Raw genomic sequence first — 72089 nt, forward strand, 5'->3', positions numbered from 1 at the left:
AATACCGGTAAACCAAACTTAATGTCGGTAGACAGTTTATCAGTTAATTGCAGTACCGGTAAAGATTAATGCATGAAACAGAAAGATAGTAACATCCACAACACATACCACCAGTATTTGTATGTGGAAAACCTGTAAGGGGAAAAACCATGGTGGGAAACCTTACCCACAATCAGATGATACTACTGCAAATAGTATATGTATACAATAGGGGGTCTGTACATGCAGAAAGGCCAAGCGCCTAGAGCTCACTGCTCAAACACAAATAGGAGTCACACTGATTACAATTGGATGGTTAAATCCAATAATGATGTACTGCTCAAAATAGCATCTTTATATGTTGGATTCAGTATTGGTTCAATTCTGACATGTCTTCACAAAACCTTCCTTCTACCTTCAAATGATGTCTGCATGTATAGCTCTACTTATTCTCGCATATACCTTATTACAACCCTTTTCACATTCACCTTCCTTCCTTCTACTTTGATCAAATAAGATCTTACATATATACCAAAGCTTAGGACCAAAATGTATAGGTCGGCTTTACAAAAGATATTACAATAAAAACAATTTACAAGTAAAACAATAACCGATGCAATATCCAATTCAACATGTTGGCTTAATGCATTTACAACATTAATAATTCATCTCCATAGCATGTCGTGCTAATCTAGAATAGATAAGCCAATCGGTGCTTATCCTGGACCTATTTGTTGGTAACAACAAATATGCAAACACAAATATACCAATGAAAAAATCTCCAAGACACAGTGTCCAAACAATGTCTTCGACATAACCAAGTGTTTTGAATGTCATTCCTAGTGTCAGTGAACAATATATCCTATCGGTGAACAAGATACTAGTGACTATGCATAAGTCACTTGCTTGCCAATGAACATTGTCAGAGTTGATAAGTGTTGACATCAATGAAAAAACCATATCAACATATCCAAAATACCAACAGTCTCTCCCACTTAATTGATATTAAGCATTATTCACAAAGTAGTTGAGAGAGTAGATGGGAAATACTTTATTATTAGGATATTGTGATATTTAATTACAATCATATATACATATTCTTTGTAACAAGTAGGCCTAAATTACCTCCTTATTTCAGTTTAAGGATACATAGGGGTGGAGTTAGGGAGGGCCAAGGCAAGGTAACAACACCCTTGAAGAAATAAATTGTCTATTTTAAAATTATTTTTGTGTTCTTTTCATGTTTTTTTGACCCATGATATTGTGAAGCAGCCTTTTTTATATGTCTATTAACATTCACATATGCATGGGAGGTTTGTAGAAGTGAGTTTTAATATAATATTGTCAAATTGAGGGGAGAAAGTGTGTTGCATATGTACTCTTGTATTGAGATAAATATGTGTGTGCCTCCTTAATCACAAATATTTCTCTACATAGATCTAGAGTCATGTGTTTATTTATCATGGGTTGGTTTCTTCTTTTCATTGATTCTAACTTTTACATAATCTATTAATGGATAATCCAATGTTGAATTAACAAACAATGATTTATAGACTCTTTGAAGGGCTAACATTTGTAATAGCTTACATTGTTTAACAACATTGATTTGTGTATACCTTGTTGGAAATGGAGAACTAAATGGATTTGGTATTGTTTAGTATGAACTAATTTAAGATGTTTGGGTTCTATATAATTTTAAATGGTGTATAAAACAGTTCGAGTAAAAATGGTTCAAGACTACTTGTACTTATTGGGTTTGAAACCATTACATTACTTCACATAGAGTTGTATTTCTTCTTGACTCACCCTCTCACAAATGAATGATATGATTCATTATGATGACCTAATCTCAATTTATATTTCTTGTTTGCCTTCAAAAAAAAATTTATGTGCATATTTTATTCTAGTTTGATCTCTTACCTTGGGGGTTAGCTATAGCTATACAATGAGATTGATGACGTTATTTGTGAAAGGAAAATAAACTGTAGTAGTAAAAATATTTCCACATAAACCCATGAGAGAAAATATACAAACAAGTATTTATAATCCACCATACAAAAGAATAAACAAATATATCATGAAGATGACCAAAGATATAAACTAGGAAAACCATCCATGAGGGAAAACCTTAGCCTCCAAAACCATCCACATTCAATATAATATTCACCAATTAGATACTATAATAAATTTATAAATTATCCATAAAATAATTTTAAAACTTCAAGATCCTCCTATGTATCTTCCATGTGTTGAATCATAATGACTAACCATGCACCCATACATCACATGTCATGCTTCACATATCCACTTTTAAGGCGAGCTCAATACAAATGATAACCAAACAGACCACTAAACATTTGTTTGTTTTTATAGATACAATCTCACACAAAACCACTATTTTGTATTGGCTAAACCATGAGAATACGTTTATTATTGAACCCAAATTTAATTTTTGGTATGAAGTTTTTTCAATATTAAATATTTTTTTAACGAAAATCCAACACAAAATAAAAAAATTTATTGGGATTCAATTTGTGGTGGCTCTTTTTAATTTATTCCTATAAATTTTCATGTGTTATCTTGGGCATTTTGACCCATTTGTTAATAATGAGAAATCACATGGGTTGGGTCTTTATGTTGAAGTGTTGTTTTCAATGGTTTTTTTAATTTCCTTGCATGGTATTGTCTGGTTGAATTTACTTGCAAAGAGAATTAAAAAAATGGTTTAAGTATAGCTCTTAGGACCCTGACATCTAAGTGAGTCTTCCATTTTAACTTTTTGGCCTGGGTGTTATTAAATTTCCTCACATATCAAGTTTAGTTATTAAAAGATCCCACATTAAGTCCTTTGCAGATATTTGTGCCCCTTTTGAATCACACCTTTTAAAATTTTTAATGTTGGTTCACTTTGTTTTCTATACATCCGATAAATCATAAGTTTAAATTTTGGTTCACTTCGTTTCCCATTTTGTAGGAACCTATCTCAACTGAAGAAAAAAATACTTCCTCAAGAGTGTATACATGGGATAGATTTTATTCTTTGAAACTAGGGCCATCTTATGATAATGTTATACCTGCTATCCTTGTCTATGATGAAAATATTTGTAGGAATGTTTTGGGATTAGGAATGACATGAAGGTTCACCTTCTTGATAATAATATGTATGCACAAAATTAACTTACCATCAAGTTCATTAATATATGGAAGAGGGATTTGATCTTGTTTATCATAATATTTTGCACATGAAGATTGAATTAATGACTTGATAATGCTAGGAAACCTTGTTAAGTTCCTTAAATGGTACATGATAGGATTTTTAAAGGAATATTGATAACCATTAGTATCATGGACCTATCCTAAGTGAAGGAAAAAAAAATCCTCAAAGATTGTATATGGGATAGATTTTGAAAGTGTGTATGATAACATGTTATAATGAGTACCCTTGTCTATGATGAAAACATTTGTAGAAATGGTTTAGGAAAGATCTACCTCATTGATGGTAGTAGGTTTGAATTTTTCATATCCTCTAAAAGTTTTTTCATTTAGGGGCTAATATTTGACTTATACTACCCCATCCTATAAAGAGGGAGATGAGGGCCTAATTTTTATTGATGATAGGAATATTGGATTTGTAGATGAGTTCACTATGTAAACTTATAAGGTAACATCATAGTATATGAATAGCTAGATACTTGCAAAATAGGATCTTAGAAAATAGAATTAAGAGGAATTACTTGTTTATGGGATCATTATTGTTTTCATATGTTTAGCCTTTGAATTTATTAGAGATAAAAATACTAAGTTCATGACTTGAAATAATATGCATGTGATGAACTTGAATGGATGGATAAAATTTGATTATTTTCTTGATCTTACATTTATACATAATGAGTTAATAAAATATGCATATGAGGTGCTAAGTTTCTAGCACAAAGAACACACCTACATTGAGGGATTGAGTATCCTGTAGAATTTTTGTGGTCCTATGTAATTTGTAAGAACTTCTTAATACTAATTTTGAGAAGTTTATTTCATAGCCTATTGTTTAACATGTTGTTGTCCTCGACTTTAGCATGGCTAAAATCGTGAGGCAACCCTATGAAACCGGTCCATTTTGTGCCTCACGTCCTTCGGGAAAGGTTGATTGACTCTGTCGGTTAGCCTCTTTTGCTTTTCATCTTTTGTTTTTCTTGTTTTTTTTAAAGTTTTTTAGATTTTGCAGTTTTGCCTGTAGATCAGACTTTAAAGTCCGACCTGCAGGGTGTTTCTTAGATAGAATTGCACATCAGACTTTAAAGTCTGATGTGCAATGTTTTGGCAATCTTCTCTACAGATCAGACTTTAAAGTCCGACCTACAGGAAAATCTTTTCCTGCAGAGAGGACTTAAAGTCCAACTTGCAGGGACTTTTCCCTTGCACATCGGACTTTAAAGTCCGATGTGCAGTTTAGCAAGAAGGAAGTTGCATGTCGAACTTTAAAGTCTGACTTACAAGGAGTCTTTTCCTACATGATTATTTTTGTTTCAATTCGCCAAGGTCCATGTGCAGGTCGGGGAATTTTTCCCGACCTGCAGGTCTAAGTGCAGGTCAGGGAATTTTTCCCGACTTGCAAGTTAAGTTTTTCCCTTCTCGCATATCGGACTTTAAAGTCCGATATGCAATATTTGATTGGATTTCTTTGCACATCGGACTTTAAAGTCCGATGTGCGAATTTTGAGTTTCCTTCCCAGGTTTCAGATCGGACTTTAAAGTCTGACATGCAGTTTCTTGTCAAGTTTTTCCCTTGCAGACCAGACTTTAAAGTCCGACCTGCATATGATGTTGTTTGAACGTGCAGTTTGGACTTTAAAGTCCGACCTGCAAGTTTTTCCCATTTTGTCTCCTAATTCATTTCTGACTCCTATTTCTTGTTCTAATTGATGAAATTTGGTGGTCTGAAGGTGATCATTTTCAAAACACTAGTGATCCATGTTGAAATGTTCGAGCCCTCTCCCAGCAAATTAACAGAGAAAAGAAGATGCGCTAAAGCTAAGATTCAAGTTGCTTTAGCTCGGTTTGAAGAATTTCATAAATCCAATTAGGAGGAGAAAGATGAATAAAGTGTCCTCTTTTTGACACTTTCTTTTCATGTAGTTGCATTGTTAGATGCTGCAACTTTTCTTGCAACTGCATATTTTCTATCTGCTGAAGTTGTAGTCAAGTGGGACTGTGCAGTTGAATTAGTCAACTGTGCCCACATTTTTCTCCAACATTTTCCTATATAAGGAGGACCCTCATTTGTAAATAAGGATCTTTTTTGCAATGCAACAAAATTTTGCCAGTTTGTATGTGCACTCTAAGACTTTGAGTTTATATGTAAATCAGATTGTTTTCAATAAAAGAGGCAAGTTGTGTTGAGACTTTGTGCCAATTCAAGTTGTTATGTGACGACATTTTCTAGAGTTGATTGTGAGTTTTGTTCTATTGTGAAAGAGGGATTTAAATTCAATCTTGCAGACTTTGAGCTACTAATTGTATTTAGAGTTATATGTTTGGTTTTCAGATTTGGTCTTGTAAACTTTGAGCTGCTTATCATATCTGAAACTAGTGTGGAAAGCTAAAGTGGGAAGATAGCTTGTAGACTTTGTGTTGCTTCTATTTTTAAGACTTGTGCATGTGAGTTGAAGTGCATCATGTAGTTAGACTTTGAGCTGCTACATATTGTGCTTAGTTAGCAGAAAATCATCTAAAAAGGTTGATAGGAGAATAGATAGTTGAAGACTTTGAGCTTTCTTTCTGTTTTCCCATCCCGAGGAAGTGACGGAGGTCTTTGTGCCTTCATTGAAACTTTGCTTCCCTTTATGTTCCAAAAATCCTACAAAGAAGTCTCATTTCTGTATTTGTTGTTATTTATTTCCAATTGCTATTACTTTTCTAAGAAGAGAAAAGAGTATAGTTTTTCTTGAAAGAAGAAGAAAGACTGTTGTCCCACCCATATTAGATTAGTTTAGTTTGTAGATAGGGGGAGCCTTCCCTTAATTAGGAGAGTTTTACTCACACGCTGTGGTTGAAGCCACAATTTTGTATATTTCCCTAAGTGTACAAAATTTTCAACCAACAATTTTTGGCGACTCTGCTAGGGAACAAATACGCATCCAAAAGCCTCACTTTTGGTTGAAGTATACTGGTATCCTATTCATTGTAATTCCTTTCCTTATAATTTATCAAACTTTCACCAAAGATATGTAAAATGGCAGCTCAAGGTCCTTGGGGGAATGCTTTTGGTCTGTTGAACCTAACTCTACCCTTACATGTTCTTCCTGATGGTTCACGGGAGAACTTTCCCAAGTTTTTGGGTGATGGTGCTCAACATCCTGATGAACACATTGCTGCATTTTATATTGCGTGTGGTGTTTTAGGAGTTGAGCATGAAGATGTATCTATAAGGTTATTTATTGAAACCTTACAAGGTGTAGATGCTGATTGGTTTTACCATTTGCCAAATAATTCTATAACAGATTGGGCTAGCCTCAAAACAAGGTTTGAGGCAAGGTTCAAACCTATAGAAGATGATCATGCACTCTTAGCACAATTGACTCAAATGAAGAAAGAATCGCTAGAGTCCATGCAGGAATTTGTTGCTAAATTCAACAAGCTGCATAACCGCATCCCGGTTGCTTCTCAGCCTACCACTGCAAATTTGAAGTTCTTCTTCATGAATGCTCAGTCACCTGAGGTGAGTTTCTTGTTGAGAAGAGCAGTTCCAAGAGACCTTGCAGCTGCACAAACCTTAGCAGTTGAGGTTGAAGATGATCTTATCCTTGCGGGTAAGATAAAGATAGAGTCAGATGGGTCCAAAGAAAACTCTTCTTTGGGATCATGGTCTACCAAGAGAGAAGATACCATGGTGCAAAGGTTGGCTAATGGGTTGCTTGCCCTCAAAAAGAAAATAGCTCAAGGTTTATTTTCTTCCTCTTATGAAGACATTCCTAGGAGGCCATATCCAAATACTGCTCCTAGTTATGTAGCTAGAAATCAAGACAAGCTTCCTTCGCCACTAGAAGGGCTTGCACTTGAGCCACCATCAACAAATACAATAGTGGAGGACTCTAAATTTGAACAAAGTGATCTTGCTGGTCTATTCTAAGAGGAGGAAGCAGACATAGTTGGTGACTCTCAAATCTAGTTTATGCAGTTCCAGAAAGTTATTGAACAAAAAGAAACGACCATGCCAGGTACCATGGAGGAGGATAATCGCATCATGAGATGTGAAAAGGTGAACATGCATGAAGATACCAATCAAATTGAAATGAATGCTTTCATGCTCCAAGGTCATGAACTTGGACGTATCTTGCATAAGAGACCTACCCCAGAACTTGATGAAGATCTTTTCATGAGCACTATAGAAGAGTTTTGTTCAAGTCTTGTTGATGATTTTCTCCAATCAGAAGTTTGTGAACAACCCACTAAGTCATACAATGCAATCATGTTTTCATCTGAATCACATGAAGAAGATCATTCCATTCAGCATGAGGTTGTTACGGTTGAAAAACCTGTTGTTCAAGTTGTAGCTAGTAAGAAGGTTTCAGTCTTTGTACAATCAAGAGGATGTCCAATCAAACATCTTGCTTGGTTGGAGGCTAATGGAAAGCCAGAGGTCCCACTTGTACATGAGCTAGAGGATATACTTGAGAAAGAAGACAAAAAAGTAATTCAGCTAAGCAAGAGTAGTCTGGTTTCAAAACTCCACCTTGGGGTAGCAGCACATATGATTCACGCCAAGAGGAAGGTGGATTTGTTCATCTCCTCCAAGGAGTGTTGCATCAAGTCCTAGTACACTTGTCTGTGCTCCATCTATACAATGTTTCTTATGATCATGCAAGGCATTGCAAGCTGCTGAAAAAAGGCAGCTATTTTGGAAAGCCCCTGAATGGTTTTATTTAGGAAGGTTTCAATTGTCAGTTAGTTTAGGTTAAGTTAGTTTTCTTTTCAATAAGTGTAGTTGCATAAGTCTGTGTCTTTTTTTTTAGTAATTTGTTATGCGTCTTAGTCCTTTTGTCACCTGACTCTATAGCCCAATGGATACAGGCACTCGGAGTTCTGGATTCTACAAGCTTCAAGTGGTGTAGCTTGTTCCCCAGTCAGAGCCAGCTGTTGTCCTTGATTTTAGCGTGGCTAAAATCGTGAGGCAACCCTATGAGACTGGTCCGTTTCGTGCCTCATGTCCTTCGGGAAAGGTTGATTGACTCTGTCGGTTAGCCTATTTTGCTTTTCATCTTTTGTTTATCTCATTTTTTTAAAAGTTTTCTAGATTTTGCAGTTTTGCGTGTAGGTCGAACTTTAAAGTCTGACCTGTAGGGTGTTTCTTAGATAGAATTGCAAATCAGACTTTAAAGTCCGATCTGCAATGTTTTGGCAATCTTCTCTGCATATCGGACTTTAAAGTCTGACCTACGGGGACTTTTCCCTTGGACATCGGACTTTAAAGTCCGATGTGCAGTTTAGCAAGAAGGAAGTTGCATGTCAGACTTTAAAGTCCGACTTGCAAGGAGTCTTTTCCTGCATGATTATTTTTGTTTCAATTCACCAAGGTCCATATGCAGGTCGGGGAATTTTTCCCGACCTGCAGATCTAAGTGCAGGTCAAGGAATTTTTCTCGACCTGCAGGTCTATGTGCAAGTCGGCGAATTTTTCCCGACCTGCAAGTTAAGTTTTTCCCTTCTCGCATATCGGACTTTAAAGTCCGATATGCAATCTTTGATTGATTTTCTTTACACGTCGGACTTTAAAGTTTGATGTGCAAATTTTGAGTTTCCTTCCCAGGTTGCAGATCAGACTTTAAAGTCCAACATGCAGTTGCTTGTCAAGTTTTTCCCTTGCAGACCGGACTTTAAAGTCCAACATGCAGTTGCTTGTCAAGTTTTTCCCTTGCAGACCGGACTTTAAAGTCTGGCCTGTGTATGATGTTGTTTGAATGTGCAGTTCAGATTTTAAAGTCCGACCTGCAAGTTTTTCCCATTTTGTCTCCTAAGTCATTTTTGACTCCTGTTTCTTGTTCTGATTGATGAAATTTGGTGGTCTGATGGTGATCATTTTCAAAACACTAGTGATCCATGTTGAAATGTTTGAGCCCTCTCCCAGAAAATCAACAAAGAAAAGAAGATGCGCTGATGAGATTGTTGATATGGTAAGTTGCTTTAGCTCGGTTTGAAGAATTTCATAAATCCAATTAGGAGGAGAAAGATGAATAAATTGTCCTCTTTTTGACACTTTCTTTTCATGTAGTTGCATTGTTAGATGCTGCAAGTTTTCTCGCAGCCGCATATTTTCTATCTGCTGAAGTTGTAGTCAAGTGGGACTGTGCAGTTGAATTAGTCAACTGTGCCCATGTAATGCCCCTACCCTAGTCGGACTTGTAAAACCCGTTTGACCTTGGTTGACTTCCTATGTGGCATTCTTGAATGGTAGGATGACCAGGATGCAACGTGTAGTTTAGATAATATAAATGATTGTGCATACCTATTATTGTGCTCTTGCATCGATTCTTGTGTAAATGTAATTGTTTCCTAACCCTTGTGATAAATCTTGAGCTAACGCCTTCATGGAATATGTATATGTATATGTATGCTTGCGTGATTCATGGGTGCAGGAGATTTCAGGTACAACACCGCCTAGGGTGAGGTTCATCTCCTTCGGGATTCGCAGGTTCGAGTAAACCTCCTCCATCCTCAGAGTTCAGATTTGGGGGTCATAAAACTCTTGTCTCGCCTTAGCCATGGTTAGGTGAGCGTCGTGTGTGGTTCGTGGGGCTTTCTTTTCATTGGGTTGAATGTCATGTGATTTGGTGGACTTCCTCGGTATGCATGCCTTGCGTAAGGTAAGTGGAGTTTGTTATCCTAAGTATTCAATTCTATTTAATGTGTGGATGTACGCATTAGTAATGTAGAAATTTAAAATAGGTAGTTTCCTTTTATATGATTAATCGTTAAGTTAAAGAGATCACTTTAATTATAATTGTAGCAAGCTTAAAGTATTTAACTTGAATTAATGTGTTCATTTATGCATTAGTAGTTGAGAAAATTAGAATAAATAGATTTCTTTCATGAGATTAGTCATTTATTAAAAAGGTCACTTTATTATGTTATAGCGAGTTAATTTAATAGTTAATTTTAATAATAACGAAATTCAATGAGTTATGCGTTTTAGAAAGGAAAGATTTAAAGTCATTGGGAAATAAAAATAAATTAATCATTTTCGCATTTTGGAAGAGAAAGGGTAAATTTTATTATTTAAAAGAAATTATTATTCTTTTTACTTGTAAAGTTGATATAGTATAAAGGATTGATTTTTGGAAATTTAAATTAATTTAAATACCTTACCCTTGTTAATAGTTCAAAATATAAATGTTGGCTAAAGTAATATGGAGAAATTAAAATTAGAATTAAATAAGAAATAGAGGCATTTTAATTTTAATAAGAAAAGCGAATAAGATGTATTGAATAATGGAAAGGAATGATTTCCATTTTTCATTTTCTTTTATTTTAAAAAATAAATGCCTAAATTCGAAATTGAAAATTAGGTCAAAAAAAGAGGTTTCTCATTTTAACCTAGTTTGGAAATATTTTGGGGGGCTCTCCTTTTGGGGATCTTTTGAAAATGGAGGTGGGAAAATTTTGGAGAAAATGGAGTTTTTTTTGCTTGGAGTTGCAGGTGGAGCTCTCCTTCAAGTCATGCCCGGAATGCGTTATGAGGTAGGATTCCAATCTACCCTTTTATTTATTGTTGAATCAAAAAAATTTGGTGATTGAATGTTCTCCATGAAATGCTAGAAAAAGAAATGATAATACCCATGTATGTTTAAAGATTTAGTTTCAGTTTCTTTTGAGAACTTGGTTGTCTTGGATTCAAGGGTTATTATGGTTTCTATGAACAATTTGAAGAGAGGAAACTAATAGAAAAAAAAAAGGGGGGGAGAAACTGTTAAAGATCCCTATTGTTTGACTGTAAAAAAAAAAAAAAAAAAAATAGAAAATGGTATCAAAACTATTGTTTTCATTGCTACCTTGGCCATGTTTATTTTTCTTTTTTGTTTAAAAAAAAAAAAAATTATTATTAAATGGGGCATTAGGGTTTGGCAGGTGGAGGAGCCGAGGCTCAAACTCGTGCCGCTGTTTTTTCCCCCACCCCCTCTCTTCTCTCTCCCCGCAGGCTCGCAGACCACCTGCGACCACATTGTCGTCCGTAGGGACCTACGTCCACAATGTGGGCCGCAGGGGACCCGCGTCCACACTGTGGGCCGCAGGGAGACCTGCGACCACAGTGCAGCTCGCAGGGCCTGCGTCCACACTATGGGCCGCAAGGAACCTGCGACCACAGTGTGGTTTCGCAGGGCTTGCGTCCACACTGTGGGCCGCAGGAAACCTGCGACCACAATGTGGTTTCGCAGGTGTTGCGTCCACACTGTGGGCCGCAGGGACCTGCGTCATAGGCTAGGGTTTTCAATAAAATAAAGTTTGTTTTATTTTTTTTTATATATATATTTTTAAAATATATATATATATATATATATATATATATATAATATTGACATTTATAAAATGAAAGAAAAATGCCATGGGGTATGTGTAAAGAAGTTGTAATATAATTGTAGAAAGATCTATTTTATTTGAAATTAGATTTTTATTGCTAAATATTATTAATATATATATATATATATATTTTAAATACGAAGTTTGTGTATATCTAAATTTGTTGATTTATAAAAAAATTTCATTTATCATGGATTATTAAATCTATATTAGTTAACATTTAATTTTGGAACCAATTCTAATAGGGAAGTAATCTTTGGAACAGAGATTTAATATTGTCTTTATTGGAAGATCTTCGAAATAATATACTTTTGTTAACGTTTGGTATTACATTTTAATGAGGAGTTTTTTTTTATGGAATATGAATCCAAATTTATCTTCGTATATTTTGTTATTACTTCAACAATATGTTAGCAGAATGAATGAAAGTTGATAATGTATCGGTTTAAAAAGAAAATTGTTGTAAGTTTAAATTCTGTATTTGCCTTGTTTAAAGTGGTGGCAAACCTTGATGTATATGTATGGACCTTGTTGTTGTTGGAATTGGGGCACCTGTTTAAGTCTTAGGTCTCTAAATAGAGTACCGTTGGGCAATGGACCTTGTACTTTCTTTTAGCATACTCAGTTGGTTCTGCCTCTACGTGGAAGTCAATTAGGATTTATGGTCCAAAGTGGTCATTTGTATACTGGTTGTGTTCGCCTAAGTGGCAAAGATGTAAAAGACATGTAATTATGTATTCCTAACTATATTAAATGCCAGAGGGGTCTTGCAGTTGAGCAGACCCGGAGATGTAGCCCTTTAGGGGTGAACTCCGAGATCATACCCGTGTTATGCGATGCCTTGTCTCTTTTACTTCATACTTTAAGTTATCATGTATGGTTGTTATCTTGTATAAGTGACTGATGGGAATTAAATGAAACTAGATCAAAGTGCACAAAAGTAGACATCTTGAGAAATATAGTAGTCAGGTTCATAAAGCATTGTAATTATGATTATGGAAAAATATTTTGTTTATATTAATTAGAAGTAGTAATAGTGGAAGGAATCTTGCTAGGTTACCATTATTGGATTAACTTGTTATTAAGCATGTAAAATGAACGAATGTGATTGGGAAACCAAGTTATAATTAGTGTTATAATTTCTAAGTTGAAATCTAAAGGATGAACCTCATATAGATAGTTACCTTCTTATCTTAGTAAATGAGTATCGCCATGTTAATTATGTTTCACTATATTGGATGAATTTGTTTAGTTATTTCACGTTTTAATCTTAACAGATAATCCTTACCAAATTAACTTGATAAGGGTGAACTCAACTATTTATCCATAATTATAACCCTGATAAAAGAATTCTCTTTATGTTTGCTAAAATTGAACTGAAAAGGGAAGTATTCGTATAGTTGTTTATATCTTAATCTTGGTAAATGTATCCTTTCATATTAACTTCATTTACTAAAAAGAGTGACATGCAATAAGATAATTATATTTTAATCCTAATGGAAGAACGTCACTATGAACTTACATTTTAATCCTATAATGATGAATTTCATCTTGCTAACTATATTTTAATTTAAAGGATGAACTCATGTGTCCTAATACATATCCACCTAATGAATTGAGTCCATCTATTAGCACTATTAAAGCTTCAATGAACGAACTCTATAGCTTCTTGCATCTTATCCTCCATAAAAGAACTTAGACTCATTAGTTGGTTATGCTTGAAATCAAATGAAGGGACCTCACTCTATTAATGGAAGTTTAATCCTTAATGAACGAATCTCATCTTATTAACCATACTTTTCATATTTAAGAAAGATATCAAATGTGGGTGGTTATCTTAAAACCAAATGAATGAACTTCGATATATTAATCGCATTGAACCTTAAGGGAGGCCTCTTAAATTTATTAGGTGTTAATGTGCATTGATTAAATAACCTCGCGATGGCCTCCTATCCACCCGAAATAAATGAACGCTTCCTAAAAATTCTAAGATTTCATATCATTGAACATATATATAATCATGTCTCATGCATTATCCCAAAATTAAGTTATCCATCTTATTGGATCAATTGACACAAGTGGAGTTAGGTGTAAGGTACGTAATCACGTCGGGAAACTCCTTAGGTCCGTTTAGCCTTCTGTTGTGTTATCTAGTTTTAGATAACTCCAAAATTATCTTAATGTTGTAACTAATCAGTAATACTCTTAAATATTATTAAAAAAAATAATATTTACACTCTATTTGAGTGTTTTTAACTTAAACCCTTAGGGGTTTCCTGGCGGGGCATTACAGCCCACATTTTTCTCCAACATTTTCTTATATAAGGAGGACCCTCATTTGTAAATAAGGATCTTTTTTGCAATGCAACAAAATTCTGCCAGTTTGTATGTGCACTCTAAGACTTTGAGTTTAGATGTAAATCAGATTGTTTTCAATAAAAGAGGCAAGTTGTGTTGAGACTTTGTGCCAATTCAAGTTGTTATGTGACGACATTTTCTAGAGTTGATTGTGAGTTTTGTTCTATTGTAAAAGAGGGATTTAAATTCAATCTTGCAGACTTTGAGCTGCTAATTGTATTTAGATTTATATGTTTGGTTTTCAGATTTGGTCTTGTAGACTTTGAGTTGCTTATCATATCTAAAACTAATGTGGAAAGCTAAAGTGGGAAGATAGCTAAAGTGGGAAGATAGCTTGTAGACTTTGTGCTGCTTCTATTTTTAAGACTTGTGCATGTGAGTTGAAGTGCATCATGTAGTTAGACTTTGAGTTGCTACATATTGTGCTTAGTTAGCAAAAAATCATCTAAAAAGGTTGATAGGAGAATTGATAGTTGAAGACTTTGAGCTTTCTTTCTGTTTTCCCGTCCCGGGGAAGTGATGGAGGTCTTTGTGCCTTCATGAAAACTTTGCTTGCCTTTATGTTCCAAAAATCCTACAAAGAAGTCTCATTTCTATATTTGTTGTTATTTATTTCCAATTTCTATTACTTTTCTGAGAAGAGAAAAGAGTATAGTTTTTCTTGAAAGAAGAAGAAAGACTGTTGTCCCACCCATATTAGATTAGTTTAGTTTGTAGACAGGGGGAGCCTTACCTTAATTAGGAGACTTTTACTCACACACTGTGGTTGAAGCCACAATTTTGTATATTTCCCCAAGTGTACAAAATTTTCAACCAACACATGCTACCTCATCTTACAAAGAAGGATAAGAGGGCTTGATTTTTCTTGGAGATAAGAATATTGGATTTAAAGAAAGGTTCAATAGGTAAACTTATATAGAAACACTAGAGTATATAAGTGGGTCTCACAATGTAGTCCTAAGTTTATGGACCAAGAAAGTAAGGAACCTTTTTCAACAATATTTTATGCATACACTATAGTGTAAATGAAAAATAAAATGATAGATAAGATGAGTTCAAAGAAATATACTTGGTATAGTGGATAAAATAGTAATGTAGAAGGAAAAGGAGTGAATGTATTAACATTAATGTTTCAAAAAATTAGTCATTATTCAATCTAGGATTTTGAGAGTGACGAAAAAGATAAGTTTATATGAATTTAGTAAATTGGTGCAAGAGCAACACTTAGTTTTAGTGTTGCATTTTCAAAATCTTGGAGTGATTGATCATGTTGGGGTAAGTGAGTGATAAAAGGAATATTGAATAGTCCAAATGTCTATTTTAAGGTTATTTGTAGTGTTGTTGTCTCTTGTTTAATCTTATTTGCTCAGTTTTGGCCAATGTGCCCTTGTAAGCCAAAAATGGCATCATTTTGCAAAATAGTGTAAAACTCTTTGTAAGGCCTCATAAGGCTTTTGGACATGTTATTTGGATGTTAGGGAACAATCCTAGGGGGTTTAGAGTGAGTAAAAATGCATAAGTTGCAAATATGCAAAATGGAGCAAAAGTTGTCATTGTTGCTTGACAATGTTTTGCAACTTTTGGAGCAACTTTTCAAAAATTGATCAAATCGGTGGTTAAGAAACTGATGGGTGGTTGGTTATGAGAAAGGAGGCATATAAAATTCTTTTTAAATCATTTTAAATGGGTTGGAAGATCCATGAGAAAATTTTGAATAATACTTGAAGGCAATTTTCATATTTTTGCATAAGATTTATAATTTTGGTTATAGCAGTCTGTACTAGATGGTTTGTGTTGGTGTAAATAATTATTCATCATGGATATTATTACACCTTAATTAATTTTAATTAGGAAATTCATTTCATAGTATTTTGGGTATGAGACACTTGGGTATTTTTGCCACATTGGGATAGTGTGTGTAGGAGAATTTCCACCTTCTTGTTCTTACATTCCCCATTCAGTGGGTGATCCACCTCATGTGGAATATTATATTGTTTCTCCTACCTATCCACACCTGTTTCCTACCTACCCTTGTTTCTTATTGAGCCACATGTCATGTTTGTGTTCTCACATATCCATATTGCCTTGCCTATATAAGCAGGCTCATATTCATTGTATGTAACACTTGATGATCCAGTTGATCAGTATTTTCATCTTGATAGAATACAATTTATTTCTATCATCTATTTTTGTCCCTCTATTGTATTTTTCATTGAGCCCTTGATCTTGGCAAAACATCATAGTTTTATCTTGGTACTGTCCTTTCATGATGATTTATCATATATTGTTGTGGTTCTTAGGAAGTGATTTTACTCTTTCTTAGTGAAGTTTTAGTGCTTGTTTACAAATTTTCTTCAACTGCACTGCTCTCAGTTTGAGCAAGGGATTAAGACCCTAGCTATGGCTCCAACTTTAAATCCTATTTGTTTTCTCAATGGCCCTTGGGATTCAAGTGATGGAGCCTATGTATAGTGTGTACGTTCATTTTGGTGCCTTTAAGGTTGCATTGAAACAATTTTCTATCAAGCCCTAGGTGAGCTCTGCCATAGCCCGACTAGGGAACTTGACTGTTATATACACTTTTGCTTGCAGGGATAATCAAGTGTGTTTGTGCCAAGTGTTTGGTATGGAAGAAATAATCTTAACAGAGTCTTAGTAGAAGCAAGGAGGTGTGACAGGGTGTGGAAATCAACAAACCCTATTGGAGAAGGCTCTTAAATCCTTAAACCCTCAAAAAGAGCCATTTTGGGGTATGTACCTGTACGGACATATCAAACAACCTAACCTCCTAAATATCAAAATTTGTCCAAAAGGGTATTGAAATCACAAAATCTCTTAGGGGGTTCTTCAGAATATTTTTGAGTAATTGGGCAAAAACCATGAAGGTAGGGCTAAAAGGGGCTCTTAGGGCTACTAGGCCAAGAAAATAGGAACACGAGAAAGCGATGGGGAAATGGAGAGAAACCAATCAAAGAACCAAATGAAGGGAACTAAAACACCTTCTCAAAATCATCTTAGACCCCTACAAGTGAATGTTGGATATTTTGACAACTTGATGGTTGGATTGACTCTAGTGAATCCCAACCATGCTTTTGAGTAATAGGAGCAAACAAGTTGATAGGGATTATTCCAAAGGAGTTTAGTTGTTTGGCTTGATACTAGACAACAGAAGGGTGTGACAAGTATGGAAGCCCACTATAACATCTTTTATCCACCTACTAATCAAGGTGCAACTCTTTTATGAGATCCTCCCTATCATAAATGGACGAGTGAAGGGACATTAAAAAATAATGGTCCTATCTTGGGCCATGTAGACTATAGTAGAAAGGGATTGAAGGAACCCTAGATCAAGCTTTTGAATCTAGATCGATATAGGGAAAATTAATAAAAAGAGGAAAGGAGCAAGAAATCTCAATCAAGTTGAGTGAATATTATACTTTGATGGATTTATTTTATTTGACTTTCTTTTGGTTTGATAGATGAGAACAATGTATTTCAAGTTACATGCTTATATATTCATTTTTTGTGTGTATCTTTTAGATATGGACATGCCAACCCAATGGAACTAAGAAGATGAAAGGGGTAATCACTAAAGTTTATACCAATTGAGTATTGTTGAAGACACCACAAGACTAAGAGGGGGATGAATCACTCTTGAGAAAATCCTTAAACTTTTTCAATCATAAACACTTATCAATTATCTTTAACCATCCAAACACTAATGAAAGATGAATTGGTAAATACAAAAACACATGAACGCCATATATTTGTATGAAAAACCCAATATGGGAAAAACCATGGTGAGAATCACACTCACTAGATGAATAACTAAAAGCAATGTTTTAGGCACAAGGCCAAGGAAGCTTACTACTCATAATTTGGACATGCAGGATAAGGCACAAAATCTTAGGGCAAGATAAAATGGACTTGTAGGCTGAGATGCATGATCCCAAGGCAAGATACAAATCTACACAAGCTGCCAAGAGGACTCCCTATCTTCTAGCATGCATAGAGGAATGATGAATTGAAAATAACAAACTCTCCTAATAATGAAACTATTCTTGAAGCTCTGATTCAACTAGTATCATGCCAAACACAAAACACACTTTTACTGCCTCAAATTTCTATCATACTAAAAGATATGATCATCGAGGCTCATCACAAACTGATATTTGCACTTCTAATTTGCACATATATACCTCCACATAACTTTAAATCAATTCACCCACCAAATTTATACATCCTCATTTTAATTTATATAAACTTATTCACGAAAACTCTCAACTAGATTGGCCACAAACATAATAAACAAAAATTATACCAAGCTAGCCACCATGAGCAACTGCACTAAATGCAATCCACTCTAGGAGATAAAGGGGACCCAAATAAATCACAATATGTCTTCCTAAGTTTATTTCAATGAACCACACACACAACAACACATCCTCTAAAGTTGGTATCAAATGTAACAAGTAGATAAATAGTAAAACATGTTAACCAGACACCCTAAAAACATTAGCCAATGCAAATGAATTAATGTAGATCTTTACATGCCATGGTAAGACTCATAACAACACCTCAGTACAAACTCAAATGCATATCTAGATCAAAAGAGAATGATCCAAATAAGATGAGCCAATTGAGTCGGCCAGAGACCAACACAAACGATAACGTTGAATAATAGAACAACATAACTTCTCTTACGAAGAAAACCAACATTTGGAATCTAAATTGGAAAATTGCATGAATAATATGAATATGTCCTCCAAGCCACAACACTTGAACCAACATTGTGGAGCATTCTCTAAACTAATCCTCATAGAAAAACTCATTGTCAGCAAACTACAACAACCAACTTCAACATACAAATTGCTAAGGACCTACAAAAATAAGGGTGCAACATCCATAGAACCTATACATTAAATCCAAAACTACAACCCATCATCCTCAAAAGTAGAGGAATGAAATGCATTCTCCCATAAAGAGTTTAAATAATTTTTCCTGCATATTTTAGCTTCGACTAATGTCAGCTTTAAGAAATACCACATACTTACTTAATATCACCACCAAACACCATAACAACATTTGAAAACTCATTTATGGACTACTAAACAATCCACACACATCAAGTCGATATCAATGATAATATTGAAATCACATTGCTAACAAGCACCCATTTGTCATTGATGGAAACACTTGTACCACTAATCAACAACTAACTCTCCAACCATAACTCTCTCCCCCTTTGACATCAAGGACAAAGAGCACAACACTTGAATCCTCCAAACAACTCTCCCCTTTTGGGGTATATCTCTGATGTGTGCAACACATCTTGCACTACATACATAGTACACATCACTTTGGATTCACTATGCAGCAAGTATAGGACTAACCTTGGTTGGTTACACAAACTTTGATTGGGTTGGTGATATTGATGGTCGTAAGTCCACTTTGAACTACAACTTTCATCTTGGTTTGGGTCCCATTTGTTGGCAGAGCAAGAAGCAACATGATACTTCTCTTTCTTTGTTTGAGGAAATTATCAAGGGGTTTTTTAATGCAACTACTAGGGCTATTTGGCTTCAGAATATTATATCAAACTTTGGCTTCACTAATCCACGACCTGCAGTCATTCATTGTGACAATCAAAGTGCCATATAAACCTTGAAGAATCTAGTTCACCATCAAAGGACTAGAAACACATCCAAAACTGGGTTCCCCATAAGGCTTTGAAGGGTATGACTCCTTTTGATGCCTGGTGTAGTAGAAAATTGATTGTGAGAAAATTCAAGGTCTTTGGGTGTCTAGCATGGGCTCACATTCCTCTAGATAAGTGCAAGGCATTGGAACCTCAAAGTAGACCTTGGATATTTGTTGGATATTGTTATGCCTTGCATATCTATTTCACATTAGTTTCCTTGTGTTGCAATATGGGTCCCCTATTTTTTCTCTCTTTTGCTTTGTCCCTTTTTTTTTGTTCTTTTACCTCGGAAATCCAGAGTCTTGGATCCTGAGATCTCTTTTTGTTCTTTTGCTTTCACCAACCCCGAAACTTTGGACCCCTAGAGTCCGAAGGTTGGTCTCCTTATTTTTTTTGTCTTTTGTTTTCTTGTTCTTTACCTCTGAACTCTGGAGTTCCAGAGTCCCAAGGTATGTGTTTGAGTCATTTACCTTGAAACTCCAGAGTCCCGGAGTCCTGAGGTGTGTGTCTGATCCACCCCAGAATCCCATATTCCCGGAGTCCCAAGGTGGATCCTTTCTTGCTTTCCTTCCTAGCCCGGAACCTTGGACCTCCGGAGTCCCGGGGTAAGATGTTTTGTTTTGTGTCTTCTTGCCGAGCTCGGAACCTTGGGACCCCGGAGTTCTGAGCTCCTGTTTAAAGCGCTCATACGGAGAGGTTTGGGAGGGGGTATAAATAGGAATGATGAACTTTTAAATTTCATTTGTGCATTTAGAGCTCCTTCTTCCTTGCCTCCTAAGCATGAGCCTCCGAATTGTCGAGCTTCCTTTTGCCTTCTTGGGCATTTTGATCCACTACGTAGGTGATTTTTCTTGTCCTTTTGGTCGTTTGTAGGTTAGATTTTTTTTCTTTGTTAGGGTTTTTGTTTTTGTTTCTCTTCTTTTCAATTTTTTGTGTTTTCTCGTGTGTCCCCGCATGCCCTAGTTCTAATCTCAAACCCCCAGAGTTTCGGGTGGGTTTCTCTTCCTTACCCCAGAAGCATAGAGTTCCAAGATTTTGTTGAAGCTTTCTTTTGATGACCCTAGAACCCCGAAGTTCTAGATTATTTCTTTGTGAGGGAGTCCTATCACCTAGCACGTAACCTCAAAACCCCAGATTTTCGATGTCTACCTTTGATAAATCCTCTTTCTAAAAAATCCTATTAGCTATCTTTCTTTTGGCTCGAGACCACGGGATCCCCAGATGAGCATAAATTCCTTGCCTCGGAACTCCGGAGTTCCAGAGTCAAGTGCTATCTGTGTAGCTCGGAACCTCAGAGTTCCAAAATTCATCCATGAGTACCTACCCCAGAACCCTGGAGTTTTGGACCCTTCTTTAAAAACAAAAACTCCCTACTCTAGAACCTCGAAGTCCCGAAGTGAATGAACTTTTTATGTTTTTGATAAAGAACCGATTCTTGTTTTCTTCTTATAGGTTCAGGTAGTTAGATGGACTCATCTTCTAGAAAGAGAAGCAAACATATTGACAAACTTCTAGCTACCATGAAGTACCACTATCAAGGACAATTTTACTCCTCAAAGTTGGATGATCAAGTCAAATGGGTCACTGACACAAAAATTGGCCATATCAAAATTGAAGATATCAGAACCTGGCTAGATAAGCCCAGATTGAAGGCCCTACACAGGAGAAACAAAAGATCAGGCTTAGTGGAGACAACTATTTTTCCACAATCAGTGCAAGCATCAAAATTTATAATGGCAATTGCTCAGCTCTACAACCCAGATACTAGAAAGTGCATTGATGCACAGGGAAGGATAGTTATAGACTTGTCTCCTGACATGTTGGGATTCATGTTCGGTATCCCAACCAGAGAAGAGATATTCCTCTCAACTGAAGAGGAGGCCTAAAGGTATGGATGTTGGTATTTTGGTATGATTTTGTCATTGATGTCAACACCTACTAAAACACTAGCACTTTGGAGATCCAGCAGCATTCACTGGCAAGTAGGTAACTATTTCACAGTTATTGATATAATGTTCACCGGTGGGATATAATGATCACCGACACTTGGAATGATATGGAAGACACTTGGTAATGTCAAAGACATTGTGTGGACACTTTGTTTTGAAGAATTAATCACTGGTATAATCAAATTTACATATTTGTTGTTACCGGCAAATAGGTCCAGGGTTACCTAGGGTTACACCGGCAGGTTTATCTTTTCCAGATCAGCATGGCACGCTATGAAGATTATTTATTATTGTTGTAAATGCATTAAGCTGACATGTTTAATCAGTTATTGCATTGGATATTATATTGATTGTAAAATGTTTTTATTGTAATATCTTGTAGAGCCGACCTACTAAAATTGGTCTTAGGTTATGGTATAAATGTAAGATCTTATTTGTAAGATCAAATGTGGAATGCGGAAAAAGAATTATGTGAAGGTATATGCGATATTAAGAAGAGGTATACATGAAGACATCATTTGAAGGTGAAGCTAGGTTTTTGTAGAAGCATATCAGCATTACACTGGTATAGAACCCAACATATGAAGATGCTATTTTGAGTAGTGCATTCTTATTGGATTTAACCATCCAACTATAGTCAGTGTGACTCCCATTTTGTGATTGAGCAGTGAGCTCTAGACTGTTGGCCTTTCTGCATGTGCAAACCCCATTTATGTACACTTACTATCTGCAGTAGTATCATCTGATTGTGGGTAAGGTTTTCCACCGTGGTTTTTCCCCTTACAGGGTTTCCACGTACAAATATTGGTGTTATGTGTTTGGGATGACTTTGTATTTATGTTTCATGTAAAGGTGAAGGTTGAGAGAAAGAGGGAAGGAGAAGACAAGTGTCACTCATCTCACCTTGACTGGGTTTTTTGACTGAGGGAATCTAGGGATGGTTGGAGAAGATTTAGGCATGAGAGGACAAGTGGACTCAAGTCCTTCCTAATATGTAGGGGGTGTTAGAGAGAATATAGAAGATGGTTATGAAATATGTGTACATGTTGGCAATATTGCATTATAACAAACAATGAAAGATTGTTGGCATTTCATAAGGATATTGAGAAGGTTGTTGATGATTATGGATATAACTGATTAAGGATGTTTTAATGTCTTGATATTATTATTTTGTCATTGATGTCAAGAAATTGATTTTCTAATTCAGTATGATGTTGCCATATATTGAGAAGTATGATATGAAGATTATAAAGATGTCGGTAAAAGACACAAGAAAGAATATGATGAATAAGGGGATGAATAAGGTATTCAATGGGCAACTAATACCGAGTCAGACAATGATGAGATCATGATGTTTTAGATTGTTTTAACATCATACATATGTTGTAAAATGTAAAGGTTAATACTATACTATGTTATCAAGCAAAGAACCTAGTTGGTAAACCCTAAGGAACCTAGTCAGTAAACCCTAAGGTTATCGCTATCGGTTAATGAAGGCAGAATGTCTACCGAGTGAAGTTTAGTATTCACCGAGTTGTTACCAAGTTGTAACCGAGCTATAACAGAATGCATTAAGTATTTGCATGCGTTATTTAATGAAGGAAGCTGATGAGCTGGAACTGATCAATGATTGGTGGGCCGTGGAAGAAGTTTGTTAACAAATCTAAGGCAATGAAAAGTCGGCATGAAGATCTATAGCTCAAATTGAACCACAATACCCTGGCACAAGTTCCAAGACTAATATGCAAGTTCCAAGGCGGGGTAAAATGTTTTCAGATTGAAAGATGCATTGAACCTGGACAAGATCAAAGATCTAATGGCTATGATTGATCATGGTAAATGTGATCAAGGAGATTAAGTGGTTACCTAATTGTTTATAAATAGGAAATTGTTGATAAACAAGTATGCAGGCAAGTGTATGCACAGGGATGCTACATAGTGATTACCAAGCATAGAAGCTTGAAGACCTATTAGAATAATAGAGTATAGAAGCCCAACAGATAGACAAGATTAGTTCTATGTCTAGATTGTATTGAACAAATAGGAATCTTCTTTAGCATTTTAGATGTGAAGTTGCAGATAGATTTTATTACTGTTATTTTATGAAAGTGACAGAAAATCTCTTAACTGAGTGGACTTAACAGTCTTATTTGTAAAACCCTCTAGCAAGGTGACATTCTGATTGAGTGTTTGAAATCCTTTAACAAGGTCACTTCTAACAAGGTGAAGATCCTAACAAATCTGAGGGAAATCCCTTAACCGGGTCACATCTAGCAATGTGTTTGTAATCTTTAACAGGATATGCTTTTAACCGAGCATACTCTAGAAGAGTATATTTCTTAGTGGATCCAAAATCCCACAGTGGTTTTTCCCTATTTGGGTTTCCACGTTAAATCTAGTGTTATGAGGTTTATGATGTTTATATGCTTTTGAGTTTACATGTTTTGACAGTTTTGGTTTTATTACTGAAATATATGTTACCGAGGTTGAATCTAATGTTTTTATGGATGATTAAGTTTGTATGATTCACCCCCCCCTTCTCATCTTGTTGGCTATTGGATCTGTACTTATATTAAGTATCAAATCTATCAATTGGTATCAAAGCTTTGGACTCTAGAAGGAAAGTTTAAAGGCACTTGAGTTAAAGATCCAAAGATGTATAAGAGGGATGCACTGAAGCTGAACAAGCCAAGTTTCTCTACATGGCAGAAAAGGATGAAGCTACATCTATCAGGAGTTGGAGAATATGATGTATACTATCTGGAGAATGATTTTGTCACACTGAGCACCTATCCATTGACTATGGAAGAGATAAAGGCAAAGCAAGAACATATTCAAGCAATGATTGAAATAACATCTGCATTGACCAACTCGGAGTTTAATGATCTAGAAGGCTGCAATGATGCAAAGGCAATGTGGGATAAGCTCATATTAGTATATGGAGGAGATGAACATGTTCAAAGAGAAAAAGTAGATAGTCTAAGAGGACAACTTGAATCTATGAGGATGAATGAAGGTGAGAACATAACTCAGTACAGTACAAAACTAAAGGAGATTGTCAATCAAATCAAAGGAGCAGGTGGAACTATTGAAGAAAAGGATATAACAAGTAAGTTGTTAAGAACCCTTCTACCAGCTTATGCAATCTGAGTCTTTGCAATCAATGAATTGAGGTCTATACCTAATATGTCAGTTTCTTTAGATGCTACTATTGGTAAGCTACATGCATTTGAGTTAAGTAATTCTGATAACAGTCGATCTTCGGTAAATAAAGTTGAATCTACATTTAGTTCTTTTCATCTTGACGAATCTAATGATTTCAATGAAAGAAAGTATAAGTAATCTGAAGGAGATCACAGTGGAGCAAGTGAAAGATTTCATAAGAACATGGAGGCAGTACACAAACTGTATGAGGAAATCAGAAAGCAAGAAGAGTTTGAAGCACTATTAGCCAAAAGGTTACCAAGAGGCAAAGGTAAGTATAAAGGAAAGCTACCTTTTGAAATGTTTCAATTGTGATAAGATAGGACATATGGCTTCTAACTGTCCTGAAAAAGATTTTTTTGAAAAGAGAGATTACCGAGATGACAGACGGAAAAATAATCATTACAAAGGACACTGAGACTTCAGAAAAAGAGATAGAAAGACATGCCTAATAGCTTATGAGGAATCTAACAATGATAAATCAGATGAGACTGATACAGAGGAAGTACTTTATGTGGCTATCAAAGATGGATCAGATGAAGAAAGGTATGAAGAAAAAGCCCTTATATCTCACATAAACACTAATGATTCTTGGATTACAGATAGTGGATGCTCACATCATATGACAGGAGATAAACACAAGTTTGTTATATTAGAATATTATGATGGTGGCTATGTCAGATTTGGTAATGATGCACCATGTCCGGTGAGAGGTAAAGGATCTATAACACTTCTTGATAATGCAAGATGCAATGATGTTTATTGGGTTGAAGGTTTGAAATACAATTTGTTGAGTGTAGCACAACTAAACAACACAGGTTATCGAATATAATTTCAGAAAGGAATTGTCAAAGTTCATGACAAAAATGGAAAGTTAGCTGCTATCGGGACACAAACAAAAAGTAACACATTTCACCTTGACTCAACTAGGAATAAGTGTTTGCATGCAAAGTTAGATGATACCTGGTTATGGCATAAAAGGTTTTGTCATGTAAATTTTGATAATCTGATCAAAATAAGTAAGAAGCACAGAGTAAGAGGTCTACCGAGTCTTGAAAAACCTAAGAATGCTATGTGTTGAGGATGCCAGATGGGTAAGATGACAAGATCAAGCTTTACAAGTAAGTCTTACACTTCTAAGGGAATTTTAGATCTAGTGCACACTGATCTTTGTGGTCCTATGAAAGTTCAAAGTTATTATGGTGATAAATATTTCATATTATTTGTGGATGACTATTCAAGGATGATGTCAGTAATGTTTCTAAAAGAAAAATCAGAAGCTTTTCAAATGTTTAAATGGTACAAGGCAAGAGTTGAAAATGAAACAGGAAGACAACTGAGATGTCTTAGATCAGATAGAGGAGGAGAGTTCACATCTGATGAGTTCAACTTATTTTTCAATGATCGTGGTATTAAAAGACAAGTCTCTGCACCAAGAACTCCACAACAGAATGGAATAGCTGAGAGAAGAAACAGATCTATTGTGGATTGTGCTAGTACACTGATGATTGAAAAGAAGGTGCCACAAACATTTTGGAGAAAAGCAATAAGCACAACAGTTTACACCTTGAACCAAGTTCAATTGAAGAAAGGTACTTTGAAGACACCATATGAAATCTAGTATGATAAGAAACCTAATGTAAGTTATTTTAAAATCTTTGGAAGTAGATGCTATGTTCACAAAGATGATAGAAATGGTAAATTTGATCAGAAAAGTGAAAAAGGAACATTTCTAGTTTATTCTTCTAGAAGCAAAGCATTTAAATGTCTGATCAAATCATCTAACAAAATAGTAGAAAGTGCAAATGTGAAAATTGATGAATTTGTAGAAAGAAATGACGAAAGAAATTCCAAGGAACCAGAAGACTATGATGAATTTGTCTATGTTCAACCGAGAAGTCTTACTGAGAAGATTGTTGAAGAAAATGAAGAGAATATCCAGTTACCGAGTGATGAAGAAGATCATACAGAGCCTACCGAGCCTGTATTAGCCAAGTATGTCAGAAGACATCATGCACCAAGTCAGATTATAGGAGATATGGATGATCCAGTAATGACAAGGAACAAACTGATACAGAACACATGTTTGATATTTGAATTTGAATCAAGAATAGTGAAAGAGGCATTTAACAGTGAAGATTGGATAAATGCTATGACTGAAGAGATTGATCAAATCAAGAAGAATGACACATGGATACTAATCCCAAGACCAAAGGACAAAAATATAATCAGTACAAAGTGGATTTTCAGAAACAAGCTAAATGAAAAAGGTGAGGTCATTCGAAACAAAGCAAGACTAGTTTGCAAAGGTTATGCTCAAGAAGAAGGAATTGATTATGGTGAAACTTTTGCAGCTGTTGCTAGAGTTGAAGGAGTAAGAACATTGTTGGCATATGCTACTTTCAAAAACTTCAAGATATATCAAATGGATGTCAAATCTGCATTTCTGAATGGAATATTGGAAGAAGAAGTTTTTATTGAACAACCTGAAGGATTTGTTGAAGACAATAATAAAGATCAGGTATGTAAATTGAACAAAGCTTTATATGGTTTGAAACAAGCACCAAGAGCATGGTATGAAAGATTGCACTCTTATTTGATTAAGATTGGTTTTATAAGGACAAGTGAGAATAGCAACATGTACATGAAGAATGATGAAAATGGAATACTGATCTCAGCCATATTTGTTGATGATATTATATTTTGTGGCAATGACTCTTTATGCAAGAACTTTGGAAATGAAATGAGCAAACAATTTGAGATGTCATTAATTGGTGAGATAAAGTATTTTATAGGTTTACAGATACTGCAAATGAAAAATGAGATTTTCTTTACTCAATCCAAGTACATAAAGGAAATCTTGAAGAAATTTGGAATGGAGGATTCAAAACCAGTAAGTACTCCTATGACTACCAACTATAAATTATCAAACAATGATGAATTTGCATATGTTGATGAGACACTTTATCGATCCATGATTGGAAAGCTACAATATGTTGTTCATAGCAGACCAAATATAGCACATGCAGTAGGTATAGTTGTCAGATTCTCTGTAGATCCTAAGGAAACACACATGACAACAATCAAAAGAATTTTTAGATACTTGAAAGGGACAGAGGATTATGGCTTAGTATATCAGAAAGGAAATGATTTTGATTTAAAAGTTTATACTGATGCTTATTGGGTAGGCAACATTGATGATAGAAAAAGCACAAGTGGAGGAGCTTTCTTTTTAGGAGAAAGACTAGTGAGTTGGCTTAGCAACAAACAAGGATGTGTTTCACAGTCGACAGCAGAAGCTGAATACATTGCTGCAGCATTGAATTGTACCAACATTGCATGGATCAAACAACTGTTGGAAGGTATAAATGAGAAAGTTACCAAGCCAGTAACTATATTCTATGACAATACTAGTGTCATTAATATTTCAAAGAATCCTATTATGCACTCTAAGACAAAGCACATATCTATCAAATATCATTATCTTAGAGAAGAAGCTCAAGAGAAGAAAGTGGTGTTGGAGTATGTTAGCACAAAGGAACAAATAGCAGATATCTTCACCAAGCCACTACCAAGGGACACTTTTGAATATCTCAGAAGTAAGTTAGGGGTCCTACCCCTATCTTCTACTCACTGACCGAGTTCGGTGAAAGCATCAATCCGGTGACTCTATCAAATATCTTTTGGGAGTTGATGTTGATTTATACACTTTAGGATGTTTTCTAAAGGTGTACAGATTTATTACAGGAAATATTACAGGGAACAGGAATTGAAGACAAAATGCTCTGACCGAGACTCAGTTGATACACAATAGCAGGAAATAACTTCTTACAGAAAGTAATTATGTTTTAGTTCTTTACTTTTTGGCATTGTTGTCAAAGGGGGAGAAGACCTATCAGGGGGAGAAGACTAAAAGAAAACTGAGCAGACTACAAATTGGAAAGAAGACTGAAAATAGGAGAAGTCTAATGTATGGGGGAGAGCATTTCAGCATTTCAGAATCATAGCAATCCGAATCTTTTAAGGTCAAATCAATTGATTTTACCATCAATCCCAAAGGGGGAGATTGTTGGCAATATTGCATTATAATAGACAATGAAAGATTGTTGGCATTTCATAAGGATATTGAGAAGGTTGTTGATGATTATGGATATAACTGATTAAGGATGTTTTACTGTCTTGATATTATTATTTTGTCATTGATGTCAAGAAATTGATTTTCTAATTCAGTATGATGTTGCCATATCTTGAGAAGTATGATATGAAGATTATAAAGATGTCGGTAAAAGACACAGGAAAGAATATAATGAATAAGGGGATGAATAAGGTATTCAATGGGCAACTAATACTGAGTCAGACAATGATGAGATCATGATGTTTTAGATTGTTTTAACATCATACATATGTTGTAAAATGTAAAGGTTAATACTATAATATGTTATCAAGCAAAGAACCTAGTCAGTAAACCCTAAGGTTATCGCTATCGGTTAATGAAGGCGGAATGTCTACCAAGTGAAGTTTAGTATTCACCGAGTTGTTACTGAGTTGTAACCGAGCTATAACAGAATGCATTAAATGTTTTCATGCATTATTTAATGAAGGAAGATGATGATCTAGAAATGATCAATGATTGGTGAGCCGTGGAAGAAGTTTGTTAACAAATCTAAGGCAATGAAAAGTCGTTATGAAGATCTATAGCTCAGATTGAACCGCAATACCCTGGCACAAGTTCCAAGACTAATATGCAAGTTCCAAGGCAGGGTAAAACATTTTCAGATCGAAAGATGCATTGAACCTGGACAACATCGAAGATCTAATGGCTATGATTGATCATGGGAAATGTGATCAAGGAGATTAAGCGGTTACCTAATTGTTTATAAATAGGAAACTATTGATAAACAAGTATGCGGGCAAGTGTATACACAGGGATGCTACATAGTGATTACCAAGCACAGAAGCTTGAAGACCTGTTAGAATAACATAGTATAGAAGCCCAACAGATAGACAAGATTAGTTCTATGTCTAGATTGTATTGAACAAATAGGAATCTACTTTAGCATTTTAGATGTGAAGTTGCAGATAGATTTTATTACTATTATTTTGTGAAAGTGACAGAAAATCTCTTAACCGAGTGGACTTAATAGTCTTATTTGTAAAACCCTCTAGCAAGGTGACATTCTAATTGAGTGTTTGAAATCCTTTAACAAGGTCACTTCTAACAAGGTGAAGATCCTAACAGATCTGAGGGAAATCCCTTAACCAGGTCACATCTAGCAATGTGTTTGTAATCTTTAACAGGATTTGCTTTTAACCGAGCATACTCTAGAAGAGTATATTTCTTAGTGGGTCTAAAATCCCACAATGGTTTTTCCCTATTTGGGTTTCCATGTTAAATCTGGTGTTATGAGGTTTATGGTGTTTATATGATTTTGAGTTTGCATGTTTGACAGTTTTGGTTTTATTACTGAAATATATGTTACCGAGGTTGAATCTGATGTTTTTATGGATGATTAAGTTTGTATGATTCAACCCCCCCCCACCCCTCTCATCTTGTTGGCTATTGGATTTGTACTTATATTAAGTATCAGATCTATCAGTACATACACAATATTCATTAAATTTGGTGGTTGAAGATAAATGATGAATTAATATTTAAGAAATATTAATTTATTTAGCCACATGATGGATGAGTTGGCAAATGGAAGATGAAGTGGAGATGGAAGGTGAGTTGGATAAGAAAGATTAAATAATTTAGGAAATCATTTAATATTTGATACTATAGGATAGGAGAATAACTATTAAATATTAGATATTTAATTGATTGGAGGAGATAATTAAATATTAGATATTTAATTAACTTGGTTAGAAGAAAAATTAAATATTAGATATTTAATTATTTTAGAGGAATAGAATAGATGAATTAATTAAAAAAATATTTCAATTAAATTAATTAATAGAAAGACACGAAATGAATTAAATAAATTAATATTTTCAAATTAACTATTTAATAGAAGAATAACTATTAAATAAATATATAATATTTATTTAATCGCTCATAGACATTTTTATGTGTATACATTTTACCCGCTTTGAAATAATGTCAAGACAACATTGTTTCAAAGATTAAATCAAGTCTCGATAGTACACCTGGTAAAGATTAAAAATCCTGATTGTGTGCCCCCTCAGGAGATTGATCATGAAATAGTTGAAAACTTTGGTTTGAACGATTGATCTCATGATAATTGATAAAAAATTTCATCAATTAAATTCAATTGTAAAAAACAAATTAAATTGTCCCATTGAATAGCATTAATTACTCTTTCAAATAGTAAATATAAAATTAACCAAGGTTAATTTTAATTTCATTGTTATCCTTGTCAGCTTGTGAAGAAAATTGTCCTGGTGAGGTGGTGAAATGGTGATTCCTGTGGAGAACCATCAATTTGAGAATGTTCAACAATATCAACAACCTCCTGAGTATGGGTTGCCGGTATGTATCTTATCCCGAGCTTTGTTTTCAACTTGTCATGCAATTTTTCATGTTTTTAGGCGCGTTTTTTGAATTTTGATTTTTTTGCGATTTTCGGTATTTATTTAGTTCTTTTGCATTTAGATTTAGCGCATATGCAATTAGGTTTAACACATTTTCTCATGATAGTTCCTATGCTCATTTTGTTAGTACATATGTTAAGGATGTTAGCGCATATGCATCGGTTAGTGCTAGCGCATTGTTTGTTAGTGCATATGCATTGTGTGATAGCACTTTTGCATGTTTCGTGCATTCGTGCTTAGGGTTAGCGCATTTATTGAAAAAGTTAGCACATATGCTTTGTTTAGCACTTATGTTCAAAAGGATAGCACATATGCTCTAAACTAATGTTTTTTATTAGATTTAACATTTTTTATGCGCGTGTTTGTTGAATAGTGATCTGATTGATTGATTGATGTTGTTGGATACCTCGATTTGATTTATTTTGATAGATTAGCTCTAAGAAACCGATTTAGTTTTTGATGTAAGAGATTAGCAGAGTTTTGATTGAAATCAGTGATTGATAGAAAACCATGATTGATAGGTTTGAAAATGATTTGATAGCAGTTGCTTGAGTTTGATTTGATTGATTTGATAGCGTAAGTTGCTTCAGTTTGATTTGATAGATAGATAAGTGATGATTGATCTAATTCTCTTGGTAAATAGGATAAACTTGATGTCCTTTAGTGTCGGGAGAAATTCTCTGTAGTACGACATTTAGTGCCAGAGCTAACATAGGCAGAGGTGAGACATATAGATGCTTGCAACTTACACCATCTATTGTATATGCCTGAGATTACCCATAATAGAGGATTGTTGATGATGTTAGTCGAGAGATGGCACAGTGAGCATAACACTTTCCACCTGCCCATGAGTGAGATTAGTGTGATGCTTGAGGATGTCTATAGGATTTTGCACATCCCAATGACTAGTGAGTTAGTGCAGTATGATTTTCAGGATTGTGTTGGGACAGAGGCTTGTAGAGACGTTTTTGTTGATGAGAGCATCTCTAGAGGAGAGATTTGATGGGAGGATATGGTTATGTATTACGAGACTCTCCCTATGATTCTTTCTGGTTTGATTGGAGGATTCATTTGTCCTGATAGGCGATCGTGAGGTTTTGTTGTTGGATAGGGTGAGATTCTTCAGAGTATGATGCAGCATTAGACTTTATATGCTTGGAGTGTTTTATGTTGGCTCATTTTTTATCATGATCTTCATCAGGTGGTGTATGATGAGAGTGCTAGTTTGTCTACAGGATGCACACTATTGCAGATCTGGTGCTAGGAGAACATTGCTATTACTTGGCCTATCCATCACAAAGTTCATGGAGAGAGGCAGCCATATGTATATCTATATGCAGGTATCCTTACTCATCATAAGTTGGGTAAGATGGAGTATTGGCGTTGGCTACTTGATTCATTGGATAGTATTACTTGGAGACCATATGTTGATTGTGAGCATTGGATGGATGATGCATGGATATTACCATTTATTATGCAGAGTAGATATCTCATTGGTCAGACTCCTTTCATTATTGATGGATAGTTGATTAGTCGCATTCTTAGACAGTTTGGTATCATTCAGCCTATGCCTACTGGTGTGATTATATATGCTCGGTGGTATAGAGATAGGCAAGATTGGTGACCTTCTTTGTCATTTGAGATTTCTTGTGTAGAGTTTCTTGCTACTATGAGAGTGGCTTATGATATGAGATTTCACATTCTTGATCCTGGTGTTACTGCAGAGTATGTTCAGTATATACTAGCACATCCATGTCCTCATATTACTGATCCAGCAAATCCTCCTCCCAACTTAGGAGATGAGGATGATGATTCAGATGATCTAGTTTTTAGGAGACAGAGACGGAGATGAGAGCTTAGAGCTGCTCAGGAGGCTGAGGGAGATGGATATGAGGGTGGGGATGGAGGTGGGGGTGGTAGGAGACTTGGACGAAGAGGAGGTCGATTGAGAGTCTGTGGAGGACCGTTTGGACAAGTTGAAAGGATTGAGAGACCGCATCCTATGGGTGGGAGAGATGTTGGATGGATTAGGAGGGATACTAGCAAGACAGGTATGAGATCACTAAGAGGGTTTCCATTGACAGAAGGAGGCAGGATGACTAGACTAGATGGGGGTTGCAGGAGAGGCATTGATTTTGGTCAGATTCAGCCAGACCCTAGGGTTATTGCAGCTCATGGTGGAGAGGAGGTGGTGAGGAGGGGATTGGGGTTCATGCACCACAACAGGATTTGCCAGAGCAAGATGCACATGAGCATGATATGCTAGAGCAGGAGACCATTGATAGTCTTAGAGAATAGATTGATCAGCTTCAAGCACATGTACAGACTTTCATGGCTGAGAGCGATAGAGTTCTTAGGAGATAGTAGGATACTCAGGGTCTTCTTGATCATATTCAACAGGTTGAATTAGGTACTCTCTCAGCTGACACTGTTAGAGCACTAGTTTGGGTCGGGAAGGAGACTTCTCATTGGCGATGACTATATGAGGAGGTAGTCACAGAGAGACAAAGAGCAAGTAGTTATCATACCACCGTGTTGATGGATACTAGCACTGGTGGAGTCATGGGACCTCCTTAGAGGAGTGGTGATCATGGGAGATAGGCATCTGGGGGATCTTCTCGCCCACAGCCACAAAGATGAACAGAGTTAGGAGGTAGTGGTACAGGACAGTCATGACTTGATTTTGAGGCACTTGTATTGTTTATTTGATATCATTGTATACTTGGACTTTTATTGTTTTATGATGATCTATATGCAGACATGGACTCTATATGATGATGATCTTTATTATGCATGTTACTCTATTTTATGATCTATATGCCTTGATTATAAGGATGCAGTGATTAGATGGATGATGATATGATGTTGATTGTCTTTCCTTGCTTTGTGATAATGATCTAGATGATGCAATGATGGTTTTCTTTTTTTGATTTTTGATTTTGATTTTGAAGACCTTGGATGAAAATAAAAATTATTATTTAACTTAAATGATGCAATGATCTATATGGAAATGCAAAGAATGATTATGCAATATGCTAGTAGAATGTTTTTTATTTTTGATGCAATTTAAAAATGATGTGAAAATGCAAATGCAATGATTGATTATTTATATGATTATGAGTCTAAGTGCAAAGATACAATTAAATGAGATGAAATTATAATGCAAATAATAATGATGATACACTACATGATTAATGAAATGCACTTATGATGAATGCAAATTAATGCAATGATTAAATTACAACTAAATGAAATGGATGATGATTAAAATGATTCTAAAATGAATGCACCTATGATGATCAAATGCAAATTATTTTTGTTTGTCCAAGTATACTCAATTTTGATTTATGACCATTGATCTGTGAATGAAATGAAATGCTTATAATGCAACTGACAATGACTTCTTATAATGAAAATGAATAATAGGCTAATCTAAAATGACCTAACTAAAAATTATACTGCCATTCTTCATATGCTATCTTTTAACAGTGCTTGATTTCATCATTGAGCTTTAAAATATTGTAAGAAAATACAAACAACTTGACATAATGATCCAAGATGACCTGAGTATTTCTTACATGGATTTTGATATAGCAAGTTTATACAAGCAACTTGATATAATGAATCACATTGACGTGAGTATTTCTTGCAGAAGGATTATCTCCTTTCATGCATGACTTGAAATGTCCTCCTTGATCTTTTTCCAATCATATCCTAAGACAAGTACATACCGTAGTAAGAGATAAACCACAAACAACAATCAAAGAAAAATAATCATGCCCCATCATAGCTTCTCTAGTCATGGACATACTTGAGTCGCATAGAGTACATGATTAGCAATAAAATTGGAATATAAACACTGAATATTGTATGTCATTCACATGTTCTTGCAGAAGGATTATCTCCTTTCATGCATGACTTGAAATGTCCTCCTTGATCTTTTTCCAATCATATCCTAAGACAAGTACATACCATAGTAAGAGATAAACCACAAACAACAATCAAAGAAAAATAATCATGCCCCATCATAGCTTCTCTAGTCATGGACATACTTGAGTCGCATAGAGTACATGATTAGCAATAAAATTGGAATATAAACACTGAATATTGTATGTCATTCACATGTTCTTATGATAATTAGCTAATATAATCATCTTGATGAATGATCTTTGATAATCCTTTATTACTTGTTGATTGATTCTTCAGTTTTCTGAGTTTCACGATTAAGTTGTTGATGAAATGCCTTGATTTTTGTTGCTTTGTTGCTCGTTATCTATTTCAAAACCCTAGGTGTTTTTGGTTTTTCTAAGTTTTCCAAATGTTTTGGGATTTTCAAAGATTCAAAAGATCACCTTAGCAAAAGGAATTAGGATTTTGCCCCAAGCGGAAACAAAAATTTATTATGGATGTGTGAATTGATCAAGATCCAAACCATAGCAAGATACAAATGCAGATTGATTGATTCTAATAAAATCTAAGATAGTGATTATGACAAGTGTGTAAAAGATTGATAATTGTTGGTAAGCTGCATATTTCTTGCAAAATGGTCCAAAGAAAGTGGTGTGAAAGATGGAATGGATGAGATAGGATAGATGGAAGCGATAGATGTGATATGATGGAGTGGATTTGGTGTGCAAAGAAATATCATAGATGGAGGAACTTACTTTATACATAGCGCCTACTTACCACATTTTCACCATCTAAATTTAGTGCACTTTTCTCTCTTTTTCTCTTTTTTTTTTGTTTTATGCTTTTTAGGGATTTTATGCTTTTCGGATATTTACTATTTTTTTTCAGGACTTTATATCTCAAGCATAGAATTTCTTGAGATGGATAGAATTGATAGGTTCATCAAACCAATCACCTTTAGGGGTAGATAACTTGTATCCTCCTAATTCATATGTTGCTACTATGACAAAAGGTCCTAGACAATTTGGTTCAAATTTTCCCTGCTTGTCTCAGTCTTGCTGATTTCTTGGATTCTCCCTTAGAACTATATCTCCAATTTGAAAAATGTGTAGCTTGACCCTGTGGTTATAACTTCTTGCCATTCTTTGTTGATATACTTTCAAATGATCTATTGAATTTTGGTGACGTTCCTGAATCAGTTCAAGTTCCTAGAGTCGAGAGACTTGTTGTTCTTCTTCTAGTATAAGACCTTTCAAGGATACTCATAGAGAAGGTATCTCTACTTCTATAGGTAATATGGCTTCTGATCCATAGACCAAACAATATTGAGTTGCCCCTGTTGGAGTGTGGATGCTAGTTCGATATGCCCAAAGAGCAGGATTTAGCTGAATGTGCCAGTCTTTTCCAACTTCATTGACTATTTTCTTTAAGATTTTCAAGATAGTTTTGCTTGATGCCTTAGCATGACCATTTCCCTGTGGATAATATGGAGTAGAAAACCTATGTTGGATATGAAATTGTTCACATAGCTCCTTCACATCTTGATTTTTGAATGGTCTTCCATTATCAGTGATAATGGTCATAGGAACTCCATAGAGACAGATTATATAATTCAAAATGAATGATGATATTTGTTTTCCTGTCACTGTTGTTAAAGGCATTGCTTCAATCCATTTAGTAAAATATTTAGTAGCAATCAGAATAGACTTATGTCCATTAGAAGATGAGGGATTTATCTTTCCTACCAAATCAAGGCTCCATTGAGAAAATGGCCATGATCCTGTCATAGGATATAACTCTTATGTTGGTGCATGAATGAGATTCCCATGGATCTGACATTGTTTGCATTTTCTAGCATATGTGAATGAATATCTCTCCATAGTAGGCCAATAGTAACCCATACAAAGAAGTTTCTTAGCCAATGTTAAACCACTTGAGTGTGTGCCACAAATATCTGCATGAACTTCGTTAAGAACTTTTTCAGATTCTTCTTGTTCAACACATCTCAACAAAGTACCATCTAGACCATGCCTATATAGGATATCGACAATAATAGTATAGCAAGAGGACTGATGGATAAAATTCCTTCTTTGATTGTAGGATAAGTCAAGAGGAAGGATATTTTCTTTTAAATATTGATAAGTTTGACCGTATAAGAATTGACGAGTTCCTGATATATGGGAAATTTGGTAGGTATGCTAGGATTGAATGGTAGGGGTTAAGATATCTTCCATGAGAAATTCATAATGATATTGATTTTCCTTATTTTGCAAGAGAGATGCTATTGTAGCCATTGCATCTGCTGCTTTATTCTCATTTCTTGGAATCTGGGTGAATGATATTTCTTTAAAGTGTTCTTTAAACTCCTCTACCAATTGTTTGTATGGCATGAGCTTATCATCCTTACTTTGATATTCATCATTTATTTGGTTGATGATAAGCTATGAATCGCCATAGACATGTAGCTCTTTGACATTCCATTCAATGGCCATCGTAAGCCCAATAGCCAATGCTTCATATTCTGCAATATTATTGGTGCATGGAAACCGTAGTCTATATGATTTCAAAATTGTGTGTCCCTGAGGTGTGATGAAAAATATTCCTATGCCTGATCCATATTGTGTATAACAACCATCAAATTACAATTCCCAAAAGTTTGTACTTACTGTCAAAATATCTGCATCAGGAAATTTGATGTGCAAAGGCATGTCATTTTGTAAAGGTGCATTAGCCAATTGATTAGCGATGACCTATCCCTTGATAGCTTTTCGGTCAACATACTCTATATCAAATTCACTCAGTATCATAACCCATTTGGCTATTCTTCCTATCAAGGTTGACTTGCTCAACAAATATTTGAGGGGATCTATCTTTGCTATTAGTTTTATAGAATGAATCAACATATAATGTTGCACCTTCTAAGTTGCAAATACAACTGCTAGACATGTCTTCTCTATTGAGGAATAATTTAATTCATTACCAACAAGCGTTCTACTGATATAATATACTTCTCTTCTTTTCCTTCTTCATCATGTTGAGCTAGGAGAGGTCATAATGATACATTTGTTGTTGAGATATAGAGCAACAATGGTTTCCCTTTGGTTGGTGATACCAGTACTAGAGGACTCATAAGATATTCTTTTATTTGCAAAAAAGCTTCTTCACATTTTAGATCCCATTTGAATGGAATATTTTTATGTAGAAGATGGGTGAATGGAAGACATCTATCTGCTAACTGAGAGACAAATCTCTTGATTGATTGCAATTGCAATCTTCCTTGTAAAGATCGCAATTGACTTATGTTCCTAGGTGACTCCATCTCCATGATGGCTTTAACCTTTTCAGGATCTACTTCAATTCCACAAGCTGATATAATGTACCCAAGAAGTTTTATAGAGGTTACCCCAAATGCACATTTCTTTGGATTTAATCTCAATTGATATCTTTCCAGCCTGTCAAAAATCTTACTTAAGATGTTCAAATGTTCTTGTCTTGTATGAGATTTTGAAAGTATATCATCAATATAATCTTCCATAAATGTATGCATCATATCATGGAAAATTGTCGTCATAGCCCTTTGATAAGTTGCTCCTGCATTCTTAAGCCCAAATGGCATAATATTCTAGCAATCAGTTCCCCATGCACAGGTGAAAGTTGTCTTTTCTTGATCTTCAAGTGCGATTCTTATTTGATTATATCCTGAGAAGCCATCCATTAATGAAAACATCTCATGCCCTGCTGATAAGTCCACAATTATATCAATGTATGGTAGCAGGAAATCATCTTTTAGACATGCTTTATTCAGATATCTGAAATCTATACAAACTCTTATGCTTTTATTTGGTTTTGACACTGGTACAATACTTGAAACCCATTCTAGATAAGAAACATGTCTTATTAAACCCACATCTAATAGTTTCTTCAGCTTGGTTTTTACAAGAAGAGCAATGTGTAGATGCATTTTTCTTAGCTTTTTCTTAACTGGTTTTTATTTTAAATCCACATTAAGATGATGCATGATAAGATATGGATTAAGTCCTAGAATATCTTCATAGGACGAAGCAAAATTTATTTGTCTTTTCTTAAAGAATTCCATATATTCTTTCCTCTCTTCTTCTGATAATGAGGCAACATAATGAAGTATTTTAGGATCCTTTGAAGTACCAATGTTTACTGCTTCTATTGGTTCTATCAGGATAGTAGATCTCTCCTGAAAATATGCAGGAAGAATGTCAAAATTTCCATCTTCTGGCACCTCAAAGAGGTTCGCACCATCAGATACATCCTTTATTTTCCCTTTTGATGGGTCTAGTTTTGCCACGAAATGGTTTTCAACAATAGGTCTCTTTCCTTGTTTTATTTCTCTTTTGCAACTGGAAAGTTTGGCATTCTCCTGACTGCTAGAAACATTAGTTGATTTTGCAATGGAAGATATCTTAGGTGTGATGGGTTCGACAGCATTAAGGTACACAGCTAAGTCATGATCATTGGAAAAGACATTTAGTTTTGGGTTGTCTAAATTATCCCAATCAATTAGTTCAGGATGAAGAAGGGGTAAATCATAATCACTGTCATCATTAGGTGCTTCAACATTCATGACATAATGATAATAATTTGGCATAGAATAGGTATTGTCATAGATTAAATATTTTGAGAATTGTCTTTCCCAAGCGTCACCCAATTAGTTCTAACAAAATCAATATTAGTATTTTGTAGTTCACACTCAAGTGTTTCTTCAACTGACATTTGTCCCTTAAATGAATGGATTATATCAACACACACGTCTTTAATAATGCAAATTCCTTCTTGATTGACCTCATTTGCATTTTGGAATTGACATTCTTGTGTACATGATAAAGAGGATTCTTTTGCTAGAGTTTGTCTCCTTTCAAACTCAACTTCTTCTGGACTAATAGTCAATCCAACTTGACTATCTCTTAATTTTTCTATGGTTCTACCACATCTGGATACATCTTGTTCCTCTTTTGATGAAAATCTTATATTTCCATATGCTTGATCTATCCCTGTTTGTACTTCTTGTGGCATTCTTCTTTGTCTTTGTCATTCCCTTTCCTTTTTGCATATGCATCTTTTCTTTGAATTCTGAGTTTTTCTTGCCTTCTTTCTAACTCCATCTTTTGTTTTGTAACAGACAAGTCTTCTTTTGTGATAGTTGCTTGGTCTTCATTGATTTCCTTACTTGATGTAGTAGATAAGACATATGGACCCCATTCATACTCATTTGACTATGTTCTGAATCATGATCTAGGACTACTCCACTATACCATACAGGAATGTTGTATGTTGCAAAAAGTTCCCTGATTTCTGCCATCTCTATTTTTGCTTCTTCTGGAATATCTTGTTTAGATTTTGCATTTTTTTGTATTTCCAGAACTTGTTGACAAGATTTGTCTTTACTTTTGATGGTAATCTCCTTGTCTTTCTTTTTATGCTCTTCTTGCTTCTTTTGTTTATTGGTTACTATTTATGTCACTTGATGTAGCTATTCTTGCCAATTTTCTTCTTTAGAGACTGATTTCTTTTTCCACTTTTGTTGTTGATGATTATGTTGCTTTTGACTGGATTTTAGATATCCAAGCCCGGATTTATCTTCTTTGGATTGAGAGTGTGGACAAATAAGTTCTGAAATACCTCGATGTCACTTACCAATTGGACTTTTTCCTTCATATCCCATTTTTTACATGATTTCATAACCTTTGCCATATTGTTTAATGGAAATATTGACTTTTGCTGAAATTGCTATAGTTTTATCTGCATCCTTGTACAACCAACCAAGAATGTCTTTGTCTTCATTTTCTTCTTCAAGAGTTCCAGCACTAACAAATGTTCCTTTAAACATATGTTTTTATCTTTCTAATGTCTTTGATTGAATATCTATAGGCTTTACATATGACTTAGGGGAAAGTGGAAAATTATGCAAAGAATATTTTCCCATTCCTTCATCATTTAATTTGAGCTTTTCCTCAAATGTTTCCCATAACTTTTCTTGAATTTCTTTAGTAGAATATACTGATTCTCTATTATGTGGAACTCTTGTATCTTGTGTTGGCTTCAAATTATTACAATATTGAATAGAATCTGCAATTATAGTGATCTCTTGTCCTTCATGAGGAAATTTTACACATTGATGATATGTAGAAGGAACTAATTGCATTTTGTGAATCCATGATCTTCCTAGAAGAATGTTGTAAGAGAGATTCAAATCTAAAACCTGACATAATGTATTCCTTTCCACAGGTCCTATTTTTATTGGCAACACAACAGTTTCTTTAGAAGAACATTATGCTTCATCATAAGCCTTGATGGTTATTTTATTTTTCGGGTCCACCACATTTTTTGAATATCCCAAATCTTTTATCAAACTTAATGCATAAATGTTTAAGTCAGCTCCTTTATCCTTGAGTACATCTTTGACACGAGTTTTATTGTTGGTGACTTCAACATGTAAGGGAGCATTGTGAGGATGTTGTAAGGATGCGTCATCATTTTCAGAAAATGATAAGCAATGAGGAGCTATAAGGTGTCCTACCATGTTTTGGAACTCATCTATATCCAAATCTTTTGAAACTATTATTTCCACTAAAGCTTTCTTAAAAATTTCCTTATGCATAGGTGAAACCTTGAGAAGTTCCAGAATTGATATTTGAGCGGGTATTCTTTGTAATTGCTCTACTAAATTGTATTGTTGTGAAGTGGATATTGGGTCTTTTGTTACACCTAGAAAGGTAACCTTTTCTTTTCTTCTTGTAATAACATTGATTGGCTCTGAAGAAGGATTATCTTTAACAATGATAACATTTACCACATCATCATATGTATAAGTGTAATTCACTTTGGCTTTTCCTTTGTCGTCTTTTAATTTGGATGGTTCACCTTTGTCATAATTCAAAAGTGGAGTTGTGAAAGCTAGGTGTGATTCATTTGTCTTATGGCTATCCAGTATGATGGTTCCATTATCGATTAGATCTTGGATAAGGTGTTTCAATCTCTGACAATCATTTGTTTGGTGCCCTTTATTCCGATTGTAATTGTGTGTGTGAAAAATGGAATAAGGATTTGTATCTGCAAGCACAACACTTCAATTAAGGCATTACATGTATGGTTAGATAGATATAAGCATGAATAATAAAACCATAACAAATCGACTAATTGCCTTCTAAAAGATGCAAGTATAAGATTGCTCTCGGATTTTTATAAGCAATACTAGTGACTAGACTACATCAAGACAAAGGATTTAATCTATATGAGCATGATATTAGGCTAAAATGGATGCAAGATGGATGAATAATTCAAGCAATAACAAATTCAAGCAATAATGGATTCAAGCAATAATGGACGCAAATAATCTAAAAAACCACAATGTATTCAATGACTCTAGAGCAAAAATCAATGTAATAATAATCGCCAAGCGTGTTCTCAAAAATCTCTGGGGTGAATTGGAATGAGAGCTGAAGGCTGAATTTATAGAGAATTACAAGAGAGATGATGAAAAAGATCAATTTAGGATTAACTGAAAATAATTGAGAAATCATGTTCAGTTAACCTTGAGATAGATTCCAATTATAGTTTAATTGAAATGCATTTAGATAAGAAGTTCAAGTTGCATTAGAAATAATATTAAATTAATTCCATACATTTGTGATAAAAATAGATAATTCTTTGATTTATTTAAGAAAAGAGTCTTTTCAATGCAACCGAACTTCTTTTCCTGAAAAGCTTTGAGTTCCAATTTTAGAGAATAATCAATAATTCAGTTAATTGCTTTTCTGATTTCAAGTTCTAAATTTAGAAAAAGAAATAATATCTCAAGTTTGATTTCTCTCTCAATTCAATTATTTTATTTTATTTTCAATTCAACTCTTGGTTTGTAATTAATTCCTCTTTTGTAATAAATCAATTCATTTTGCATGATTAAATGGCAAATTTATTAATTAATCAAATATGCAAGGATATTTAATAAATTAAAATAGGATAATTGATCAAAATGATATTCTTGGAAATGATTCAATTAATTAAATAAATATTTAATTAATATTGAGTAATTGATTCGCCATGTGATATTTGATGATTAAAGAATTAATAATGTGCTCAAGATTGACTTAATTTCCTTTGGTTAGGACCTTGGTGATGTTGTCGAGATTAGGGGCCCATGGTTTAGATGACCATTTTTTGCGTATTACAATAAAACAATCAATTTGTTGGCAAGCAGAGTTTTTAGAGCTGAGTCCAAAGGTTCTCCAATGTTTGTGAATTTCCTTCGAGGATTGGAGAAAAGGGACTTGGATTTATTGTTTTTTAGATTGTTATTGCTTGGGATTTGACTTGATAGATTAAAGATTGGTTGTTGTTGTTTTGTATCACTATTATCGTCATTTCCTCCATTGCGAAGATTCCTATTCTTTGACCAAAATTTGGGTTTGTCATTGTTATTGTTGTTGTTATTGTTGTTGTTGTTGTTGTTGTTGTTGGAATTATTGTAAAGTTTGAGCTCTCCTTTCTTTACCATCACGTTCTCTATTTTCAGATCATTCTCGATCATTTTGGCAAAAGAGGGAGGACATTGCATTCTTAGTCGATAACTCATTTCACTGATAAGATTATCAATGAATATGTCCATTTTTTCTTAATCAGGTACATCTCAGGGATACCTATTAAACATTCATTTCCATCATTGTAAGAAGATCATAAAAGGTTCACCATTCTTTTGTTTAACATTGCATAGATCCAGCATTGTTATCGTATTCCTTATATTGTAGGAGTATTGTGAAATAAATCTATTCACAAGTTCTTCAAAAGATTTGATTCCGGATGGTAATCTTGAAAACCACTCCATTGATTGTCCATTTAAACTCATAGGAAAAATATGCATAAGGTAAGTTTCATCGTGAGCAAATTCCATGCTCATAGTACAAAACCTCGTAATGTGATCCTGGCGATCGAATTTTCCATCATATTTGTCATATTTAGGAAACTCGTAATGTTGCGGAAATGGTATCATATTCAAATTCTTATTGAAAGGATATGAGCATATATCTTCCACTGAATACTTCTTGGAGCTTGTTCCATTTTGCATGTCTTGTTTCTGTTGTTGTAGAGTTTGCATTTGTTGAGTAAGGTTTAACAATGGAATATCCACATAGTTTCTCCTTGCTTCTTCATAAGTTCTTTTATCACTACACTCTTTTCTTGTGTTATCCCTTTCTTTTCTTGTTTCTTCATGACTTTCTTTGTTCATATTTTTGTTATTTGGATCATCTGTGTTTTGGGTGTTACTTGCCTCCACATCTTGTTTCAAGCTTTCTATGTTAAAGTCTTGTGGTAGTTTAGCTCAAGATTTTGCCAACATCAAGAAATATTTCTTTTTTTGCTTTGCCAACAATTTCTCCATTAGCCTATCAAATTTGAAATCTTGCTCAAGGTCTCTAATGGTGCTATTAACTACTTCTTTGTCAACAGTGGTAAACCCAAAAGTTTGGAATGTAGGATTATCTTCTTCCTCCATTTGTTGTTTTCTCAGTTGTTCGTATTGAGCTCTAGTCCAAACTGGCATGTGATTATTTCAAATTTTTTGAAATTTCCAAAGGATAAAGTCAATAGGTGATTATTGGTTTAGGAAGATATGCTTTGTTGATTTTACTGCTATTGTTTGTTCATTGTGATAAAGCATCTCTTTGTTGAAAAACACGTCTTTGCAAAACTTCTTCGTCAAAATCTGTACCACAACCATGTAAGTAGTGACGAAAACGGTGTAGGAATGTCCTATGTTTTAATAAGATCTTGCGATTGATATAAAAGAATCTTATTCTTTTCTGAGTAGCTTTATAATTGGGTTTTCTTTTCTTAAGGTAATACTTAAAAGTCATATAAGCATCTGACAATTTAAAAAAAAATTTGATTCCAATGTTGGTACGATTCTGATTTTGATATAACCTATGTTCGTAATAGGAAAGATATATCCACAATTATGAAGATAGGATAAATTGATCAAGCTTCGTGATAAAGGATTTGATTATCCTGATAAGAGACTTGACAATGATGTTTATTTTTTTGCACTTAAGATGTTTGAATCAATAGCTTGTTGAATGTTTATGCTTATAGAAACCTTTTGGGAATAGCCTATTGGATTAGTGACCCAATTGTCGAGCTAGTTTGAAAATACGTGATGGTTTAAAGACAAGTCTACCAAGCAGCATTTCGATACTGATGTTTTTACACTTTAGTTTGATCCGGTGTTTCAAATGTTGGAAAGATTTTGTATTACCCTTTTGATCAAAAAAATAATGGCCATTTGTTGGAATTTTTCTCACTCATAGATGATAATTTTCTTCAATTTTTGACCATTTGAAACATGTTACAGACATAGAAGACACAATGTTTAATAAACAAAATGCACAAGCAAGAACAAATCTTATGGCAAGCTGAGACAATAGTTGTTGAATCTCACATGGGGTTTCCCCCAAGGCTACGCTATTCAAAGCTTATATTTAGATGCTTGACCCCACTGGCTCCACCCTCGCCACTCACTTCTCCAGGGCAGCCAAGCACCAGTTTCCATGAAAAATCCCCATGGCAAACTTTATATCGCTACTAAGAACCGTATGTGTGTGAGTCGCTTTAGAGGTCTGACCTCCTACGCCAACAACTAGAAGGATTTTGGCAACTAGTACAAGTGGTTTTTAGTAAAGGCTTTTGGTCATGTGGCTATACATGCAGCACTTTCAGCTCTGTAAATATAGAAGGTTCTCAGCCTCTAAAGGTTACGCTCCATAGGGTTTATGGGGAAACATAGTGTCGGTATGAACTTATCAGCACATGTTGTTTGGGACTTTTGTCACAAACACGATTTATTTAGAGTGGATTGGAAGGACTTGGCATTAGCCCGTTTCCACTTTAGGTCATTCCCCTCTCACTGGCCCCCTCAAGGAAGCTCGGGAAGGTAGGCCCTCTAAAGGATTTAATTGTTTGAAAGAAAAGAAAGCATAAAAGAATGGGTTTGGCTTTTTTATCACCCAATTAAGGGGAGAGCATATACCTACCACTTTTGAGACATGAAATATAAGTGTTCTTTTTAACTTTCCATAGCAATGTGATCTATCCTCTATTTGGAGATGTTGCTCCAACAAACATGGTGTTTATTTTAGCCTTTTTAAAAGTCTACGTGCAACTATTTTTGAGAAGTTACTCAAAATGCAAGTTGCATGCTGTTAATTTATCCCCTTAGTTAGACTAAATGAGCAAGACATGATATATTACTTCTCAAAATAAGGCTTTTAATTAACTAGGTGAGGAAATGCATAAAATTTGCCTCAAACACAATCCTGCACATGCATGTTAGTAGTTCGAAAAATTTAATTTCTTTGACATTCGGACCTGCAAGAAATTTTTGTTAGTTGCAAATAAAAGCGCTATTCTAACATATGTGCTATCTTTCACCTCAAAAGTGCTAATCTGCAGAGCAAAAGCGCTAACTTGCACTACAAAAGCGTTGTTTTGTGGACTCAAAAGCGTGATTTCTTTAATAAATGTGCTAACCTAGAGGATGAAAGCGTTAACCTGTAATGCAAATGCGTAGATTTTCAGACAAAAGTGCTAACGTGCATGACATATGTGTTAAACTACAATGCAAATGCATTAACCTGAGATGCAAATGCGCTAACCTGAGATGCAAATGCGCTAACCTATCAAACAAAAGCGCTGTCAGAATTCACACATGCGTGAATCTGCATTACAAATGTGTTAATTTTACTTTTGCAAGATTTTTAAAGGTATATGTGAGGTCCATGAGCCCCACGGTAGGCACTAGAATGTGTCGAATTGAATTTCATCCTCAGAATGCTACCTGCAACAAGTTAGTTTCACAAAATACTAATGGAAATGCTATAGGAAATCCAAACTCAACCAATGAAACTACTTGAAATACATATGAAATAAAAATATTGATATTACCTTCATGGTTTATGTCTCATTGTGCCCTAACTCCATTGTTCCTGGTTGCAGATTATGTGCTCTCAGACAATGCACGGATAGCTTCCAAGTTGGCATATGAAGAATGGACCAATAACTGATAGTTAACTGATACTATGATATGCAATACTACATGATTATGCTAAAATGTTAATTGCTATTTGCTTCAAGATTAAAACTCACGGATGCATAAGTTTTACAAATGATTTGGCTTGAAAATGCACTTGAAGTCTAACTCTCTCTCAACTAAAGCTCTTGATTTTATAGACTTTGAGAGGATGAGATGACGTGGCTTAGATCAATGATCATGATTAGATCTGCAAATTTGGATGGCTGTGAGGAAAGGTGAAGGTTGAGAGAAAGGAGGAAGGAGAAGACAAGTGTCACTCATCTCACCTTGACTAGGTTGCTAACTGAGGGAATCTAGGGATGGTTGGAGAAGATTTAGGCATGAGAGGACAAGTGGACTCAAGTCCTTCTTAAGATGTAGGGGGTGTTGGAGAGAATATAGAAGGTGGTTATGAAATGTGTGTACATACACAATATTCATTAAATTTGGTGGTTGAAGATAAATGATGAATTAATATTTAAGAAATATTAATTTCCTTAGCCACATGATGGATGAGTTGGCAAAGGGAAGATGAAGTGGAGATGGAAGGTGAGTTGGATAAGAAAGATTAAATAATTTAGGAAATCATTTAATATTTGATACTATAGGATAGGAGAATAACCATTAAATATTAGATATTTAATATTTACTGGGGATAAGGTGGATTATGATGCAGCACACCTTCCCGGATTACAGGCAATTAGGCATGTCTTCAAGGATCCTGATATATTGACACATTCCATCATTTGGGACATCATGATGAGCAGGTACAGTGAGGACTTTCCTCTGGCTTGTGTCCTAGCAAGCTTTATTGGTTGCTTTCTGATGTCGGATATGGGATAGCAATGATTCCATTGTGGAGGGGGCAAGATGTTGGAGAGATTGATTGAGACCCCTCAGAGACTAGGCTGGGGTTCATGCATATTAGCATATATGTATCCCGAGATGCATGAGATAGTGTACAGGGAGGGAAAGAGCATGGCTACTGGTGTGTTGATCTTACAAGTTTGGGCTTGGGAGCACCTTCCCATTTGTCGGCCTACTGTAGATGACAATAGAGATCCTGGGCAGCCGATTATATATAGGTATGTCGGTTATGTTACACAGCCCCATCTGGGCAAGACCGATTTTTGGTGGTGGCAGTTAGATGACCTTATAGCCATGATATGGAGACCTTACAGGGGCCTAGAGCCATGGGATGACTAGTGGCTGGTACGCAGGGATATTTTTGTTACGCACCCACTTATTGGCAAATCATAGACTATAGTGGAACAATTTGTAGTATCATGGGTGATGAGGCAATATGGCAGGCCTCAGAGTTCACAGCATATGCTCGATATGCTGATGAGGAGAGGCAGGGATGCTCACCGAAGTTATCCTATGCCTTAAGTATGTAGGAGCTGACTAGTCTACAATGACTGAGATGGGACTGCCTGGATGATGTTGCGGATGTGGGGGTATTTCCCTAGTACAGGGATTGGTTCCAACAATATTCATTCCCTAGGTTGATAGAGGAGGTTGAGGATGATGCCCCTGCACCAAGATAGGGACAAGGCCAGGGACAGAGATAGGGATGAGGACAGAGAGTCAAGGCTCAGAGGCAAGCAGGTGGGGATCTTGGTGCTAGCAGCAGTAGGGCTCCAGCTGGTCAGCAGAGGGCTGAGGGCGGATCCCTTGGGAGTATAGGTGTGAGGTTGAGCGGAGCTGAGGAGCGAGTAGCTCCAAGATAGGTCCAACAGTGGAGGGAGGAGTAGGGTGGAGTTGGAGGTGGAGATGGGGGTGGAGAACCTGCGAGAGAGCGGGGGACTAACATGGGACGGTCGATGAGAGAACATCTTGCGAAGCTACAGTCACAGTTGACAGTGGCTCAGACGCAATTGGCAGAGCATGACTGATAGCTAGCAGAGCTTAGGGCTGAGTGTAACCATCAGGTCGCAGAGATGAGAGCAGAGACAAGAGTAGAGACAGAGTCTTTGTAGTAGGAGGTCCTTCACCAAATGAGTAGGGAAGCATACTATGTTGCAGCATACAGCATAGCAGTTCCAGTTGTGCACCAGGTTGTCCCCTACTCGCAGTACATGGCATGGTCAGAGGGAGCTTGGGAACCTCATCAGGATCCTGGTCAGCAGGCTCCACCTCCTCCACCAGGCGATGAGGGAGAGGCTAAGAGCTAGATAGTCTTTTTTGTAGCTCAAATATTTTTGTAGCCTATATGATTCTTGCTCCGATGGGAGTTTATACATGTGATGTGACATTATTTTGTACTCTGACTTTATACAATATATATATATACAAAATCCAATTTTAATTCATCGTACTTGTGTTGATTCGTTTATGAGATGCGTTCTATAAACTTTATTCTATATGTATGCATTTCTTTTCAGTATGTAATGTAAATGATTACGGATGTCTGTTTTTGTTTCTTTTCATATGCAAATAGATGAATGTGTAATGAGTAATATGAAATGTAATGTTTTCATTTTTCTATACAATAAGATGAATGCAAATGAGTAATATGAAATGTATGAATCTATGTAAGATGTCTATGTATGCAGCTAACATCTCAAAAACACAAGTACTCGATCGAAAAAAATGATGAAAAATAGACCACTTAGCGTAAGAAATGATGATTCTTTCAGCTCTCATAAAATGAAGAGATCATTATTATCACACTGAAATCACTCTAGATTCACCAAATACAGAATGAAATGCAAAATGATGTGCAAAATGATATGCAAAATGCAACCTAAACCTAGTCACTGGATTTAAAATGCTTAAGATTCATCATCGAGCATAATGAACATAATAGGCAGATTAGAGTTCCTTTCTTTTTCAATGTGCAATATGTATTATCTTGTCCGCAATGACCCTTTTTTCATTCATATCCTTGGATAGATTTCGTAGGGACGTGAATTGTGTCATAAAGAAATTTCATCAAAACAAACAAAGAAATGATATGGGCCTCCCTATAGCATTCAAATAAGCGGAGTCGAGGTATGTGAGGCAATTTCACCTTGATGTGAAGGCTCTTATCACAGACACCCAGCTAATTTAGATGTTTCCAGATCATTAGGATCATTCCTACAAGCAAAAAACAAAGAAAATATTATGCCCCCAATCCTTGCTCCTCTTAGTCACAATACACTTCCTCGAGTTACTCAGAGGGATAATAATCGAAAACCAATTTAAAATATAGCACACAAAGAAAATTTTCATTCATAGCTCAAACTATTTAGTGATTGTTTTTTGTTATGTTGTTTTGCTTGTTTACTCAATGATAAAACTCTTCAGTAGTCAAGAGATAGGTGACTGACTCGAAGTGAACCACTAGGTTTCACTGATGGACAGATGACTTGGTTGATACTACTTAGGACATGTAATGTGCTCTGTCAATTAACCTAAGACTAGGATGTTGATTAGTTTCAAGTCATGAGGGTTCCAATGAACCAGGATGTCATGAAAGTGACTGAAACATATGTACAAGTGAAAGCAAAGATGCAAGAAAGTGAGAATGCCAACGTTGCATTGATAGATGAAGCGCTTGAGTACAAAAGGCACCTATTTACTAGGTTTTCACCTACTTGGTATAGATTCTTTTTTTTTTACCAAGGTGCCTATTTACCAGGTTTTCACCAGGGCATTTTCTCTCTTTATATTTTTTTTTTTTTTTACTTTTTTTTTTGTTTTATGATTTTTTGTTTTTATTTTTCTATTTTTTTCAAGACTTTTTCAGCTGTACATGGTGTTGGAGCAGAGAATGCTAAGTGAATAATTTCTTCAAGTGGATGGTTTTAATCGGTTCATGGAGCTATTCTCCTTCTAAGTTTGAGATTTGATAGGCACCAGAGCCGAATATTGTAGTAACGATGTAGGGACCTGGCCAGTTGGGTTCAAACTTCCCTTTGTTGTCTCAAAACTACTGATTTTTAGGATTTTCTCTCAGGACTAGGTCACCAACCTGAAATTCTCTTTGTCTAACTTTCTTGTTATATCCTCTGGACATTCTCTTTCGATACACTCTGAGATGATCAGACACCACTTGTCGATGCTCATCCAGCAATTTGAGTTCTTGCAATCTAAATATTCTATGATCTTCATCAGTAACATGACCTTGTAAAGAAACTCTTAGAGATGGTATTTCTACTTCAATAGGTAATACTAATTTGGACCCATACACCAAAGAAAAAGGTGTAGCCCTAGTAGGTGTTTTGATACTTGTTCTCTAAGCCCATAATACAGGATTGAGCTACAGATGCCAATCCTTCCCAGATTTGTTCACTATTTTGTGCAAGATAGTCAATAGGTTTTTGTTAGATGCCTCGGCTTGTCCATTACCTTGAGGATAATATACTAATGACCAGTGTTGTTTTATTTTGAATTTCTCATAGAGCTCGTCCAGATCTTTATTCTTGAACTGTCCTCCATTATAAGTCATGATAGATGAAGGTATCCCATACCTGCAGATGATATAATTCAACATGAACAAGGCGACTTGTTTACCAGTTGCTTTGATGAGCAGAACCACTTCCACCCATTTGGTGAAATACTCAGTGGCAGTTGTGATGAATTTATGTCCGTTAGATGAAGCAGGATATATCTGACCAATGAGATCAAAGGCCCATTGCTGAAAAGGCCAATGTGTAGTGAAGGGTATAAGATCCCTTGCTGGAGCATGTATGAGATTTCCATGTAGATGACATTTCTCACAAGTCTTAGCAAATTTAATAGCATCTTTCTCCATGTCTGGCTAGTAGTAGCTAGCTCGTAATAGTTTTTGAGCTAAAGGAAGACCATTCGAATGAGATCCACAAATACCTTCATGAACTTCCGATAACGCACGTTTAGATTCTTCAGTTTCTAGACACCTAAGCAATGTACTGTCCAAACCTCATCTAAATAAATCATTAGCAATGATAACATATCGTGAAGCATTTTGAGTTAGGTTTCTTTTCTCATTACGGGTAAGATTTTCAAAGATAATTTGGTCTCGTAGATAAGAGTAGATGTGATTGTATCAGGAGGAGTCATGTCCAATAATAGCACAGACTATTTGGGTCTCAGGAGAATCATAGGTCGGGTAATGTAACTCTTCTACCAGGAATTCAAAAAGAAAATTGGACTCTTGTAACTCAGGTATAGACGCCAAGGTGGCCATAGCATCTGCTGCTCTATTTGTGGATCTAGGAATCTGTTGGAATGATACAAAAGAAAAAATACTTCTTAAGATCATCAACCATTCTCTTATAAGGCATCTGTTTCTCATCTCGAGTCTGATATGTATCATTGATTTGATTTATGATCAGTTGAGAATCTTCATAGATATGTAATTTTGCAAACTTCCATTCAATAGCTAGCTTGATCCCGTTCACCAGAGCTTCATATCCTGCAATGTTGTTTGTTCAAGGGAATAGAATCTTATAACACTTTGGGATTGATTACTTCTGAGGAGTAATAAACAATATTCCAGCACCAAAACCATTTTGGGTGAAAGATCCATCAAAGAACATCTTCCAGGGTTGTTGAGTAAGATGCGTTATTGATTCATCTGGAAACTCTATATGCAGTGGTTGAGTGTCTTCAAGCGGAGCTTCAACAAGTTGATCAGCAATAACCTATCCTTTTATGGCTTTGCATTCCACATATTCAATGTCAAACTCTGTAAGGATCATGACCTATTTCGCCAATCTTCTTGTAAGTGTTTCTTTATTGAGAAGATATTTGAGCAGATAAATTTTAGCCACCAACTTGACTAAATGTGCTAACATGTAGTGTCTTAATTTTTGTGATGCAAAGACTAATGCCAAGCATTCTTTTTTCTATTATACTGTAGTTCATTTCATAGGACACCAATGTTATGTTGATGTAATAGATGGCTTGCTCCTTTTTATTGTCATCCTGTTGTGCCAGAAATGCCCCCAGTGATGAATCAATTGCTGATATGTATAAGATTAGTGGTTTACCTTGAATCGGTGGCATAAATATTGGTGGATTAGACAGGTGCTCTTTTATCTGATGAAGATGTTGTTCACATTCCTGATCCCATTTGTATATTGTTCCTTTCCTCAATACTTTTGTGACAAGTTGAGCTTTGTCTGCTAGCTGAGAAATGAAGCATCTAATGGATTGGAGACATCCCTGTAGACTTCTCATTTGACTGATGTTCTTCGGAGGTGGCATTTCCATTATGGCTTGGACCTTCTTAGGATCAACCTCAATTCCCTTCTTTGAAATGATGTAGCCAAGTAGTTTACCAGATGTTACTCTGAATGCACACTTCTTTGGATTTAACCGGAGTTTGAACTTTTCCATTCTGTCTAGTATAGGACCTAGCTCTTGAATATGCATGGATCTCTTCATAGTCTTCACTAAGGTGTCATCAAAATAATCTTCCATATTCTTATGCATCATGTCATGAAAGATAGTTGTAACTGCTCCTTGATAGGTCACCCCTGCATTCTTTAGCCCAAATGGCATGACATTCCAGCAAAAGTTTCCCCATGTACAGGTGAAAGCTGTCTTTTCTTGATCTCCAGGACCTATTTTGATTTGATTATATCCAGAAAATATGTCCATTAGTGAGTACATCTCATACCCAGCAGTCATGTCGACTATCATATCAATGTTTGGTAATGAAAAGTTGTCCTTCGGACAAGCTTTGTTAAGATCTCTGAAGTCATTGCAAAATCTAATAGATTTGTATGCCTTTGACATAGGTACTATGTTTGAAATCCATTCGGCATAATCTATAGCTCTAATGAATCTAGCTTTTAATAGTTTTTCTAGCTCAGCCTTGACCAGCAATGCCACATGTGGGTGCATCTTATGAAGTTTTTGTTTGACTGGTTTAACTCCTAGTGTGATTGAGAGATGGTGCATTATGAGATTAGGATCCAAGCCTAGCATATCAGAGTACATCCATGCAAAGTTTATTTTCTTTTCTGAGAATAGATGAGTGAAATCCTTCAATTCTTCTGATGATAGTGATTGAGCTACATGAATGATGTGTGGTGTCTCTTGACTCCCAATGTTCACTTGCTGAGTTAGCTCAATCAATATGGAAGACCTTTCCTAGAAATGACTTGGTAGTACATCAAGTATCTCACCTTCAGGCACCTTAGAGAGGTTTTCACCTTTAGGTACGTCCTTTATTTTCTCTTTTTCAGATTCTGACACCGCCACAATATGGTTTTCGCCATCAGATCTTTTATTTTTATTTTTCTTGTTTTTGTGACTAAGATACTTGATATCCGCTTCAGTCATGTTTTCACTTTGTTCACTGGTGGAAGAGTCGATAGGTTCAAATGCATTGAGATAATAGGCTAACATATAGTCATTGGCAAAAATAGGTATATTCATGGGTTGGTTCTGTAAAGTACAATCAATCAGTTCTGGATGTAGTAAGGATAAATGATGGACAGGTTCGAGAGCATTCACGGTATTGTCATCACAACTGTGGATCGAAAGCTCAAGTTCCAAAAGGATACCTTGCATAAGTGTCTCAAGACTAGGAAGAGTAAGAACATGATTATTAAAGTTCACGTTAATATTTAGTTGATCTAATCCAACATACATACTTGTAACGTCATTCCCTACACCAAACTAGACTTCATATCATGGTTTGACAGTGATAAGATCAGTAGACATATTTTCATTGTTTGCATCAGAAGATTTAGAATTTGATGTTGAGTAGTTATTGTCCTAAATAGGACTGTTGTCAGAGTCATCAGAGTCATCGGATGAAGTTTTCGAGTCTTCTTCAAGTGATTTAGTGAGCATATGTATGGTATCCACACCGACATCTCTAATGTTGCAAGTTCCTTCATGTTGTGGTTCATTTATTGTTTGTATTTGACATACTTGTGGACATGATCTTGATGTCTCTGTGATTCCTTGTCGTCTATTCCATTCAGCTTCTTCTGGACTGATAATTGGTTCTTGTTATGTAGCTTACAACTCTTCTTGTGTAGTGCTATACCTTATTTGTTCTATCTTAGTATAAGGGTACATAGATAAAAAGCTTTCTGGTATTCTTCCTTCCTTTAGTCCTTGTTCATAGTCTTCTTGTCTTCTTATTCTGATTTCTGTATTTCTTTTTCTAGTTTTATGCGTATTAGTTCTTGAGTATCATCTGTGATACCACTAGACTCTCTAGGAGTCTTTGTACTAGATGTATCTAAGAGGTGGTCGGGACCCCATTCATACTCATTTGAGTCAGTCTCTGAATCGTCTACTTGCTACCTACTAGTGTATGTGACTGGAACTTTTAGTGGTGCAAACAATTCTCTGATTCTTACTACTTCATCTCTTATATCATCTGGGATCTCAACTCCTTGCATTATTGTAGCTGACACCATCGGAGCTTGAGCATTGACTATTTCTTCTTTCTTGACTGTTGATTCTTCTTTCTCTTTTCTACACTCTGCTTTTGTTTGTTGAGCGTCTGCTTCTTGTAATGTTGAAGGCGATATCCTTTTCTGCCACTTAGACTTAGAAACATGTTTTTGGTCTGATGTCTTTTTCGGATTGTACCCCAGTCCAACCTTATCATTTGTGGATTTTGTTTGCAGCTGAATTGGTTCAGTAATACCCTCTTGATGTTTACCCAGGGGACCAGTACCTAAATATCCCATGTGTTGAATCATCTTGTAGCCAGGACCATATTGTTTTGAGGAAATCTCACAATGTCGTACCTCCTCATTTTGACTATCTTCCTTAAAGAGCCAGTTAAGAATAACATCCTCTTCTATTTCATCCACCAAGGAGGTAGAAGACTGTACAAAGAGACCATCATATAAGGTATTCGGAGTTGAAGTGTGTGTTCTCATAGCCTCTAATGACTTTCCCAACTATTTTGGTGATGGAGGGAGAGAAACTAATGAAAGTACCAGTTCTATCTTGTAGCCATCCATGTCGGTATTTGTAATCTTCAATCTCTTTTCTAAGTCTTTCATTAGAGCTTCTAGATCTTCATTTGTAGAGGTTGCCCTATTATGAGGCACAAAATTATCTACACCTTTTGTCAATGCATTATAGATGACATTTGTATCAGCAGGAATATTGACTTCAACTCCATTATAGGGGAATGTTAAGCATTGATGGTATGTTGACGGTACTGCCTTCATTTTATGAATCCACGGCCTGCCCAGTAAGATATTATATGACAAAGGAATATCAAGTATCTGGAAAAGGACATCTCTTTCTACAAGTCCCACTCTGATAAGTAATGATACCAGACCTTTAGAAGTCCTTTCTTCTTCATCATAGGCTTTTATTGTTATTTTCTTGCCGGGATCAATGACATTTTCAGAGAATCCTAGTTGTGTAAGCAAACTGTAAGTATAGATATTCAACCCTATGCCTCCATATATCAAAACATGTTTGACTCTATGTTTATGGATCATGGCTTCAATACACAATGGTTGGTTATGGGGATGATTTAGCGAGTTGTCATCTTCTTCAGAGAAGGTCAGATAGTGAGGTGAAGTTAGGTGACCCACCATAGACTGAAACCGATCAATGTCTAAATCCTTCAGAACATTAGTGGTGAGCAATGCTTTGTCCAGAATCTCTTTGTGAGTAGAAGAGATTTTTAGTAATTCAAAAATTGAGATTTGAGCATTTGTCCTTTTCAACTACTCAATGACATTATATCCAGAGGATGACATTGAAGTGAAACTTTTAAATTTATCCAAGGTTGATCCTTTTTGCTTGTTTGATGGGGTTGTTGGATTTAATGTTTCTTGAGCTGGGTTGGAAGAACTAGCTCCTTGGAGAGTGACTTTCTTCTGAGAATGGGTCAGAGCTCTTGTATATCATGATTCATTTGGTTTATCTTGGACTATAATCACATTGCAATATTCTGATTGGGAAGGCTCAAGCATGTTGATGACGTTGTCATTGTTGGTATAAGTATAATTTACTTTGGCACCTCCTTTGGTCTTTGAAGAATCACCTTGTTTGTAAACAGGTAAAGGGTCTTTAAATTCTTTATGATCAGCATTGGTCAAGTGATTCCCAACAATAATTTTACCAGTGTCTATGAGATCTTGAATCTCATGTTTTAGCTTCATGCAATTGTTTATGTTATGACCTTTATTTCGATGAAAGTCACAGTATTCATTTTCTCTCCACCATCTTGGTTTGACTTATGGAGCATATGGTCTGGAGTTATCTGGTAGCATTATCAGGTTGTTTGCCAAGAGAGTTTTGAAAGTGGATTCATATGATTCTTCAAGAGGAGTGAAATCACGCGTAGGTTTGGAAAGTCAAGGCTTCTCTTTGAACCATTTTTTTATTTTCTTTGGAGGATTTTCTGTTGCAGCTTCAGCAACTTTGAGCGCTTGTGTGCCACTAGCCAAGTTATATATCATGAGCTTTGAGTTACCTTTAACAATGTCTACTACTCCATCATTAATAGCATTCTTGTTGTTCTCTTTTCCAAATTTCCAATACTTGTTCTTCTCTTTAGAGTTAGATCATGGTTGTGTTTCTTTCCAAGGTAAGATATCCCCTTTCTTTATGAGCACACATTCCATTCGAATGGCATTATCTACCATTTTGTTAAATGATGGGTGTACTTGCATTTGTATACTATATTTCAGTTCGGGGACCAAGTTATTGATAAATATATCTATTTTCTCAGAGTCTGGGATAGGTCATGAATACCTAGAGAACATTTTTCTCCAGCGTTGGAGGAAAGTGAGAAAAGGCTCCCCTATTTTTTGTTTAGTATTGCAAAGATTGATCATAGTCATAGGATGTTGAATGTTGTATGAGTATTGTTGTAAAAATAGTTGGATTGGTTCTTCAAACGTTTTTATTCCTTTAGGTAGGCTTGAGAACCATTCCATGGCTTGTCCTCACAAACTCCTTGGGAAAAGACACATGAGATATGTTTGATTGTGCATGAAATCCATACAGGCGGCACAAAACTCTTTGACATGATCTTGAGGATCTAAGGTACCATCATATTTGTCAAATTTGGGGATCTCAACTCATGAAGGAAATGGAGACATGTATAGATTTTTGTCAAATGGAAATGGGCATATTGTCTCCAGAGAATATTGTTTTGGGGACTTATCCTTATTCTTCAATTTTGTGATCTTAGTCTATAAGGCTTGTAATCGTCTATGTACTGCGAGTATAGGTGACTTCCATTTTAGTGAGGAGTGTTTGAACATCATATCCAGTAGGAAGTTTGGCACCTTGTTTTGCTAGTTTTAGGAAATAGTCTTCCTTTTCTCGAGCCAGGATAGCTTTCATCATTTTTCTAGAGTCTTTGTCCTTTTGACAGTCACGAATATCCTTTTCTAGAGGTTAAATGCCTCCTTCATCTTCACTTAATGAGGAGTTATTATCAGTTTCATGAATACTAATGTTTTCCTTGTTCTTGTCATTGTGTTTCGTCTCATATATAGTGGGAGATTTTTTGTCCTCGATTTCAGTGCGACTAAAATCATGGTACAACCCCTACAAAATGTGTCCATTTCGTAGCCTACGTCCTCCAAGGTCAGACGACTTCCTTCGTAAGTTGTGTCTATTTGCATCTTCATTTTTGTCATTTTCATGGTTTTGCCTTCATCTTTTATTTTATCTTTTATCTACACTTTGGGATTTAAAACCCGAAATGTAGTGTTTCTTGTGTTTTCTTGCATGTTGGGTTTTAAAACCTGAAGTGCCATTTTGGTCTACCAAGTAATGCAAGTCGGGGAATTTTTCCCGACCTGCTGATCCATATGCAGGTCGGGGAATTTTTCCCGACCTGTAGGTCTAAGTGCAGGTCGGGGAATTTTTTCCGACCTGCCGATTCATATGCATGTTGGGGAATTTTTTTCGACCTGCCAATCCATATGCAGGTCGGGGAATTTTTCCCGACCTACAGGTCTAAGTGCAGGTCGAGGAATTTTTTCCAACCTGCCGATTCATATGCATGTCGGGGAATTTTTCCCGACCTACAGGTCTAAGTGAAGGTCGGGGAATTTTTCCTGACCTGCCGATTCATATGCATGTCGAGGAATGTTTCCCGACCTGCCAATCCATATGCAGGTTGGGGAATTTTTCCCGACCTGCAGGTCTAAGTGCAGGTCGAGGAATTTTTTCCGACCTGCCGATTCATATGCATGTCAGAGAATTTTTCCCGACCTGCCGATCCATATGCAAGTCAGGGAATTTTTCCCAATTTTTTCTGACCTGTCGATTCATATGCATGTCGGGAAATTTTTCCCGACCTGCAGGTCTAAGTGCAGGGGGAAGAATTTTTTCTGACCTGCTGATTCATATGCATGTCGGGAAATTTTTCCCGACCTGCAGGTCTAAGTGCAGGGCAGAGAATTTTTTCCGACCTGCCGATTCATATGCATGTCGGGAAATTTTTTCCCAACCTACAAGTTTGCCTATGTGCAGGTCGGGGAATTTTTCCCGACCTGCAAGTTAAGTTTTTCCCTTCTTGCATATCGGACTTTAAAGTCCGATATGCAATCTTTGATTGATTTTCCTTGCACATTGGACTTTAAAGTCTGGTGTGCGAATTTTGAGTTTCCTTCCCAAGTTGCAGATCGGACTTTAAAGTCCGACGTGCAGTTGCTTGTCAAGTTTTTCCCTTGCAGATCGGACTTTAAAGTCTGACTTGTGTATGATGTTGTTTGGACTTCCAGTTCGGACTTTAAAGTCCAACCTACAATTTTTTCCCATTTTGTCTCCTAAGTCATTTTTGACTCCTGTTTCTTGTTTCGATTGATGAAATTCGCTCGTCTAATGGTGATCATTTTCAAAACACTAATGATTCATGTTGAAATGTCTGAGCCCTCTCCAAGCAAGTCGGCAGAGAAAAGAAGATGCGCTGATGAGATTGTTGATATGGCGCTAGACAAAGCTAAGATGCAAGTTGCTTTAGCTCGGTTTGAAGAACTTTAGAAATCCAATGAGGAGAAAGATGATTTAAATGTCCTATTTTTGACACTTTCTTTTCATGTAGTTGCATTGTTAGACGCTGCAAGTTTTCTCGCAGGTGCGTATTTTCTTTATGCTGAAGTTGTAGTCAAGTGAGACTATGCAGTTGAATTAGTCAATTGTGCCCACCTTTTTCTCAACTTCTTTTCCTATATAAGGAGGACCTTTTTGTAAATATTTTATCTTTTTCATGCTTAGCAAAACTCTACTGGATTTTTATTCCAATTTAGACTTTGAGCTTTTGTGATGAGAATTCAATCAAACAAATAAAAAAAAGGGTTTTGTTGATTGCAAACTTTGTGTTGTATCAATAAATTTGTTTATATTATTTAATGTTCCTATGTCCATTGAATACATATTATCTTTACGTATTTGATCTTAAGATATTGCTACATGGTTAAAGAGCTCTCAAATCTTGCCAATAGACTTTGTGCTCTTAGCATACTTGAGAAATCTTCTGATAAAGGAAGTAACTTGTAGTAAGCTTTGTATTGCTACGGTTATTAGTAGTTTAATTGATTAGAAATTTACACTTAAAGACTTTGAGCTTAAGCTAAGTTTCTACTTTTTTAATTTGTAACGATCAGTGTGAATCAATGTTACCATATAGGAGACTTTGTGCTGCTTAAAAGTAACTCTTAGTGTAGTTTATTAGAGTAATAGTTCTTTTCTTTGAATATCTAAAGAGTTAGAGAAACTGTAACTAGGTGAAGGGAGAATACATAAATTCTGAAAAAAGAGAGTTATATGCCCAACGCCAAACCACCAATTTAATTTCTTGTTAATTAGAGAAGAAATTTCATAGGGAACCTCCCCTTGATGAGAGGAGAGATTAATTTCTTAGCATAGCGTTGTGTGAATTTTATGTTTTGTCATTAGTACGCTGGTGACAAAATATTCACCCAACAAGATTCAGGTTCATCAAAAATTGGTCTGCCTGATGACAAAGGAATGTCAGCGAGTGGATCCTCTAGGTAAAATGGGTTATCTTGATATGAGAAGGGTTGTCCTTTGCCTTTGGCTTCTTTCTTACGAGAACTCTTGGTTTGAATAGGCATTTTTATGGATTAGTGTGACCTAAGGTTGTTTGTGATGTAGAGGTCAAGATTAATTTCAGAGCTAGTTTGTTCGGTTAATGTATTATTTGAGAGAAACAACTAAGATTTAGTCTGGTTTCAGGAAAGATTTATCCTGTATAAGATGTTTATCTAAGTTGATTTGAGAGTAGTGACTAAGATTTGGTCTGGTTTCAGGAATGATCTATCCTGTGTAAGATGTTATCTAAGTGACTTAAGTTTGATAGGTAGTTGATTGAACTAGCTGAAAGATGATTGACCACATCATGCAACACAAATGGAAAAGGTACATTGTCTTGATTTATTTATGCTTAGGATGATGATAACCAGTATTGTGTTCGTTGTAGACTATTTTAGGCAAGTTTTGACTGCTCTGTACCGGCAAAACCAGAGATTCATACGACAAGATTTACTGAGCCAGATGAAAATTTAATAGTTCCAGGATTAGAACAGTTATGTTTTGTACGAGTTGTTGCCTAGTACCGTACGACAAATGGGTATGTCCAGAACGACAAAAGATTCAATGCAGTTATGTTTCGTATGACACGGGATTTAGCTTCAAATGACAGACTGGTAGGCTTTGTACGACAGAGGATTGAGCTCAAATAACAAATTATTAGGCTCGTACAACACAGGATATGGTGCAGGATGATAAATGATCAGATTCGTATGACTGTTAACAGGATAGAGACTAAAATTCTGAGTTTTCTGATAACTGAGTATGACAACCGAGTATGACCAATTTTGAGATGGACTGATTTTTTACTAGGATAGACTAGTTTTGGAACAAGTTTCGACTTAGGATGGACTAGTCATGACACAGATAGAGTTTTGACTTAGGATGGACTAGTTCTGACACAGACAAAGTTTTGACTTAGGATTGACTAGTTCTGACACAAACAAAGTTTGGAATTAGGATGGACTAGTTCTGACACGGACAAAGTTTTGACTTAGGATGGACTAGTTTTGACACAGATAGAGTTTCAACTTAGGATGGACTAGTTCAGACACGGACAGAGTTTTGACTTAGGATGGACTAGTTCTGACACTGACAGAGTTTTGACTTAGGATGGACTAGTTCTAACATGGACAGAGTCTCTAATCACTGAGTTGTTTCTTGTCTTCTCCAATTTTGGTATTTCAGTTTTTTTGTTTCAGAGATGAAAACACAGAAAACACGTAGTATGAATAGTAACTCCAATCACAACATGCAAACCCTATGGAAATTGGTGAGAGAAGAAAACCTTTGCTTGTAGACTCAGGTACACACCCAATAGCTAATCAGAATACGGCCACTGAGTCTCACGCAATGGATTCTCAATGTCATATTATCTGACTCCAAATGCTAATGGGGGCATGAAATGACAAGTATCTTGGGAGAGTTACTATCTCTCTTGCACAAAGATTATCCCCCCTTTCGGAGGTGAACCGGGTAGCTTCTCATTTTAATTGGAACTAGTAAGGGATATGTTCGGCACGTTGAGGTATAAACTCAATTAAGAGGTCTCCTAGCCTTGAAAACTAAGGTTTAATATACCCAAAGGTATGGAGGAGAGCTATTCCCGAGCACTGTCGTTGACTTGATTTTCATCAAATCGCGTTTATTTTATAGTGGGTTGGAGTACTTGGATTTTTAGCTATTCCCACTTAGGTCGTTCCCCTCACACCGGCTGTAAGGGTTTTAAGAGTTTTTCAACCCCTTAGGAGGGAAGGCCTGTTAAAGATGTACAAATCTCAAACAAAGAAAAATCCTCAAGGGTCTGGATTTCTAATTGTCTAGAAAAAGACAAGAGCATACTCTCCTACCTCTCAGAATTTTCTAAAAACACAAAAGACAGATTTGTCCTTTAACCAGATAGCAATTTAGGTGCCTAAAAAAAAGGAATTAAAAGAATACACGATGTTTAGTTGATTCTCCTTAGGTAACCTGCAAAGACAATGAATCAGTAGTCATATTGTCTTTGTGCGACAAGCATATTCTTCGACAAGCGTTCTGCAAAAACTAATTAGGCAGTGAAAAATTATAAGATAGACAGATAAACAACCAGGGTCAGTCGTATTTCTTGTGGCGTTCTTCTTTGTCTTTGTCATTCCCTTTCCTTTTTGCATAGGCCTCTTTTCTTTGAATTCTGAGTTTTTCTTGCCTTCTTTCTAACTCCATCTTTTGTTTTGTAATAGACAAGTCTTCTTTTGTGATAGTTGCTTGGTCTTCATTGTTTTCCTTACTTGATGTAGTAGATAAGACATCTGGACCCCATTCATACTCATTTTAATCTATCTCTGAATCATGATCTAGGACTACTCCACTATACCATACAGGAATGTTGTATGGTGCAAAAAGTTCCCTGATTTCTGCCATCTCTATTTTTCCTGCTTCTAGAATATCTTGTTCAGATTTTGCATTTTTTTGTATTTCCAGAACTTGTTGACAAGATTTGTCTTTACCCTTGATGGTAATCTCCTTGTCTTGGTTTTCATGCTCTTCTTGCTTCTTTTGTTTATTGGTTACTATTTATGTTGCTTGATGTAGCTTTTCTTGCCAATTTTCTTCTTTACAGACTGATTTCTTTTTCCACTTTTGTTGTTGATTATTATGTTGCTTTTGATTGGATTTTAGATATCCAAGCCCGGATTTATCTTCTTTGGATTGCGAGTGTGGACAAATAGGTTTTGAAATACCTTGATGTCGCTTACCAATTGGTCATTTTCCTTCATATCCCATTTTTTGCATGATTTCATAACCTTTGCCATATTGTTTAATGGGAATATTGACTTATGTTGTTGTTGCTATAGTTTTATCATCTTCATCCTTGTACAGCCAACCAAGAATGTCTTTGTCTTCATTTTCTTCTTCAAGAGTTCCAGCACTAACAAATATTCCTTTAAACATATGTTTTTATCTTTCTGATGTCTTTGATTGAATATTTGTAGGCTTTCCATATGACTTAGGGGAAAGTGGAAAATTATGCAAAGAATATTTTCCCATTCCTTAATCATTTAATTTGAGCTTTTCCTCAAAAGTTTCCCATAACTTTTCTTGAATTTCTTTAGTAGGATATACTGATTCTCTATTACGTGGAACTCTTGTATATTGTGTTGGCTTCAAATTATTACAATATTGAATAGAATCTGCAATTATAGTGATCTCTTGTCCTTCATGAGGAAATTTTACACATTGATGATATGTAGAAGGAACTACTTGCATTTTGTGAATCCATGATCTTCCTAGAAGAATGTTGTAAGAGAGATTCAAATCTAAAACCTGACATAATGTATTCCTTTCCACAGGTCCTATTTTGATTGGCAACACAACAGTTTCTTTAGAAGAACATTATGCTTCATCATAAGCCTTGATGGTTATTTTATTTTTCGGGTCCACCACATTTTCTGAATATCCCAAATCTTTTATCAAACTTAATGCATAAATGTTTAAGTCAGCTCCTTTATCCTTGAGTACATGTTTGACATGAGTTTTATTGTTGGTGACTTCAACATGTAAGGGAGCATTGTGAGGATGTTGTAAGGATGCATCATCATTTTTAGAAAATGATAAGCAATGAGGAGCTATAAAGTGTCCTACCATGTTTTGGAGCTGATCTATATCCAAATCTTTTGAAACTATTGTTTGCACTAAAGCTTTCTCAAAAAATTCCTTATGCATAGGTGAAACCTTGAGAAGTTCCAGAATTGATATTTGAGTGGGTATTCTTTGTAATTTCTCTACTAAATTGTATTGTTGTGAAGTGGATGTTGGGTCTTTTGTTACACCTAGAAAGGTAACCTTTGCTTTGCTTCTCGTAATTGTTAGTTAGATGAGAGGGGGAGTGAATCAGATAAACTTACTAATCAATATATTCTTCAGATTCAACCTCGGTAGAAATTACTTGATATGCAACTATGACTGTAAATCATTCAAACTCATAAACTGATAAACTTGAAACATCAAAACACATTTAACACTAGATTTAACGTGGAAACCCAAATAGGGAAAAACCACTATGGGATTTCAGACCCACTAAGAAAATATACTCTTCTAGAGTATGCTCAGTTAAAAGCCAATCATGTTAAAGATTACATAAACACATTGCTAGATGTGACCCGATCAAGGGGTTTCCCTCAGATTTATCAGAATCTTGCACTTTGTTAGAAGTGACCTTGTCAAAGGATTTCAAACACTCATTCAGAATATTACCTTGCTAGAGGATTTACAAATAAGACTGTTAGGTCCACTCGGTTAAGAGATTTCCTGTCACTTACAAAAATAAATAACAGTAATAAAATATATCTGCAACTTCACATCTGAAATGCTAAAGCAGACTCTATGTGCTCAAAAGAATCTTGTCATAAGACTTATCTTCCTCCTTGTTGGGCTTCTCAATCTGTTCTTCAATCAGATCTTCAATCTTCTGTACTCGGTAATCACCTCTGCAGTATCACTTCTCTTCTATTTGCCTACATTAATTGTTCGTCAACTTTTCTTTATTTATAAGCAATTCCTAACTGCTTAATCTCCTTAATCACATTTCCCATGATTAATCTTAGCCATCAGATCTTCAAACTTGACTAGGTTCATTGAATCCTTCGAACTGGAAAACGTTTTATCTTGCCTTGAAACTTGTATTCCTTCCTTGGTACTTGTGCTCACTTATGACCATTCAATCTATGTTGTAGATCCAACTCTTGAATTTTTATTGCCGTTGATCCTTAACAAACTTCTTGCACGACATTCCAATCTTCTATAAATCTCCAGCTCATTGGCATCCTTCATTTAATAATGTATTTATTCATCCAATATATTCTGTTACTGCCCGATTGATACTCGCTAAATACTGAACTTTACTTGGTAACTTCTTTCTTCTTTAACTGACATCGATAACCTTGGTGTTTACCGACTAGCTCCTTGCTCGGTAAAATAGAACAGTATCAAACCTTTACTCATTCTAATACATGAAATCTTTTCTCCTTCTTGTTCAATCTTTGAATACACATATATAAGATATCAAAACAATCAAAATATCATAATCTCATCACTGTCTAACTCGGTAATAGTTGCTCATTGAATAACTTATTACTCCCCTTCATTTGCACATTCTTTTTGTGTCACTTACCGACATCTTTATACTCATCAAAACATACTCTTTAAGATATGGCAACATCATACTGAATCAGAAAATCAATTGCTTGACATCAATGACAAAATAATAATATCATTAAGACAGTAATCATCCTTTATCAATTATATCATCAATCTCCAACAACCTTCTCAATATCATCATACTTATTGAAATGCCAACAGTAATAACATTGATTGGCTCTGAAGAAGGATTATCTTTAACAATGATAACATTTACCACATCATCATATGTATAAGTGTAATTCACTTTGGCTTTTCCTTTGTCATCTTTTAATTAGGATGGTTCACCTTTGTCATAATTTGAAAGTGGAGTTTTGAAAGATAGGTGTGATTCATTTGTCTTATGGCTATCCAATGTGATGGTTTCATTATCAATTATATCTTGGATAAGGTCAATCTCTGACAATCATTTGTCTGGTGTCCTTTATTCTTATGGTAATTGTGTGTGAAAAGTGGAATAAGGATTTGTATCTACAAGCACAACACTTCAATTAAGTCATTACATGTATGGTTAGATAGATATAAGGATGAATAATAAAACCATAACAAATCGACTAATTGCCTTATAAAAGATGCGAGTATAAGATTGCTCTCGGATTTTTATAAGCAATACCAGTGACTAGACTACATCAAGACAAAGGATTTAATCTATATGAGCATGATATTAAGCTAAAATGGATGCAAGATGGATGAATAATTCAAGCAATAACGAATTCAATCAATAATGGATTCAAGCAATAATGGATGCAAATAATCTAAAAAAGCACAATGTATTCAATGACTCCAGAGCAAAAATCAGTGTAATAATAATTTCCAAGCGTGTTCTCAAAAATTTCTGGGGTGAATTGGAATGAGAGCTGAAGGCTGAATTTATAGAGAATTACAAGAGAGATGATGAAAAAGCTCAATTTAGGATTAATTGAAAATAATTGAGAAATCATGTTTAGTTAACCGTGAGATAGATTCCAATTATAGTTTAATTGAAATGCATTTAGATAAGAAGTTCAAGTTGCATTAGAAATAATATTAAATTGATTCCATGCATTTGTGAAAAAATAGATAATTCTTTGATTTATTCAAGAAAAGAGTCTTTTCAATGCAATTGAACTTCTTTTCCTGAAAAGCTTTGAGTTCCAATTTTAGAGAATAATCAATAATTCAATTAATTGTTTTTCTAATTTCAAGTTCTAAATTTAGAAAAAGAAATAATATCTCAAGTTTGATTTCTCTCTCAATTCAATTATTTTATTTTATTTTCAATTCAACTCTTGGTTTGTAATTAATTCCTCTTTTGTAATAAATTAATTCATTTTGCATGATTAAATGGCAAATTTATTAATTAATTAAATATGCAAGGATATTTAATAAATTAAAATAGCATAATTGATCAAAATGATATTCTTGGAAATGATTCAATTAATTAAATAAATATTTAATTAATATTGAGTAATTGATTTGCCATGTGATATTTGATGACTAAAGAATTAATAATGTGCTCAAGATTGATTTAATTGCCTTTGGTTAGGACCTTGGTGATGTTGTCGAGATTGATTTAATTGCCTTTGGTTAGGGCGTATTACAGTAAAACAATCAATTTGTTGGCAAGCAGAGTTTTTAGAGCTGATTCCAAAGGTTCTCCAATGTTTGTGAATTTCCTCCGAGGATTGGAGAAAAAGGACTTGGCTTTATTGTTTTCTGGATTGTTATTTCTTGGGATTTGACTTGATAGATTAAAGATTTGTTGTTGTTGTTTTGTAGCACTATTATCATCATTTCCTCCATTGCTGGCATTCCTATTCTTTGACCAGAATTTGGGTTTGTCATTGTTGTTGTTGTTGTTGTTGTTGTAATTATTGTAAAGTTTTAGCTCTCCTTTCTTTACCATCGCATTCTCTATTTTCATATCATTCTTGATCATTTTGGCAAAAGAGGGAGGACATTGCATTCTTAGTCGATAACTCATTTCACTGATAAGATTATCAATGAATATGTCCATTTTTTCTAGATCAGGTACGTTTCGGGGATACCTATTAAACATGTGTTTCCATCATTGTAAGAACATCATAAAATATTCATCATTCTTTTGTTTAACATTGCATAGATCCAGCATTGTTATCTCATTCCTTATATTGTAGGAGTATTGTAAAATAAATCTATTCACAAGTTCTTCAAAAGATTTGATTCCGGATGGTAATCTTGAAAACCACTCCATTGATTGTCCATTTAAACTCCTAGGAAAAAGACGCATAAGGTAAGTTTCATCGTGAGCAAATTCCATGCTCATAGTACAAAACTCCCTAATGTGATCCCGAGGATCGGATTTTCTATCATATTTGTCATATTTAGGAATCTCGCAATGTTGCAGAAATGGTATCATATTCAAATTCTTATCAAAAGGATATGAGCATATATCTTCCAATGAATACTTCTTGGAGCTTGTTCCATTTTGCATGTCTTGTATCTGTTGTTATAGAGTTTGCATTTGTTGAGTAAGGTTTAACAATGGATTATCCACATAGTTTCTCCTTGTTTCTTCATAAGTTCTTTTATCACTGAGCTATTTTCTTGTGTCATCCCTTTCTTTTCTTGTTTCTTCATGACTTTCTTTGTTCATATCTTCGTTATTTGGATCATTTGTGTTTTGGGTGTTACTTGCCTCCACATCTTGTTTCAAGCTTTCTATGTTAAAGTCTTGTAGTAGTTTAGCTCCAGATTTTGCCAACATCAAGAGATATTTCTCTTTTTGCTTTGCCAACAATTTCTCCATTAGCATATCAAATTTGAAATCTTGCTCAAGGTCTCTAATGAAGCAATTGACTGCTTCTTTGTCAACAACGGTAAACCCAAAAGTTTGGAATGTAGAATTATCTTCTTCCTCTATTTGTTGTTTTCTCAGTTGTTCGTATTAAGCTCTAGTCCAAACTGGCATGTGATTATTTCAAATTTGAAATTTCCAAAGGATAAAGTCAATAGGTGATTATTGGTTTAGGAAGATATGCTTTGTTGATTTTACTGCTATTGTTTGTTCATTGTGATAATGCGTCTCTTTGTTGAAAAACACGTCTTTGCAAAATTTCTCCATCGAACTCTGTACCACAACCACGTAAGTAGTGATGAAAACGGTGTAGGAATGTCCTATGTTTTAATAAGATCTTGCGATTGATATACAAGAATCTTATTCTTTTCTGAGTAGTTTTGTAACTGGGCTTTCTTTTCTTAAGGTGATACTCAAAAGTCATATAAGCATCTGACAATTTACAAGTTTGTTTGATTCCAATGTTGGTGTGATTCTCATTTTAATATAACCTAGGTTCAAAATAGGAAAGATATATCCAGGATTATGAACATAGGATAAATTGATCAAGCTTTGTGATAAAGGATTTGATTATCCAGATAAGAGACTTGATAATGATGTTTATTTTTTTGCACTTAAGATGTCTGAATCAATAGCTTGTTGAATGTTTATGCTTATAGAAACCTTTTGGGAATAGCTTGTTGGATTAGTGACCCAGTTGTTGAGCTAGTTTGAAAATATGTGATGGTTTAAAGACAAATCTATTGAAGAAGTATTTCGATACTGATGTTTTGACACTTTAGTTTGATCTAGTGTTTCAAATGTTGGAAAGCTTTTGTATTACCCTTTTGATCAAAAAAATTCCAGCAATTCGTTGGATTTTTGCCCACTCGTAGATGATAATTTTCTTCAATTTTTTACCATTTGGAACATGTTACAGACATAGAAGACACAATGTTTAATAAACAAAATGCATAAGCAAGTACAAATCTTATGGCAAGCTGAGACAATAGTTGTTGAATCTCACATGGGGTTTCCCCCAAGGCTACGTTATTCAAAGCGGATATTTAGATGCTTGACCCCACTCGCTCCACCTTCACCACTTACTTCTCTGGGGCAGCCAAGCACCAGTTTCCATGAAAACTCCCCATGGCAAACTTTATATCTCTACTAAGAATCGTATGTGTGTGAGCCGCTTCATAGGTCTGACCTCCTACGCCAACAACTAGAAGGATTTTGGCAACTAGTACAAGTGGTTTTTAGTAAAGGCTTCCTGTTATGTGGCCATACATGCGGCACTTTCAGCTCTATAAATACAGAAGGTTCCTAGCCTATAGAGGTTACGCTCCATAGGGTTTATGGGGAAACATAGTGTCGGTATGAACTTATCAACACATGTTGTTTGGGACTTTCGTCACAAACACGATTTATTTAGAGTGGATTGGAAGGACTTGGCATTAACCCATTTCCACTTTAGGTAATTCCCCTCTCACTGGCCCCCTCAAGGTAGCTCAGGAAGGTAGGCCCTCTAAAGGATTTAATTACTTGAAAGTAAAAAAGCATAAAAGAGTGGATTTGGCTTTTTGATCACCCAATTAAGGGGAGAGCAAATACCTACCACTTTCGAGACACGAAATATAAGTTTTCTTTTTAAATTTCCATAGCAATGTGAAATATCCTCTATTTGGAGATGTTGCTCCAACAAACATGGTGTTTATTTTAGCCTTTTTAAAAGTCTACGTGCAACTTTTTTAGAGAAGTTACTCAAAATGCAAGTTGCATGCTGTCAATTTATCCCCTTAGTTAGACTAAATGAGCAAGACATGATATATTACTTCTCAAAATAAGGCTTTTAATTAACTAGGTGAGGAAATGCATAAAATTTGCCTTAAACACCATCATGCACATGCATGTTAGTAGTTCAAAAAATTTAATTTCTTTGACATTTGGATCTACAAGAAAATTTTGTTAGTTGCAAACCAAAGTTCTATTCTAACATATGTGCTATCTTTCACCTCAAAAGCACTAATCTGCAGAGCAATATCACTAACTTGCACTATAAAAGTATTGCTCTATGGACTCAAAAGCGTGATTTCTTTAATAAATGTGCTAACCTAGAGGACAAAAGCGTTAACCTGTAATGCAAATGCACAGATTTTCAGACAAAAGTGCTAACTTGCATGACATATGCGTTAACCTACAATACAAATGCATTAACCTGAGATGCAAATGTGCTAACCTGAGATGCAAATGCTCTAACCTGTCGAACAAAATCATTGTCAAAATTCACACATGCGTGAATCTACATTACAAATGCGTTAATTTTACTTTTGCGAGATTTTTAAAGGTATATGCGAGGTCCATGAGCCCCACGGTGGGTGCCAGAATGTGTTGAATTGAATTTCATCCTCAGAATGCTACCTACAACAAGTTAGTTTCACAAAATACCAATGGAAATGCTACAGGAAATCCAAACTCAACCAATGAAACTACATGAAATACATATGAAATAAAAATACTTATATTACCTTCATGGTTTATGTCTCATTGTGTCCTAACTCCATTGTTCCTAGTTGCAGATGGTGTTCTCTCAGACAATGCACTGATAGCTTCCAAGATGGCATATGAACAATGGACTCATAACTGATAGTTAACTGATACTATGATATGCAATACTACATGATTATGCTAAAATGTTAATTGATATTTGCTTTGAGATTAAAACTCAGAGATGCATAAGTTTTACAAATGATTTGGCTTGAAAATGCACTTGAAGTCTAACTCTCTCTCAACTAAAGCTCTTGAATTTATAGACCTTGAGAGG

The sequence above is a fragment of the Cryptomeria japonica genome, chromosome 9, assembly GCF_030272615.1.
Source record: "Cryptomeria japonica chromosome 9, Sugi_1.0, whole genome shotgun sequence".
NCBI lineage: Eukaryota > Viridiplantae > Streptophyta > Pinopsida > Cupressales > Cupressaceae > Cryptomeria > Cryptomeria japonica.